A 72,089-nucleotide genomic window follows, 5' to 3' on the forward strand; every position below is an offset into this window, starting at 1 on the left:
AGTCGCCTACTCAGCCAATGTTCACTTATACACCAAGTGTTCTTATTTAAAATGGAAATAATGCTGGCCATATTACTAACAATAAATGTGAGCCATGTGTTAGGTTTTTATATTTATTACCCAGTTATGGGAAAGACACTTGAAATCTATTAATGTTTGTTGTTTGCTCTTACTTAACAGGATAAAGGGAAGCCAGGAACAAGGTTGCTCAACACCTTCTCTACTGTGAATGACCATGTGACAAAGTTCAGGCCAACTATAAAGTCACAGGTCATGGTCTCAAACTACAAGTTCACATGTGCCCTCTCTATATCTTACTCTTCACTCCCTAGTCCCTGTCCTCCTTAGGGCTTAAACATAACCATGGGGCAGGATCTGGAAGAGAAACATCTGGAAATGAAAAAAGCTACATGTTTAAAATGGAGAGAAACTAAGTTTCTAAGTAGTTGATAATGTATAGTTTCCTCCAATTAATTGTGTTTATTATTTCCAGATTTTTAATCAAAGAAAATCAGCCTTCAGTATTTTTTGATTATATTTGTGTTTTAATTTTACATATCAGCCATGGGTTCCCCTGTCCTCACCCCTCCCATCCCTTCCTCAACCTTCCCCCCCATCCCCTTCCCTCCATTCCCATCTCCTCCAGGACCAAGACTCCCTTGGGGATTCATTTAAACCTTGTGGATTCAGTACAAGCATGTCCAGTCCCCTCTTTCCAGGCTGAGCAAAGTGTCCTTGTGTGAGCCCAAGGTTCCAAACAGCCAGCTCATGCTCTAAGGACAGGTCCAGGTCCCACAGCCTTGATGCCTCCCAAGCAGTTCAAACTATTTAATTGTCTCACTTATCCAGAGGGCCTGATCCAGCTGGGGGCTCCACAGCCTTTGGTTCATAATTCATATGCTTCCATTTGTTTGGCTATTTGTCCCTGTGCCTCTCCAATCTTGGTCTCAACAATTCATGCTCTTACAGTCCCTCCTCTTTCTCAACAATTGGACTCCTGGAGCTCCACCTGAGGCCTGGCTGAGGATCTCTGCATCCACTTCCATCAGTTATTGGATGAGAGTTCCAGCACGACAGTTAGGGTGTTTGGCTATCTGATCACCAGACTAGGTCAGATCAGGCTTTCTCCTGACTGTTGCCAGCAGTATACAGAGGATGTATCATTGTGGATTTCTGGGGACCTCTTCAACACTCTGCCTATTCCTGTTCTCATGTAGTCATCATTTATCATGGTCTAGTATTTTCAAGGCACAATTGTGGTTTTTTTTTTTTTTTTTTTTTTTTTTGTTGTTGTTGTTTTACAATTTTTTGCTAAGTAGTCTGACAAGTATACAACTATACAACTACAAAAGTATACAAGCAGTTTTATAGATGTTATTTCAGGAACACACAGGCACAGGGAAATTTCAAGTCCTCATGAACTATGCAGATCTTAATGAGGTTTTCAAATTTTACCCTCAAAGTTCAAAAGCTTCCAGAAATAAGAGGACTCTTTTCACTCTAATTCTATTTTTTAAAATTTTTAGTTATTAATATTTTTATTTATTTTAAATCCCAGTTTCCTCTCCCTCCTCACATTCCATTCCTTCACACCCCACTCTTCCTCTGTTTCTGTTCAGTGAACGGCAGGCCTTCCAGGGGTATCAACAGAGCAGGACATATCAAGTTGCAGTAAGAGTAGACACTTTCCCTTGTATTAAGCCTGGGCAAAGTAATCCAGCCAAAACATTAGGGGCAGCTCCTTTTCCCACTGCTAGTAGTCCCACAGGAAGACCAAGCTACACAATTGTCACATGTATGCAGAGCACTTAGACCAGTGCCATGCAGCCACCAGCTCCCTGGTTGTTGGTTCAGTCTCTATGAGCGCCATGTACCCAGGTTAATTGATTCTGTGGGTTTTCTTGTGGTGTCCTAGACCCCTCCAGCTGCTACAACCCTTTCTCCTTCTTTTCAGCAGGATTGTCCAAGTTCAGCCTAATGTTTGGCTGTGGGTCTCTGCATATCTGTTTCCATCAGTTACTGGATAGAGGTTCTCTGATGACAATTGGGATAGTCACCAGTCTGATCACAGGAGATGGTGAGTAAGAAGTAAAGCAAGTTATTATTTTGAAGCATCTCTATATTGTAAATACTTTTATTTTTGATGGTATTAGGGTTCAGCTATGAAATGACTCTCCCAGGCTCATGTGATAGAATACCTGGTCCCCAGTGTGTAAAATGCTCACTTGGGAGGCTATCGAACAGTTAGGACGTGGGTCATGACTTCCAGAGGTGGTTCCTAGGAATAAGCCTGTGTGGGTTGTAGTAGAGTACTGACTGTAGTTACTTAATCCTGCTATCACGACCTGCACTCTATCATTCCAGCCATAACTGACTATAGTTAAGTCACTGAAATCATGAGCTAAAATAAATCTTCCATCTCTTTAAAGTGATGCTCAAACATTACCTTATAATATTAATTTTCTTTTCAAAGTAAATACATGAGAATTTATAAATATTTTCTCCATAAATTTCTTTTTTCTTTTTTTCCCTTTCATTCTTTCTTTCTTTTTTTTTTTTTTTTTTTTTTTTTGAGACAGGGTTTCTCTGTGTAGCTTTGGAGCCTGTCTTGGAACTCTGGAACTCACTCTATAGACCAGCCTGGCCTCGAACTCACAAAGATCTGCCTGCTACTGCCTCCTGAGTGCTGGGATTAAAGGCGTGTACCACCATCTCTTGGCCTCTCCATAAGTTTCATTAACTCCTGGTAATAATCACTGGAATGAAAGCAGCATGTTGTAAGCCTATTGTCAAAGTATATAGAGATTTCAGAATCATGTGTCTTATCCTTTACAGTTTAAAATTTGCTTCTGGACATTCATAATTATTTTCAACTGAATAACAAATTTCAAAGTTTTGATTAATGAATTACAATTCAGAATTTAAACAAAATATTTCATACATGGCTAAGTAGAATTGTATAAGGACTAGTAGATTGAAAATAAATAAAAAATTTACTTAAATGTAAAAGATTAATAAATTTAACATTAGTAGCAATTCCTAAAACAATTTTGCCTAGGTGTTCTATCTGGCCAGATAATTGCAATATTTGTATTTTAAATATAACTTATAAACAAATAAGTGACCAGGAATGCAAATATACTTGGTAATAGTTTAATAAATCTATTTTTTTTTTTTGGTTTTATGAGACAGGATTTCTCTGTGTAGGTTTGGTGCCTGTCCTGGATCTCACTCTGTAAACCAGGCTGGCCTCAAACTCACAGAGATCTGCCTGAATCTGCTTCCCACGTGCTGGGATTAAAGGCATAAGCCACTACCACCTGGCTTAATGAATCTATTTTTAATGTATTATCTATTGTTAACTACAACAGAAAACAATTAAGTATCTTCAATTAGACATTTCTTTTTGAAATATCTCTCAGCAGCTTCATATTTGAGTCTATTTTTATAACAGACACTTTAGCTTTTGTTTTTATTAGAATTTTAGCTTTATATTTTCAAAATGATTTTGTCTGTAATATTAAAATATATTTGCCAAGCGCTGAGGACAGAGCACAGAGCAATGGCCTACCATCTGCAAGGCCATAAACTCGCTCCAAGAACACATGTATCGCCTGCTGAAATGTGTTTTCTCTAAGTAGATTTGAATTTGAATTTTAAGAAATCTGAAGGGAACCAATTTTAGGTTTTACTAGGAGTTTTAAGCTCATTTACATTGAGTATAAGTCTCTGAAATATTCCTGGCTCTCACAGCATTTTGTTTGTCTGTATTTTATTTAAAAACGACAGTTTATTCTAGAGACTATACTATTCAGGAGTATAATAATGACAAAAACATCTCCAATGTCAATGTATTTTTCATGACCACCACATTCAGGTAGTTTGATTGAAAATTAAAGAGGATAAATAAAAAATAAATTAAATAGTCAATGGTGGAAAAAATGAAGAAATGAAGAAAAGCAACCATTGACTTCTCTCCTCTAAATCACAAAAGGCAGCCTGACTTTTGTTTCCTTTTTCTCCTAGTAGTTTATTTTATAATTTGACTCATTCATAATTTGTACACCCCACCCACTAGACATAATTTCACATATCATTATGTAGCTATCATTTTAACATATTTTAGACTGTTGGCTCAATGCTGTGCTTTCATCTGGAATTACTGAATTTATGCTGATGAATATTCTATGTGTTCTGTGCCCATTCATATAACATCAGTATGTCATAAAGCAAATGTCTCAGTTTCTGATTTTTATCATTCAGAATCTTCATTCATTCTTTCTTTTAACAGTTATTTTGACTGTTACAGAATTCTGTGCTGATTGATGTCCTTCTCCCAGCTCTGCAGTGTTCTACTTTTGATGTTTTGACACCATTCTTTTAATACTGTCTCTCATTCTCTCTTCTCCTCCCTCCCTCTGTGTGTGCACACGCATGTGTATGTGTGTGTGTGTGTGTGTATGTTGTGTGCATGTGTGATGGGATGATATTTAAAAAACACAATTACTTGCAGTATGTCTTTCTAGTGATTCTGACTAATAAGATTGTAATTTATTTTCAGTGTCCTAACTTTGATCATTAGCTATGGTGTTTTTTTCCAAATTCACTCTTTTTAGTCACTCTTTCTGAGGTGCCAAACACTCATTTTTTAGATCATTTACTTGTGCCTCACACAGTGTCCAAGTCTCTTAATTTTAGGTTGTGGTTTTCACTTCAGTCTTTACAACTGACTTGTATTTGAAGCAACTAAACTATTGTTATCAGTACAAAAGAATTTAGTGATTTTGAGTTTATACAAACTCTACAGTACTCCTTAAAATGATGTACTTCTCTATTGAAGTGCTTTATATTTCATTGATTCTGTCTAGCTGTCTTCCACTTCTTTGTGTGTAAAACATATTAAAGTATGTACTTGCTAACCCTTAGTGTGTGTTGATCTGCTAATGGGTCAGTCATTTTTGCTAGCTGCTTTATACATTATTCTGTTTGCATTTCCCTCACTCTGCCTATCTCATAATTGCTTTCCTTTCCCATGACTTAGTAAGTAATAGAAGCCAAACACTGCAGCATTACTATTTTCACCAACGGAGTACCTACTCTCTCTCTCTCTCTCTCTCTCTCTCTCTCTCTCTCTCTCTCTCTCTCTCTCTTTCATGTGCAGGATGGTCTTTTTTAGCATGGTAGGAGCTGGTAACATGCTGCATGCCATCATCTTTATCAATGCTCTAGTTCTACATCCTGAGTAAATTTTAGACTTCTGTCTTCTAGTGTTTAATTTTGTGTGACATTTGGATCTTCATTCTTATTACTTGATAATTTCATGCATTGCACGAAGTGCATTTTATGAAATCTACCAGTCTCCCTCAATCTAATTTCTCCAGTGCTTATAATCTACTATCCAGTTTCCTAGAATGTTCTACCAAAAACGCCCAGACACAACAGAAATCATTAGTTTTCAATAAATAGGCCAGCCCCCAGTATTGTCTTCCACATATTTTCTTAGATATCATTCTCCTAGTAAATTCAAATTTTTTGTAATAAGAGTAATTTCCATCTTTTGAAGAATCTTGGAGTATCCTACATCTGGCTCCCTTCTATCATGCTCTCCTCACTTGTTTTTCACTGAAGGATAATTATCAGAAGCTTGCTTTTCCTTCGCTACTTTGGACTCATACATTCTGAAACTGTGGGACAAAATTAATTTGTTCTCTCTTATTCTGTTTCTCTTCTGTGCTTGGTTCACAGAGAAATAATTAAGTGACAGGAAATTAATTATGAAATGTTTTTGACAAAAGAATAGTAAAAACATGAACCTTTGTTCAGAAATTACCAGTAGAGCCTTGAATGTTTAGCACAGGTACAGATTCAGTTCCCAAGGGTTTTCAACACATCAGAAGAGGGTCACAGAAAACAGGCATGCATATAGAAGAAAATCAGTACATGATATGACAGCTTCAGTTGTCTTTGAAAAGACGCTTTTGTACAGTGACTGCACACTTGAACAAAAAGGACTATAATGAGAAAAATTGAAATTAAATCTATTTGCCTTGTTTGAGTTATTTCTGTACAGTTTTAATAGGATGATTCCTAGATTCTTTGCAAAATATAAAATTGGACTCCTTAACTGGGAAACTAGTTACTTTCTATAGTGATAGCCACTGAACTTGTCTACTCTGCACAATTAAAAGAAGCTTTAAGGAATCCATAAAAAATACATTTAATGGCAATCAGATTTTAGAGAACTAATAGTAATTTCATTCATTACTTCAGGATCACTCTGTAATTGTGTTTCTACTTAAATGTACCTTTTTCTTATAAGTTTGCTATGGTGTTACTGACTTTTAAAATGTTTACAAATAATTTTACTCATTTTCAGAAATGGCTATGATGCAAAATTTTGTCTTGTCCATATAGCATTATATGAGGCATAAGGAAGCTATAAAAACAGCAGAATTACTTAATCTACCTTATACAAGATTACTGGTCATTGGCACCAGAACCCATTTAATGTACTGATTGAGTAGAATTTTCAGAAGAAAAATTAAGTTACAAATCCAACATGATCAACAATGTCTGGGGATACAGCTGTACTTAAGCAAGATTTTCTCCTATGTCATAAATATCTCAAATAATTCACATACTTCAGCATTTTCTAAGCACCTTGCCTCTAACATGCACATCTTTCTCTAGTCAGATTTTGAATGGATAAATATGGTCACTAAGTGATGTTTTTGTTTGTTTGAACCTTAAAAGCATCACCTCCTGCATTGTTCCTATCAGACCTATTCTGGTGCCTAATGCATCTTTACTGGGGTTGAAATGCTATGTAGCACCTAAAATATCCCTGTAAACCTGGGCACACAATTGGCTCTCTTGCTTATTTATTATATATATATATATATATATATATATATTATCAAAACTAAGAGTAATAGCATAGATTACATTAGGATTATCTGACTTACTGTTTTCTCCAAAAGACAAAGATGCTTATTAATGCACACTGATTACAGTTAATAAATATATATGGAGAAGTTTGATAGGCTCACTTCCAGATTGTTCCTGTTTATCAATGGGGTCAATCATCAACAGCATCCTTTCTCACTCCCAGAAGCATCCAAGTGAGAAAAGGAGAATACAGCTTCAAACCTTGAAGGACGCTTCTGATGCTCCTGAAAACAGTGCTACCTTCAGTGTCTGATTATGATCATAACTATCATGCTATGTTTCTACTTCCCCGGGAATTAAGACTTGAAGTCTAAGGCAAAGTGTTCCTATTTGGCATGTTTCCTCTCTTCAAGTATCTGCAAGATGTCTTGAACATTTGAAAACCAAATATACTGAACAGTGTTGTTCTTAGTATCATGACTGGCAATATTTTACATAACTAAATTTATTTATTTATTATTTATTTATAAATGTATTTATTATTATTAAGTATTTTTGTAAATGCTTACAAATGTGAAACTGAATATGTCAAGAATTTGTTATAATTTAGTTTAAACTATAATGTCTATGAGTAATATATGGAGAAATATTGATTAAAATATTAACATGTAATGAGAGAAAGTACTTAAAGGTATCCAGTCCCATTCCATATTCTATATCCTTTTAGAGAGGAAGCAGATGTTTTTAAATGGAAGTATCTACTTCCTTTAAATTAGAGCAAAATAAGGTATCTTGTTGTTGAGAAACATGCTCAAAGAAGTGGCAAATTTAAATAAATATAAAAAGAATATTGCATATAAATGATAAGGTCATCCTTCAATACTTGTTTTCTTGAGAAAATATCTGATATTGAGACTTCATTGTTTTATCTAATTTAATCATCAGTTGTTAAGAACGGAAGGAACATTTTCGTGTTTTATTAGCATTGTGGTCTGTATGTTTTGTATATCCTCACACTCATATGCAAACTTCCTAACTATGAGTAAGTATCTATTTACAAATCTATTGTTCCTTGGAACAATAGACAACAACAGTTAGATACTCTATGAAGAGAAGAATAAAATTATTTCTTCATATATTAAAATATTACTGTAAGTTCATATTTTGTCCTTGTATCAGTTCAATGTAAGTTTTTGGTGATGGATTTTATATGGTAATTTAAAAATCTCTGCCATGTACATTTGTTAAGAATTCTCTAACTCTTACAGTAGACACTAGTCTATCTAGGTTGGTGGTCCACATTGGAGTTATTTTGAGGACCAATGTCCAGGCTGCATTATATCTATCTCTTCCAAGCATATCTCAGTGGCAAAGTTTGATTACACACACACACACACACACACACACACACACACACACACACACACACACAGCTGAGCCTTGGAAATGTTCATCAGCTGTGGTACTTGATGTTGTGAGAGTGAACTGTAAAAGTTTGTTTTGCGTTTTGAAAGATAGTCTTTGTTTCAGATGTCTGACTTAAATCAGGTGTTAAGGCTTGTGAAATCTAAGATCAATACTTATTTATTAGTACAGTTTGGTGAGAAACATCACACTATTTTCATGTTCATTTTAATGTTTGTTATGGTGTCATGTTTCTGTAGCCATAACCAATGCACTTGATGATCTTTTAATTCATTGTGTTCTTCCTTTGGCTGAGTTCTCTCACTTCAGGGACAGAAGCCTGTAGGGAACCATGCTTGGAAAGGAAGCCTTCCCATCATTTGATTTATTGCCCAGGTTATTTGTGACACTTTCTTCTCCTTTCAACTCGTAACTTAAGTGTTGGAATGTAATCACAATCAATTGTCTTTTGTAAGTCAGCTGAGATTAAAATGAATTTTGACTTGCAAAATTTTCAGCTTGATTTCAACAATTTTTAACCTAATTCATTATCAAATACAGTGCTTTGTAATTAAAATTACTAGCATATGTTAACTGTATAGGACTATTTTAGTGTTTTAACACATAATACTTCACTGTGAGATTTTCATCCACTCACAGAGTGCTGTGAACATAGTAACCCGTTCCCGCCTTCCATGCTCACTTCCCCTCCCACCAGTCAACTTCCTCTTCAGAAACAGCCCTCTGCTACAGCCCTGTCTTTTGTCTGGGTGTGCATATTAGAGACTACACATTTGTCTGTTTTACTTCTAACTCTAACATAATTTCACTTAATACAAAGATGGGTTGTGACTCCTTTGGGTGGTGCCGATGACCATTTCACAGGGGCTGCTTAAGAAAACAGATATTTACATTATTATTCATAACAGGTACAAAATTACAGTTATGAAATAACATAGAAAATAATTTTACTGTTGTGGGTCACCACAAGTTTACTAAAGGAGTACAATATTAGAAAGGTTGAGAACCAGCTGGGCATTGGTGGCTCACACCTTTAATCTAAGCACTTGGGAGGCAGCCAGGCAGATCTCTGTGAGTTCAAGGTCAGCCCTGTCTACAGAGCAGATTCCAGGAGACGTAACAAAACTACACAAAGAAACCCTGTCTCAGACAGGAAGAAGAAGAAGAAGAAGGAGAAGGAGAAGGAGAAGGAGAAGCAGAAAGGTTGAGACTTCATATGATGAACTATAGTTTTTTCTGTTTAGATTATAGTGCTGATCCAATAATCAAAAATTACATGTCAGTAGCTATTTGAACTTTTTACAATATGTTTGTTTTCCATGCTTTTGACTTATGTCAAAAAAATTACATCACTCAAAGAAAATTGGGATTGACAGGGGGAATGCAAAATAAAAGAGGAGCAAAACAACCACGAATTCTTTGCTTTCAGAATTTTTACATAAATATATTAACATACATGGTACATGGTATACCATATAAAAACCAAATGAACATCTGAAGCTTAATTACATGCAAAGATAGAGGCATGCATCTCAATAAAATTGCAAGAATATCTTGAAAAATATATCCTTAGTATAAAATAAAATATTTTATTAAAGCAGAAGTATCTTAAAGGAGTACCACCAGGTAATGCAAAAATGAGAAATTATGAAATTTAAAGTAAGCAAAGTGTTAAAATACAGTCCAGATATGTACTTACTTAGGGAAAATGAAGCAATTGTTAAAAGATATTGATGAAGTGCTACAAGGCTCATCTACATACTAATTTTACTATAATGTGAAAATTAAATTATAAAGGAGATGGTTTTTAAAAGATTATTATTCTTTTTACTGACAAGTGCAGCATAGAATACAAAACTCACAGTGAAACAGATAGGAAAAACATAAATAAACGGGCAAAGTTAAGGCAGAAACAAGTGATCATATGATGTGTATTAAATAAGAAAAACACACGAGGAGTAGGACCACTTCAGCAGTGGCCTTAGAACTAGAGGAAGCACACACTTGGGAGTGTTCACCCTTACTTCAGACAGTTATTGAAAATTTACAAGTTTAAAAATAAAGAAAGGAGCTTTAAAGAAGTGAGAAAACGGCCAGGCGGTGGTGGCACACACCTTTAATCCCAGCACTCAGGAGGCAGAGGCAGGCAGATCTCTGTGAGTTTGAGGCCAGCCTGTGCTACCAAGTGAGTTCCAGGAAAGGCACAAAACTACACAGAGAAACCCTGTCTCAACATACCAAAAAAAAAAAAAAAAAAAAAAAAGAAAGAAAAAAGAAAAAAAAGAAATATAGTTTAGTGAAAAATAGCTTGATATCATTTAACACTAATTACCTTAGTTGAGTAATGAGAAAGATACTATAGTATAGATGTTTAATAAAATGTAAACAGGAAAGTAGATAGATAAAGTAAAGATAAGTAAATCACAATGGAAACCATCATTAATTATATCCATTGGGATTATACAATCTTCAAAGTGAATATTGTGCTTTCAATGTGAACATAACCACTGTGTCAGGCAATGTATCTAAGAACTGGGTATAGTTAAGGATATCAAAATGTACACAGTGTGTTTATTTGGGACTAAGTGACTGTGGGACACAGGACAAGTTCTGCCTATAAGTTCTTCTTTCTCCCCAGAGTAGAGAGCTTGCTGTTAGCTTCACACCTCAGACTATCATTTAATGGTTCATTTAGGAAGAACCAACTGGAGCCAGTCATCACAACAACCTGAATACCTTCAAAGTGTCACAGTTCTGTAAGTTAATACTTATTTCCACAGCATGCCAGACAGCACATTACAACCTTAGAAGAAGAAACATTCAAAAGGCTTCACAGTATTGACAGACTTTTCCTACTAAATAATAACCAGCTTCTGTAACACACACACACACACACACACACACACACACACATATTGGATAGCTCCAAGTGGCGATATGAAAAACAGTGGAAGTCCTGTGCAAAAGTTACCCCAGCTTTGAAGGCAACACGGTTTTAAATGTTTAAATATAACAAGGTATCCTGTTCAATCTCAGTTCCTTGGTGACAGCATGCCCTGAGGATAACAGGTCATGAGATTGTAAACAGTCACATAAGGAGTCAAACAGCTTTTTAAAACCAATTACAGGCAGAAACAGACATTAGCAAGGGTTAAATTTTAAAAGCAACTTATTTTAAACCTTTCAGTCAGGGCAGGGAGAAAAGAATGAATAGGCACAGTGCAGTGGGCAAGGATTAAAGGCAATCCTTTTGCAGTGAATAGATTTGAGAACATGCATTGAACAGGAGAATTATCCAATTGAGATCATCTGATTGCACATGGAAGATAATAAGCAGTGGGAGAGAAAGTAGCCTGGAAGAGATACAAAACCCAAACCTATCCCCGTTTGGAGGATAAGAGGGCCACATCTGTGGCAGTAGGTACTTGTATTCAAAGTTCATGTAGTTTCCATAAGTATTTCAAGTAATTTCAGCAACAAGGTGAAGAAATCCATTGTCCTTTGCATCATTCAAAGTATAATAATATATATAATATATATATATATATTTGATAGAAAAAAGAGATAAGCAAAAATACAAAAGAAATAAGCAAATTATGCTTATTTGCAGAGGATTGATTTTTTTCATAAAAAAATCTAAGGATTCCAAAGAAAACCTTAAAACTTAAAAAAAAAAACCTTTCTACATAGGCGATATATTAGTTATATTTCTATTGCAGTATTAAAACACCATTACTACGTCAAACAATTTCCATCCTAATTGTGTGTGTGTGTATAGTCAATCTGACAATAAAATTGATGCTAAAATATTTTGCCCAAATCAGTGATTTTTTTGTCCATGTTATAAAGTCCCACATTTTAAACGAACCTAGTCAGATCCCATTTGATACTATTATAGTCGGAGGAAAACCAGTGAGCTAAAATGTCAATTCCAAAGAAAACCCCATTTTCCAAAATTCCAAAAAGCAGAAGGGACAAATGGCTGTCTGAGGTGTCTACTAGTAAATCACGATTTCCATTGTCCCTCAGTCTCACAAATACACGTCGCACATTTCAAAGTCCATGCTAGCATTCTGTCTCCTCTCACCTACTCCTCTACCCTACCTTTCCCCAAATCATGGTGCTCCTTCCCCGCCCACTACTCATGTTCCTTGTAACCCTGCAATATCAGCTATGCTCTCCAGGTGGAGCTCTCCCCCTGCCCTCTGTCTCCCTCTTACCCTTTCTCAAGCTCCCACCTCTTTGCCTCCCTCCTCCCCTTATTTCTGGTCTTCTGTGTTCTCCCTCAGTCTATTCTCCTCCCACACTCTCCCATTTTCTGTTCCTCCTTTTCTGATGGTCATATCCAATCTGCTGTCCATCTTCAGCCTATTAATTTTTTCACTCTGCTCTGGACTCTCCTAGATTCCTCTGACTGTTCTCTCTCTCTTATTTACAACAAAACCCTTTCCTTAACCATACCATGGAACAGTCATGTAGTCAGTTTATACAGAAAACATTTTGTATTTGATATCTATCTTGAATTAAATCTTGTTATTGCTTTAGGAAATTTGGTGGTTTTTAATAACTCAAGTTATACACAGACATATGCTTCTAATGCAATATATCCAAGTAGTGGAAGAATAAATTCATATCTACTAAAAAAAAATACACCAAACATAAATGTAGTTGAGCCAATGCCCCGCATATATCAAGTGTTTAATTTTATTAATTTTAAGGTATTGTATTTAATGTATTTAATTCATTTTCGTGTATTTTGTTTATATTTATCCATCCTCCCAAGATCCTCCCATATCCAACCCCACTTTCTTAATTTCCCAACTTCATGTCTCCCCACATCAATTCCAAGTACACATGAGTGTGGGGCTCCTTGAAGCATGCTGATCCTACCAGAGATCACATCCTAGAAGAAACTGGCTTTTATTCTAGCAGCAATCACACACTAATAGTTCCTCAACTCTCATCATTCATGCTGCAGTTTTGTCTGGCTTGAGCTTGTTTCAGGGCTTTTGTGTGCTGTCACACCCATTGTCAGTTCATGTGTTCAACTGCCCTCTTGTGTCCAGGAAACTTTGTTTCTTTGTTGTCATCCACCACCTTGTCCATACAACATTTCCACCTCCTCTTCCACAGTGTTCCCTGAGCTTTAAGAGGAGGAGTGTGGTAGAGACATCTCATTCAGGACTGAGAAACTCAGAATACCTTGTTTTCTACATGTTGATCAGTAGAAAGAAGCTCCTCTGATAAGAGTTAAGGGATGCATTTATCTATGGGTAGAGCATCAAATAATTAGAAGTTTTTATTTTTAAAAACACTATGTACATTTAGTAGAATAGTAGTATCAGGTTTTCCTCTAGGGCCTATAATCCATTTAGTCACAGGTTATTGTTCTCAGTAAAGGTGCCAAGTATAGATTCAATCTTGTGGAATGGGACTGCAATCTAATCAGTAAATAGCTGCTTGCTCCCATAATATTTGTGTTACTATATCACCTTTGGGCATATCTTGCTCAGACAGTCATTTTTGTAGTTTATAGGATTCACAGCTAGGTGAAATTGAAGTTTGTTTTCTCCTCTGGGGGTTTGTATAGCACCTTTCAGCACAATGAAAGTTAGCTAGTAGAGATAAAGCTTCCAGGTCAGGACCTACTTGATTTTCATATGTTTTATCAGTCATGTATTTGGCATATTCATCAATGTGAGTTTACCATCCTTTTCTAGGAAGTAATCAAGAGCATTAGTAATAGTGGGGAATGTTTAGGGAATCTGTGAAATCACTAGCCAACTATCGCAAAAATGAGAACACATTCATAGTACTGGGGAATTTATTTGATAGTGTATGGTGTCTTATAGGATATCCCACCCCAAATAGTAGATAGTTATTTATTCATAATTTCATTCTTCAGTGTTACCTCATATATATTGAGTTTTGAAGATAGAAAGATGTGTAAAATAAGTAAGAAAATTAATCTTTAATTTTCTAGCACTTCATACATCCATATATATACTGGAGATAATTTTATAATTCTAAATATAAAGTCAGCTTTCCAAAATAAAATAAAATGTGTTAACATTAGTCTTGGTATTAAAAGAAATTTAAACAATGTTATATCCACATATTTTGATATATATATATATATATATATATATATATATATATATATATATATATATATTCAAATGTCACCAAGAAAATGTTAATTTTGATCTTCTACTTATTGTACTTAATCTTTAAAGGTACATATTTTCTGCACTAAGGGAGGGAAGAAACTGCATAGACAAGAAGTTACTGTTTGAACTTTTTATCTGTCATCTGTTAGTCAAGTAACTTTCAGTGGTGATTACCAAGCTGGGCTTTCTGTTGATGATATAGTCTAAATCCCCACAGATTTCTATTTGAAATGGCAAGCTGAGGATTTTGTTTGTTATAATTTCCCTGACCATTACATCTTTACAATAACACGTGAAAATATTGAAGTTAATTTACAATGCATAAAGCATGTTAATGATCCGGTTTCCTACCAAGTCTTATATAGAGAGTAACAAAAGCTGATGTGAGCCTTGCCTGTCACAGCAGTGCACACGTGTAAACCCAGCACTTGACAGTGGCAGGAGGTTCTGAAGTGAATGCAATAGCAAACTGCAGTGTGAGATTCTGTCTCAATGTTTTGAGATTCTGAAACCAAGATGGAATCTTTTGTACTAATATTTAAAAAATATTCACCTTCCACGTTCCTTTCAACCTTCTCTGTCCCCTTTGACCTTACACATCCCTTTAACTTACTGTATTGTCTTAAAACTTCCATATTCACACTACTCTCAGTTAACCTTTCTCTAAAATTAATTTCCCAGACTTTCCATCAAATTACGTTTTTCATGGAATGATTGGACACAGTATCTTAGACTTTAATTTCTTTTTCTTGAATGAAAATTTTCTAGATTATACTTTAAATCCAGAATACAGAAGATCTAATTAAAATATTTGATGTATCAATAATATTAGAAAACCATCATTCTTTGCATTGACATGTTCATTTAAACTAAAGTCTTTATCATTCTAAAACACAGAGCCAGATACTAGAGTGAAAACATGCTAGATCAGAACTGCAGAGAAAGCCACCTGCTGACTTGCCTCCTTCATCAATGTCCCAAGCCAAAATGGATCAACAAACTTGAAACCCAAACAGAAGATCCCTCTGTACTACTTCCTGTGCATCTCTCTATCCATCTTCCTGACTCGCTCTTACTCTCTATGGCTACTTCCTGTCAACTAGTTGCTTGTTTCACTTCTTATCCTATGGTTGATATTATTTAATCCTCCTTATAATAAACAGAAAGTTTTTGGATTAAGGGTGTGTACTAGGGCTTTTCCATACCACAGCCAGAGGCAGGGTTTTCCAATAAATAATGTAGTCAAACATTCTGCAACATTGATATTTAACAGCTTTTGCTTTCTGAACCAATAAATCTAAACTGAACTTATTGAATTAGTTAGGGACAGCATAGTGAGAATGCTAATTTTAGCAACAGACTGAGTTGATGACATTTTATTGACATAGCTCCAGTGTTTCTTGTTCATGCCACTGAAATAAATCTACCTCTGGTTACCTCCAGCTCACACAGACATGGTCCAATAGAAAAATGTTTCTCTAAAATAGAAGACAACTTGTACAAAAGAGAATGAACTCTGAAGTATTAAGAGACTTGAATAGATATTACAAATGAAAATTAATTAAAATAAATAAACACAAAATAATCAACTAGCTTCTGACTTCATGCCATTAAATGATAGTTTAAAAGTTCTTACTACCTGGTAGAAAACTGAACTTCATTTTTAAAAGTTCAGATAAAATTGTACTTAATATCATTGTTGTTCTTATGCAGTAAATGGGTTAAATTCTAATTGTTTAATTAAGGTATTAATGAAGCCCTTACCATTAAATCAGTGCATTGAAAATTCAGACAAACAGCATAATTTCTTTCAGTAGGTTTGATTAAGAATTTTTTCAACAATGGAACTACTGAGGAATTCTTTAAATATTGCAGGGACTGGCATAGAAATCTGTCATTACTTTTTCCAAGAAAACAAGTGTATTGAAAGAACTACCTGGAATTCCGGAGCTCAAAACTTGAAGCTTATAAAAAAGTGCTTTTCATTTCTTTCTGCTTTTAGTACAGCACAAACTGCCATTCTAATACATTTAGTATCATGGCAGGTACCCAGGCTCTCAGTCCTTTATTAGACACAACACAGATTAGACATAAAACAATCGATCTTAGAAATGTTTGGGGGTGTAATTATACTGTAGAAACCATAATCATACTGTTGATGTGTGTGTATATATATATATATATATATATATATATATATATATATATATCCATTCCATATACATATTTATATATGGGGATTTATTGGAATAACTTATAGGCTGCAGTCCAACTATGGCTAACATGAATGAAAAGTCTAAGGATCTAGTAGTTGCTCAGACCCAAAATGCTGGGTATCTCAGCTGGTCTTCCCAAAGAAGTAGACTGCATTGCCAGTGAATGAATGGATGTACTGGCAAAGCAAGGTCAAGCAGGCAAAAGAGCAAAACCATCCTTCTTCCTTGCCCATATAAAGGCTTCCAGCAGAATGTGTAGCCAAATTAAAGGTGAATCTTTCTGCCTCAATATCTGGATTAAAAGCATGTGTCTTCCAGCCACAAGATGTGGATCACAGGTGTGTCCTCCATTTCTGGATTGTAGTTCATTCCAGATAGAGTCAAGTGGATAACTAAGAAGAGCCATTACAGGGTCCCTTATTCATATTGGTGAGAGTTCAGCAATTGTGGAAATCAATGTGTAGTTTTCTCCAAAATTAAAAAAAAGTCCCATGATCCACCTAGCTATATCAGTGCTGAAAATAAAATCAAAGGATTGTAAATCTTATCATTGAGATGCTCGCACATCCATATTTATTGCTTCTGAGTGCACAAGAGTAAGAAAATGTTTCCTCTATTATATCCTTCCCACTACAATCTGACTCCCCTGAAACAGTGGATGTGATGGCCAAAGAAGGAAACTTTGAGGAACATAAACCAAAATCAATTTTCCATCTTTTGAAACAGATTAACTGAGATGTTTTGTCACTTTGATGGATGGTTACTAACCCATGTGTCTTAAAAGACACTGACAACTCTAAGCAAAACCCAGTAACTTAACACATTCAGACACTTAGTAGATGAAAAGATTAAACATATTTAAGAATGTACTTTTATTTTTATGTCAATATATATTTTTTGTTAAAAGTAACTTCAGTGCTACAAGGATACTATACTTGCAGTGGTAGGAGTCTTAATGCAGATTTTAAATTTGTTATTGTATGTACATTATCATTTTATTGAATCATATTACTGAATAAGTATGAAGTTTTAATAATATCATTTTTCAAATTACTTGAAGATTGTAAGAGCTTCTATATATGATTGACAATTGGCAGAATTAACATTACTCTAAGTGGTATCAATTACATTTTTCATTTGCCCTCTATAGTTTCTCTGGTGAGGGATTGAGTATAACTTGTATTCACCAAATAATGAAGTTCCAACCCTCTTTCTTTCTATATTTATTCATATTTTATTCCAAAACATATACTCCTCAAAATGATATATGCCATTATTATTCTTAGGTTTTCTTGTGATTAAGGAATGTATTGGGATTTTTTTAACACAAAGGAGGTTCAATAAAATGACATCAACGAAACCTTTTTTTTTTTTTTTTACTTTGGGTGTGCCAAAAAATTACAAGTTAAAAGAAAATCACAGGTCAGGAAGACATCTCAACATGTAAGGGTACTTCCTGACAAGCCTGATATCCCAAGTCCTTTCCTAAGGCCCTAATTTTAGGAGAGAACAAATTCCTCCAAGCTTTCCATTCATTACATGGAATGTTCATGGTAAACGTGGTGTGATGGTTTGAATGGCTCCAACAGTTGATATGTTTGATTATGTAGTCACAAACATAAAGAAGTAGGGTCTTGTAGTGTATCACTGTAGGTAGGCTCTGAGGCTTCAAAAGTTCACATGATCCCCAGCTATCTCGCTCTCTCTCTCCCTCCTCATTGCGGATCAGATGTAAGCTCTCAGCTATGACTCCAGAGCCATGCCTGACTGCCTGCTGTCATACTCCCTGCCATTATGATCATTGATTTATGCCCTTGATCTATTAATCCCAATAAACACTTTATTCTGAGTTATCATAGTGATAGTGCTTTGTCATACCACTAGAAAAGTAACTAATACACACAACTTAATAAACAAACGTACTTAAAAGATTATTTAAAGGGAAAATATCAACATGGCTTTGTTCCCATATGACAGAGCTCTAGCTCTATTTATGAAAAGATCTAAACAGCATTTTGTGAGCTGTTAAATTTGTTTTGTGTTTGTGTTTGTAAGTAGCCAGAGCAACTTCAGGTGCTCAGACCTTATTGGAGTTTACTAAGGATAGCTGACTTGTCTTTAGAATCACACAATCAAGATCAAAGTAAAGGATTTCCAGTGGGCCAGTAGAACAACAGCTGGGCTGGGGTTAGATGATAGGTGAACTGGGGAAATGAGTTAAAGCATCTTCCTTACCTTTTTTATTAATGCTCCTCTAAAGATATAAGTATTGACCATATGAGTTTAGGGAAAGGGCAAAGCGGATTTGAAATGACCAGTAAAGGCAGAGGATACAGGAATGTTTCATCACTCTACATTACCTAGTTGAATTTACTAACAAAGGCACACAGGAAATACATTTGGAACATCGTCAACCTGGACATTGTTTGTTTTCACATGTTGCTTTCCATATAGTTAGTAATAAGCCAGTAAATAAAAGAAGTTAATATGAGAGTACATTTTTTAGAAAGGCCATCTTTCACACTTCCTATGTTTGTTCCTATCCCTAAAGACATCTTCATGTTGTAATGTATTTTATGGAGGGAAATTTCCATGAAAATCATCAAGGACCAATCACAAGGTGGTCTGAAATAAGTTTTGGATAGATTTAAGGTTTTTCTGAAGCTTTTTCTATAACCTTTGCAGGTGTCTTTAATAGAAAGAATGTGCACATCTGTGAATGTTTGCACACAAAGACCATAACTACAGATATACAGATTCAAAAGCAGCTCAGCTCTCTGTAAGCTTTGATTATGCATCATCCTGTGTGATTAATTTTCTATACAGCAGAGTGACACTATGATATTCCCAAATGAAACAATGAGGCTCCTCTGGATGCAGATGTCTGGGCTTTAGCAAAAAAGCTGTTCTATAATTAAAAAGGGCTTTTTGGAAAATTCTTGATAAACTGGTGCTGTAAATGCTGCTGATTGGCTTTTGTGTGGCATTTCCAATTGAGGAGCAGCATTACTGAATGGTATGATAATAGCAGCCACGTCTTTAGTGAAACCTCCAATGATACTGCTCAATTCCAGTTGATCAATCTGTAGTTTATATAAAATGTACACACAAGGAAGGAGGGTTAAGCCCAGAGAAGATATTCCACTTCATTTCCATGGTTCATATCTCTGAATACATATGAAATCGCCATGGAAAAATATTAAATTAGCATCTGTCAACATTAGGACGGTATAGATGTAGATACAGATATAGATATAGATACACATCAGGGATAAGAAAAGATTAACAGTATTTACTTATTTAATTTAATTCAATTTTTATAGTTTTATTACAGGTAACTACAAGATATTTTTAATCTGCAGAATTCTAGATAAGAATGGACATAGGAGAGGGAGAAGAAAGGGAAGGAGGGAGAGAGATCCTGGAGAGATGTTTCAATACAGACAAGAGTAAAGATGTATTTCAAGCAGACTATTTCATTAGTGACAATGACAATCACAGCAGAGACTGGACGCCAAGTCTCTACTGAAGGAAGGGTCTGGGGGAGAATCTAGGGAACAAAGAAAATTTTTTCTTTGTAAGTTTCCCATAGTAGTGGATGCTTCAACTTTGTGGGTTGGAGTTCAGAAAAACGTTGCAAAGAAATAGGGACACATGCAAAGTTGCGTTATTCCTGAGTAACAAAGATGAACCTGACATTATTTCTTCCTGAAAAGGTGAGAAAAAAACATTCTTTAGCAATTGCTTCTAAAAAATAAAATAGGGACTAGAGCTGCTTTGAATTGTGGTTAGTTCCCTTCTTGGTTGCATTTGTCTTAGATTGCCTTGTCTTAAAGAATTAGGTCCTGGGTATAGATAGCCAAGAAGTTCTACTGTATGAGGAGTATATGGAAACCATTTTGAAAGGATTGTAAAACATGTTTGATATTGTAAAAATATAATTTTTATAGCAACTCTTTCCCTTTCACAGATACTAAGAAGCATCCTACTAAGAAATTGTGTGTCGCTGACTACCTGTAGCTGACTTCCTGGTACCAGGAACTCTTACCTGGTAGGCAGGTTTGAAGAGTGGGTATTTATGGCCACACATCATATTTCCCACCTCTTCCCTGACTTTTGTCCAGGAATCAAAAAGCTTTGCCTACAGAGATATGTTAGATCCACGAACTCTCTTCCAAGTATCTGCTATGCTGTCTGTCTGTGTATGGCATTAATAACATTTCTAATAAACTCCTTACTTCCCACCTACCTGGCTCAGTGCATTTATTGAACTCTCTCTTTCAAAACCTTCCATAACCTTATTAATCTATTTCAGTATACCTCTTGACCTTCCCCAGACACTTTGAAGATCCAAATATTTTAAGAATATTAATAGTAATTAAATTACACACATTCAATTAGTTCTACATGGATATCAAATCAGTTATATACTAATAGAATGGAGGCTTTAACATTGGAGAAAGTTCTTATATAAAAAGTATATGATAGGTGTTTTTTTTTTTCATTTTCCTATTTCATAGATAAACCAACTAAAAGCAGAGGATGAAAGAGAACAACTTTACAGGACACAGAAAAAAAATGAAACAAAACATATCTGTGTCATGTATGCTTAAATGAAAATCTGATTATTGATAGTCAGAAAAATAAGCTTTTTTAAAAATGTTACCATCATTTTGTTACTAGTCTAGTTAGAATTTTGACAGAGACGGATCAGACTCTTGGCCCAGCCTTCCTGTAGCCAACTATGGTCCATCCTATTTCTCTCTCTTGCCTCTTCACTTCCCCACATCTGCTACTGGAGGTATATTATAGCAGGAGTCCCTGACTTTACATGGTGTCTTATTTATCTTCTGTGCTAATCACTGTTGTTGATTATTTGTACACTTTGTGAAGATATATTGCATTGTTTGGTTTACTAAAGAACTGAATGGTCAGTAGCTAGGCAGAAGATACAGTCAAGACTTCCTGGCAGAGAGAAGAGTAGAAGATGAATCTAGGCACCATGAAAGACACCATGGAGAAGTGGAACAAGCCAGACACAGGGAATGGGAGAGAGGTAAAAGCCACGTGGTAGAATGTAGATTAATAAAAATATGGGTTAATTTAAGTTATAAGAGCTGGTGGGACAAGCCTAACCCAAGGCTGAGCTCTCATAATTAATAAAACGTCTTCAAGTCATTTTTGGTGAGTCAGCTGGAGGGCAGAAAAAGACCTTACAAATTACCAAACTCTTAAAACCATACAAGATTAATTATTCCTAAAAGTTTTGGTATCTATAACTGGATTTCTTTAGAAAGAATATTTATGTTTCATGAACTTACAGGCTTAATACTAGGCATATCCTGGGGACCATATCTTACTCTGTTGCTTATTGCTATAAAAGAATGCCCAGACATACTGAATAATTTATATGGAAAAGGCTTTCATTTCTTCCTGGGCTGTAAGATAGGGAAAGTAAGGCCCAGGGTTCATGTTTCTCAAGGCATGTCTTAATGCACAATTCCATGGCACAAGAGAGAAAGATGGGTTAGAGGAGATATGGGAGTGGGCAAAAAGGCCACACACTGCCTTTTGTCGAGGACACACTCCTTAGATAATTTTTATTACTATGATAAAGGCATTAATACACCAATGTTTAACTTTTATGACTTATAATTTTTTAACTTTCTTTTTATTTATTCCATGTATCTTTTACATCATATATCTTGATCTCATTCAATTTCTGTTCCTTCACATCCACACTCTGTGCTTTCACCCCCTCCCAAATAAAACAAATTTCAAAAAAGAAAAGGGGAAACGGCGGGGGGGGGGGGATTAAAAATCTTGTCATGGAAGCTGTAGTGTGACACAGCGAGGCATGCAGTAAATCCCTTTGCCTATATCTTTACTTGTAAGTGTTCATTACAAAAGTGTTATTGATCTGGTTAGAGGCATCTGGTTTCTACTATACTATAAAACTGGGCCCTCACCAGGACTCCTCATGGGTAACCTGTTGTTGTCCTGTGCTATGATCTGCAGATCAGGCAGCTTCATGTGCTCCAGCAGATCATAATGGGAGGTGGGGTGGATATTGGGGCAGGTCAAGTCATAACCATGGGTCTGGGCAGCTGTATGGTTGGTTCACTTGCCAGTTCTCTTCTGTCCTCACCACCAGGGGGTGCTCTCCAGCATTGCCCAGGCTAATTCACCTCTTACAGCAATGAGCAAGGGGTGGGGCCAGTTCTTGTGCTTTCACACCCTCAGGGTTGGCTCTTCCCCACCTACACTATTAGGACCAGCTCAGTTGTGTTGCCCAGGAGAGGTATAGGGGCCATTCTCTGGAGTGCTGGAGCTGATGAGGTGAAGGGACAGCATTCCCACTCTTATGCCCAGCTCCTCTACCTGTCTCAGGTGTTGATAAGTGGGAGGTAATGAGGGGAGGACATGTCTCCTCAGTTCATGCTACCACATGTGAGATGAGTGATGCGTACACGCCTCCTTTGCTCAGAACATCAGGGCTGGGTCACCCTCATCTCCAACTAACAGGCAGCTCTGCAGTGCTGCCTAGGTGAGGGGTGGAGACAGTTTCTTGAGTGCTGCAGCTGGTAAAGGGAAGGGTCAGTTTTCTCATCTGCTGTAGGTGGTAAGGAGAAAGGGGTAAGGGCTGGCATCCATAATCTTCCTATACCACCATATGACAGACTAGTACTGGGGACAGCTCTTCCACATTTAAAACATAGGTGCCAACAAGGTTGGCCCTATTGTGTTACTCAGGTGAGATGCAGGACCTGTTCTCTCAAGTGTTGCAGCTGTTGGGTGCCTCTCTTGTTCTTGTGAACTCAGGGCCAGCTCTCAAACCTGTCTCAGGCATTGATAGGCAGGAGTTAGAGTGAAGGAGGGGAAATCTCCCCCATCCATGCCATCACAGGACTGATGGGTGATGAGGACAGCTCTACCTTGCTCACTACTTCAGGGTTGGCTCTCCCATACCCATGCCAACAGGTTTGGCTCCATTGTGTTACAAGGTGCAGGGCCTACTGTCCCAAGTGTTCCAGCTGATGGGGGCCAGGGACAGCTCTCCTGGTCTTATAACCAGAGGGTCAGCTGTCCTATCTGCCTCAGCACTGATGGGGGAGGGTAGAAGAGTATCTCTCTTCAGTCCATGCCTCTATCTGGCAGATGAGGGGTGAGGCTAGGTCTCCTGCACTCACTACTTTGGGGCTGGCTCAAAGGTTGGATCTATTGTGCTGCCCCTGGCATGGTACAGGGTCTGCTTTCCCAAGTATTGAAGCTAATGGGGATGAAGTACAACTCTTCCACTCCCTTGACCACAGGGCCATCTCTCCTACCTGCCCCAGGCATTGATGAGGGATAGGGGAACAATCCTCTCCAGTCCATCCTGCCTCAAGGCAGATGGGTTACAGAGACAGCTCTCCCTTGTTCACTACTTAGAGGCTGGCTCACTCACACCTCCATCAACAGTGTTGGCGCTATTGTGACCTTATATTTTTTAATAAAGACTTTAAACCCACTGTGATGTTTCACTTTGTCTTCAGTTTTCAACATAAAAACTTCAGTGGTCCCATTCAAACTTAGTGCCCTGACCTTTGCTCTTACATGCAAAATCCACTCATTCCATCTCATTAGATTAAAATGTAACTTAACACCAACTAATACACCCAACTTTCAGAGTTTCATTTCAATCAACTGAATGAGAATCAAGGCATAGTCACCCGTAGAGAAGTTTTTCTGTATTTGTTATCCAGGGAAATCAACAAGGCACAGGCTTCCAAAATAAGGTGGTAAACAGATGTGATTCACTTTCCGTAAGGAAAAAAAAAAAAAATCAGCAAGCAGAAAGGTCTATGCCATCTCAAGTCAGTTTCAAACCTAAAACATAAAAAAAAAAAAACCTGAGAATATCTTTTGACACTATTTCATATTTTAGGCATAGTAGAGTTTCTCCTCAAGGCTTTAAGATGCCTCTGTATAGTTTCGTGGGTTGGATCCTGATGGTTTGCAGCTTTCTTGGGCTGGAGTTGCTCTTAAGGGCTCTTCTATTCTGAAGACTTAAGAATACCAAGGTGTATAGCTTATTCCATCCAAAGTACTGTCCAGAGCAAGTGGAAGAAACCCTCATGGGATCTGGATGTCAATGAAGGAAGAAGCCAACAGTAGCAGTGGATGCTGAGGTGCCTCCCATGCTTCTCCATCAGCTGACAACTGAATGTCCTAGCTAGTGCTAGTCTCTCAGAAGCTTTTGTTACTTATTACTATCCTCTTTATGAGCACCAGATCAAATAACGCTGTTAATAGTTCCTAAAACCTATATGCAATATGTAGATGTAACCATCTTGTTAAATAAGAAACACAGAACCAATTGCAGAGTTAAAAACCACAAGGTCAGAGCGAGCGCAGAAAACCTTACCCTTCACTGCTTCTGCTGTCCTTCCTCTCCACCAGAGACCTACTTCTGTGTGTCCTATCTTTTTTATAGACTTTCTGTTCTGTTTTCTCATTGGTTGTAAACCCAGCCACATGACCTCCTAGTCACTGCCTGTTTTTACCGACCTCCAGGTCTTCTATGGTTGGTATTGAGATTAAAGGCATGTGTCTGCCATGCTGGCTGTGTCCTTGAACACACAGAGATCTACCTAGCTCTGCCTCCCAAGTGCTGGGATTAAAGGCGCGCACCACTACCGCCCAGCTTCTGCTCTGGCTTGCTCTGACCTCAAGGCAACTTTATTAACATACAAATAAAATCACATTTCAATACAAATAAAATATCACTATAGCAATATAAATCTGCTATAGTGTTTTTTTTTTTTTGTTATTGATGTTGTTGTGATGTAACATTATGACCAAAGCAAGTTATAGAAAAGTTTACTAAAGTTCCAAAAAGATTAGAGGAATAGAATCCATTATGGCAGAGAAGCATGGTAAAAAGTGACAGGCATGGCAACAGGAACAGGAAGCTGAGGCCATACATCAAATCCACAAACACAAAGGCAAAATTGTTAACTGGAGGTGGCTTGGAAATTTTAAGTCTCAAAGCTTACCTTAGTGACATACATCCACCATTAAAGTCATACCTCCTAAGTTTTCCCAAACAGTACTACTACCTAGGGGGTAAATATTGAAATATTTGAGCCCATCTGAATTATTCTCATCCAAACTGTCACATTTTATTCCCTGGCTCTCATAGATCTTTAACATATTATAACTCAAAGTGAATTTAGTCTCACTTCAAAAGCACCCCATAGTCTTTCTCAGTTTCAACACTTTAAAAGCCCAAACTAAAGTCTCTTCTAAAATTCAAGGCAATCTCTTAAACATAAACCCAGTAAAATCTAAGACTAATTACCGACTTTCAGTATATAATTAAAAAGAATATACATTATCATTCTAAAAAAAAAAAAAAAAAAGGAATGGGGCATAGTGAGGAAGTATTGAACCAAGGCAAAAGCAAAATCCATCAAGGAAAAAGAAAAAGACAAGTATGGTAACAGGCATAAGATGGCAGAGGATTTAGATGGCCCTTCCCTGGGAACCTTGATGCCTGAAACAAACATCTCTTACTTGGGCTGCTTCTACTTCATGCATTCAGCTCTCCTTAGTAGATACTCAGAAGATCCGGCATTTCTTATGTCTCAGGATCATTCTGCAACCAAGACTTAACTCTGTCTAATTGCCTTCATGTTGGGGATACCCTGTCACACATTCCATGATGTCAGCAGGACAAAGAAACTGAAAAAAGAATCCAAAAGTGCACATAGGGATATACAAGGTAGCACACATATGCATCAAGAAGAAGCATTAGTCATCAAATTAAAAGGTGACTGGATTCTTAAAAATTAAAATTAAAAGCTATTTCTACAACTTCATTAATGCTCAAGAAAGTCTAGAAATTCAAGGTCTCTAAGAGTATCAGATTAAGTGGTACCATTTTTCATGCCATCTTTTATTCAGTAAGTACCATGGTCGAGAAAGGTGGACTTCTCTAGTGGAGAGGTTAATCTTTCTGGAGCTCAACTGCTCCCACCATCAAATATTTTGCATGGCATTTTTATCTTTGTCTTTGGAATCATTATACAAAGAACATACAACTAATAGTTAAAATCAAGGAAAAAGAAAAATTACAATTACAATGAAAAATTCCACTTATCCCATCAGGGCACTGTTGGAAGTAAAATAGCTCTTCAGAGTTTTCCAAAGAAAGGGTTTGTGCATTTAGCCCCTTTGACATCAGAGATACCTGGGAAGAAGAAGTACACTTAGACCATGAAGAACATTGAATAATTTCAAGACTTTTTGTGATTAACTGTGCTGTATTTATAAAATGAAGTTGCCCTTGCAACGTTTGCTCCACAAAGCGAGAAGCAGTGCATGTTGGAAAATGCATATTATAATTAGTTTCTACAGTCCATTTAATTTTCCTCCTCTTACAAAAGGTTTCTCTTCCAGGGAATTTTAAATTTAAAATTTTATGTTTGATTGGCAGTTCTACTCTGAGGATTAAGGAGAACATTAATATACTGTTCTTGTAAACATTCTGAGATATTTAACAGAAACTCATGGCAAACACAGCTAATACACATATGCTGTAATTTTAATTAAAGAAGGAAATCATTAATTAACCTATATCACCCTACTGCAAAGAATCTGACACAGAACATGCATAAAAAGACAATGTTTCCATGTGTATCACTTAACAAACCAATTCCAAATGAGGCTTAGCAAGGAATGAATCTCTAACTTTGAGGATTAACACAAGCCCAGCTCTACAAGAACTTCCCCAGGACAGGCTTCGCTTTACATTCATTGGCAGAGATGTCACTCCTAAGTATCTTAAGCAGTTTTGTTACTGAAATGACAGAAAGTATGAGGGGAAGCCAAGCACCTCATAGTACACAGCTGCAAAGGGAAGAACTTTGAATTGCCAGAGGTACCAGGTTTATCTTACACTTTGTGATTTCATTGAACTGAAAACACTAAGTATATTCAAGGAGAAGTGTCAAATTTAGGAGTAGGGAAGAGATGGAACTACAAAGTGATGGGAGCTGGCATCAGGTAAGAATTTAGGCTGTGGGCTGGGGATGATCTAAATATATTTGATACATATATTAAATAACCAAGCAATAAGTAGAATTCTTTCCCGTCATCACGGGGGTCCTAGGAATCACATTCATCAGGTCATCAGGCTTGTCAGCAAGTGTCTTTATGTTCTGAGCCACTTTGCAGGCCCTCCATGATGTTTTGTGGTTAGATTGATTAGACTAAAATTCTTAAGATGTTATTAATTCAGTCAAGCTAGTCATTAACATTAATTAAACTTGTGATGTGATAGTGTTAATATTAATGGACAACTTGATTAGATGTATGTGTGTGATGTGTGTTTGTATGTGTGTCTGGAGGTATGTCTCTATTTGCCTGTGTGTTTATACATGTGTGTACATATATTTTATGTGTATGCTAGTGTCATTTCTGTATATGTGCACAATGCATAGAATATGTGTAAATACATATGTGTGTATGTAAATGTGCATGTGTACTTGTGTGTACACACATGTGCTTCTGTTTTTAGATCCATTTAAAAAAGCCTATTTTCAAGTTATTCTTTCAAACTTTTTTTTTAAAACTTTGACATCTCTGTTACAGTTGTTCTGTGACTTCCACAAGTATAGCACCTGAGTGCACATTCATGCCTACATACATACACATATAAATGTAATATTTTCTAATGTGAATCATTAAACTTGTTTACATTAAAGTTTTAGTTATAATACTTTTATTTAAATATTGGAGATGTTTGCACCAGTGTGGTGGTATGAATACAAATAGGCCTACTTTGTAGAACTTTATGAGAAGGACAAGGAGGTGTAGGCTTGTTGTAGGTATTGTCTCATTGGAGACAGGCTTTGAGATTTCAAAAGCCTAAGCCATGTCCAGTATCTCTCTACCTTGATGGAGACCCCAGCTATTGTCCCAGCTCCTTGCCTGCTACCAAACTCCCTGCGGTGATGGTCATGGACTCTAATCTGAAGCAGTAGTTCACAAAATACATCCCTGTTTTATTAATTTATAGTAAAGGTTGTCTTATCACAGCAAAAGTATTTATTTTAAAAATATTGTAACATCTTTATCATGATAATATAATGAATTCCTTAATACTTATTTATGAATTAAATTGTAATATTATATAATTGCTAATTTAAAATATTTTATCATTTCATTTTATTTCCAAAGTCTTCTATGAAGAAAAGGTATCTTCTGAAAATCCTCTTTGTTAGCTAGCTTCTCAGGAGCTGTGTGTTGTAGTCTGGTTATCCTTTGCTTTATGAGTGAGTACATACCATGTTTGTCTTTCTGAGTATGGGTTACCTCACTCAGGATGATATTTTTTAGTTTTATCAATTTGCATGAAAGTTTCATGATGTCATTGTTTTTTACAGCTGAGTAGTACTCTATTGTGTATATGTACCACATCTTCTTTATCCATTCTTCACTTGAGGGGTATCTAGGTTGTTTCCAGGTTCTTGCTATTACAAATAATGCTGCTATGAACATAGCTGAGCAAGTATCCTTGTGGTATGATTCAGCATTCCTTGGGTATATGCCCAAGTGGTATCACTGGGTCTTGAAGTAAATTGGTTCCAAATTTTCTAAGAAACTGCCATACTGATTTCCAAAGTGGCTGTACAAGCTTGCATTCCCACCAGCAGTGGAGGAGAGTTCCCCTTGCTCCACATCCCCTTCAACTTAAGCTGTCATGCATGATTTTTATCTTAGCCATTCTGACAGGTGTAAGATGATATCTCAGAGTTGTTTTGATTTGCATGTCCCTGATGTTTAATGGTGTTAAGCAATTCTTTAAATGTCTTTCAGGCATTTGAGATTCTTCCTTTGAAAATTCTGTTTACCTCTGTAGCCCCCTTTTTAATTGAATTGTTTTATATTTTGCTGTCTAGTTTCTTGAGTTCCTTAAATATTTTGGAGATCAGCCCTCTGTCAGATATAGGGTTGGTGAAGTTCTTTCCTCATTCCATAGGCTGTCCTTTTGTCTTATTTTCTGTGTCCTTTGCCTTACAGAAGATTCTCAATTTCAGGGGAAATAGATGAAAGATCCATGATTTAACTGGGAAGTGAGGAGGAGCAATAGGGAGTAGGTGATAGGGGATGAGAACATAAGGTAATGGGATGGCAGAGATGGAACAGGGATGGAGTGGGATAGCAATGAAAGATACCTTGATAGAGGGGGGAGACATCATGGGAATATGCAGAAATCTGGTGCTGGGAAAGTTCCCAGGAATCCACAAGGATGACCCCAAGCTTAGACTACTGGCAATAGTATAGATGGTGCCTAAGCTGGCTTACTTCAGTAATCAGATTGGTGAATACCCTCACTGTTATCATAGAGCCTTTATCTAGTAACTGATGGAAGCAGATACAGAGATCTACAGCCAAACATCAGGCTGAGTTCCAGGAGTCCAGTCAAAGAGAGGGAAGAGGAATTCTATGAGCAAGGCGCATCAAGATTATAAGGAAACCTTCAGAGACAACCAAACCCAGTTAGTGGGAACTCATGAACTTTAGACCAACAGATGTGGAGACTCCATGGGACTGGATTAGGCCCTCTGCATAAGTGATATAGTTGTGTATCTTGGTCTGCTTAAGAGGCCCCTGGCAATAGGATCAAGATCTGTTCCTGGTGAATGAGCTAGCTTTTTGGAGCCCATTACCTATGGTGGGACACCTTTCACACCCTTGGTGCAGGGGGAAGGGCTTGGACCTGCCTCAACTGAATGTACCAGGTTCTGCTGACTCGCCATGGGAGGCCTTACCTTTTCAGAGGAGGGGGTGAGGGATGGTTGTGGGGAAGCTGGTGATGGCAGGATGAGGGAACACAGGGGTATCTGTGATAGGTGTGTAAAATGCATAAAAATTTATTAATAAAAATAAAAAGAAGGTATCTTTTTTTTTTACTATATATTGTATTTACTAGAGAATTTTTGTTTAAATGTCAGTGTTGAAAATATTATGAACTAGTATTGCTATATTCTAATTTTTCCATGTTTTTAATTACTTGGCTCTCAATAATGTGTCATATTTTACACATTTGTTATTGTATTAACAAAATATATACATACACTTTTTATTTTCTAAAATATTTATTTACTATGTACATATGAAAATCATGCACATTTGTGTCATAATGTGCCTATGGAAATCAGAGGATAACTTGTAGGAGTTGGTTCTCACCATCCACCCTGTGAGTATTGTAGGTGGACCCTAAGTCATCAAGTTTGGGAGCAAGTGCCTATATCCACTGACCCATTTTCATGCCCTTGTTTATGTGTACTCTTAAACAGTCCTTCTCCATGTTTTCTTTAACCAATATGTTTGCATATGAAAGTCTTCCATTTGAGTATTTCTGTTGACACTGGTAGAAAAAATTTATTTTCCTACTTTACTGTCTTGTTAGTGTCTCATTTCTTTAAATTTAACTACAGTAACTTTTCTTTAAATTCTTCTGCTTTGTGTTATATTACATCTTATAAGCTTTACTTCTTGTATTAAATATTTCTTCAATTTTTTGTATGTGAAGACATTCTTATAAAATCCAATATGTAAAATTCATTATTCAATTAAAAATGCTACTGTAAACATTCAGATTCAAACTTATGTCTTGATTTTCCCCTTTGCACTTCTAAGGAAATTAGGTATAATTAGGAATAATCTGGTAGTTTCTCACTTTAGTAATTCTTTCCCAGGGTCATAATTTCTTCCTTCTTCCATTACAGCTAGTATTTTGAGCTTTGGTTTTTGCTGTTGTTGTTTGGTTTGTACTTTGTTTGGGCAGTTATTTTGAGACAAGGTCTTACCATGTAGCCCTGGCTATCCTAGAACTCAACATTGACCAAGCTGGCCTCTGACTCCCAAGTGACAGGTTTAAAAGTATGTGTTACCATGCCTGTCTTAAGGCACTATTCTGTATCACAAATCTTCCAGATTCTATTTTTTGTGTACTTATTTTTCCTGTGGACATTTAAAAATGGTCAAATATGTTCCAAATATAAGGAATTAAATTTATGCTTTTTTGCATTATTATATAAATAATTAAATTTAGATGAAGCAAATTATTGTGTCTTTAGGTTTCAAAATTTTTATAACAGCATGTTTAGCTATCTATATCTGTGGCTAAGGTACATTTCTTTGTCCTAAATAAAAATTCTTCAATGAGAAAAAGGTATTCCTTTATAGCAATCCCAGTTAGCAACAAGACTCCAAATTTATATATAATTTTTGAGGATTTAAAACATGGTTTTATGAGATTTTAATTAAGACTAATTTATTTATTAAATAATATTTAGTATAATTTGTATTACATAAAATAATTACATATATATGAATATGAAAAACATACATTGAACATTATGATATATTTGTAGTTGGAATCTTAAAAGTTCTTATTAATAAAACTCAAACCCGAGGCCAGTTATTGGGGTGATTGCTGGAAGATCAGAGACACAGAACAAGCCACAGCTATCTTACCTTGCTAGTTCCTCAGGTGATCCTGTTTCCTCAGGCTGGAAGCTTCTGAGTCCTCCTCCACATGAATCTCAGCTGAACTGTGTTGCTCCAAAGCTTAAACTAACTACATGCTTTCCTCCCCTTAGTTCCTGGTCCTCACGCCTTATATACCTTTTTCTTTCTGCCCCCACTCCCTAGGGTTAAAGGTTGGGTTTCTGGGATTAAAGGCGTGGATCACCATGCTTAGCTGTTTCTAAAGTGGCCTTGAACACACAGAGATCCACCTGGCTCTGCCTCCCAAGTGCTGGGATTAAAGGCGTGTGCTATCACCACCCAACTTCTGTTAGGGCTTACTCTTCCTATTTTCTAGTCACCATTTTTGGCTTTGTTCTAGTGGCTGTCTGTTCTCTGACCCCAGATATGTTTATTTCAGGGAACACACAATATTTCAGGGAACACAATACCCACCACATATATTGTCAGAACAGGCCAAGAATGGAGATTTGTGAAATTTCTGAGCACTTCTGAGAAAACTCTAAGAAAATAAGACATGAGTCTTGTGACCTGAGTTTCTTCAGAACACAAATTGTTCTTAGAATGTGTTTTTATGCTCTAACCAGGTGTAGCAGAGGCAGTGAGTTTATTTCAACCTCTATTGTTCATGTGCCTCTGTGGGAAAACACCTTGCCCCACGTGGCTTATCCTTGTGTGACTTCTGTTAATCTGCAGAGTCTAGATTATCTAATGCTCTGAATAAAGTTGGCTATTGCATGAGCCTTTAGTCTGCCTCAATTTTAGGCCCCATTCCCACAGGTTCATGCCTCCAACTAGAATTGTAAACAATGTATGTTTAGTTTCTCATAGGACTGACACAGTACTTTTGTTAATCAATTTTACTTTCTCAACTTGTCTTGATTACTGAAACAGGACTCCTACTTTAGAAGACCATGTTGCCAGTTTCATATTTAAACATGAAAACTTCAGATGTTAAACTTCTCTGATACATTTTAATTTGATAATGATTTTCAAACAAAAGATATTTATTTTTATTATGTGTGTGTGATATGTTCTTGCTGGTGCTATTAATATGCCACAGAGCTGGGTGGAGATCAGGGTTCAGTGGCCCTGGCTAGTTTTCTCTATGTACTTTTATGTGGGTTCTTAGTGCTGAACTCAGATTGTTAGGCTTGTAAAGCAAGAACTCTTACATCCTGAGCCATCTTGCTGACCACCCCCATAATGGTTATTATTAAGACTAGAAAAATATGGAGTAAATGAATTATCTAGAAAGCATGCTTTATAGAAATAATATAAAATTCACTGAATCAAGAGCTAGGAGGCAGTGGCACGCACCTTTAATCCCAGCACTTGAGAGGCAGATCCAGGCAGATCTCTGTGAGATCAAGGCCAGCCTGGTCTACAGAGTGAGATCCAGGACAGGCACCAAAACCTACACAGAAAAACCCCATCTCAAAAAATGAAAAAAAAAAAAATGAATCAAGAAGACAGAAAACAAACTGAATTAAAATATTTTAAGGCATATTTGTGATATGTTTTTTAAACCTAGCATTCAGAATGTCAGTGCAAGAAATTGGATGTAAAATCTAGACTAACTTATTGATGAAAGCCCAGACCAGCCTAGAATACCCACAAAAAAGGAATCTCCAAAACAAAACATGAGGCTGGAGAAATAGTCCAGCAATTAAGAGCTCTTGCTATTCTTCCAGAGAATTGAAATTTGGTTCTCAGTACCCATGTCAGGTTTTCCACCATCCCTAAACAGCAGCCCGAGTGGAGCTAAGGCCCTCTTTTGGCCTCTGTGGCTACCTGCACACATATGACACACATGCCTGTATACATAAACAGAATAAAAATAAGTGATAGTCAAATAATAAAAATAAAAATTCTATCATCATGAATTTCATATATTAGATCTTAATAGGATGAAAAATAGTATTAATTCTAAAATCCTGAATCTCAAATTTTACTAATTAATCTTTGGCTTAAATTTTGGCATTTCATAACCAATAGGCTATTTTAATGCCTCCAATATATGCTATAACCTATTGTTAAGACTTGCACAGATGGGTATGATCAGACTGTGCCCGAATGATTTTCCTAAGTGACAGAAGCAAGTAGAGCATATTGGTGTTAGTGAACCAGCACTTTGCAAGAACAAGCAATTAAGCAAGCCTAGACTCTCTGCACCTGTGGCAGTACAAGTTCCAAATTCATTAAGCAGGCATCTGTATCCAGAAGGAAGTCTGTTAATTGTGTATATGCTATCAACACCAAAACTCATTTATGTTTTGCTACAGTAAATAGCAGAAGAAAGATTTTCATGCCAAGTAGCTTTAGCTACCAAGTTTTCTTGTTCTTTTGATTTTAATCTTCCCTAATCCATGCAGAACTTTGTTAGGTTAAATGAAGCAATTTCCAACATCATACACAGTTTTCTGAGACAATCTACCAGCATTTATTTTTCATGTTGATGTATTTGAAATTCTAATTATAGTTAGGAATTTTTTGTCTGAAAAAGTGTGACAGAAGCCTCCTAGCCAAGGACCCTGTAGCTTATTTAACTGGCAGAGACACAGGGAATCTAGTTGCCATCCTTGTCACTGCCACTCTTGTGGTCAAACTCCTGTGATCCAAACACTGTTTATCATGCAGCATATTGCTAGGATCTGGACCTCCCCCCAGTCCATCTATCTTCTAAAGTAAAGTCCAGATCACAGACCCTAGCAGGTATCCTCTCGTGTATATACCCAAATCAGAGACATAGGTAAACTGCCTTTTCTCTCTTTCATATTCACCATGCTTACCACACACTCTTGTTGTTCCATAGCTGCTACATTACACAACCTACCATGTCCATATCAAACACAAAATCAATAAAAGAAATCCATATACCCAGATACCATCTCAAAAACAATACTATCAAGAGATTATGTTTCTCCTTCCCTAAATCTACTAGAACCATAGAAATGTTCTCTAACAAGAATTACCTAAATGAACTACACGACACAGAACTTAAAAGATAACAATAACATTTATCAAATATGCAAAGAGTTTAAAGATGAGACAAAAAAAAGATCAATTAAAACTTTAAAAGAGCGAATATATGCCTGAAGGTTGTCCATGTAAACATAATATAAAGCTGAATGGAATGATGAAAACTATCCAAGCTTTGAAAACTGAATTAAATAAAGATAAATATTGAAGAGAACTCACAGTGAAATGAGATGGAACTGAGAGCTTAATCAACAAAATTAGAAAAACTCAGGAATAAAAAACAAGTAGAATGAAGCAAGTAGATGCCACAATAGGGCTTTAAAATAAGTGGAGGAATATGATCTCACAAGCAAAGAATGTGGAAAACAAACAAACAAGCAAACACAACTCCAAAACACACTCAAGAAAGGAACATATAGAGTCTGGAAGACTCCAATGTAAGACATTGAATAATAGGTGTAGATGAAGGGAAGACTCACAGGTCAATAGCATAAACTAGACCTTCAAGATCATAGAATAAAACGTTTCCAAACATAGGTCAGACATACCCATTCCAGTACAAGAAGCACACAAAACACCACAAAATCAACAAAGTCAGAAAACGAACTCATAACTGCCAAATATAACTTTAAAAATACAGAACAAAGAAAGTATATTGAGAGCATCAGGTTAAAAAAAAAAAAGGTATATAAAAGAAAATCCAGGCAGTGGTACCCAGACCTATCCTTAGAGCATGAGCTGGTTGTTTGGAATCTTAGGCTTACACAGGGACACTTTGCTCAGCCTGGAAGGAGGGGACTGGACCTGCCTGTACTGAATCCACCAGGTTGAATTGAATCCCCAGGGAAGTTTTGGCCCTGGAGGAGATGGGAATGGAGAGGAGGGGCTGGGGGGGAAGGTGGGAGCAGGGGTGGGAGGGAGGAGGACAGGGGAACCCATTGCTGGTGTGTAAAATTAAAACACAAATATAATAAATGAAAAAGGAGAAAAAAAGAAAATCCATCAGAATAACTAGTGATTTCTGATTGGAAACTTTGACTGTCTGAAGAGCCTGAAGCAATGTATTCCAGCCTCAAAAAAAAAAAAAAAAATCCTCACAAGATGTCAACCTAGGCTGTTGTATATAAGAAAAATATTTGTCATTCTGTTATAGCTGAATCAGAAAAAAACTTTCCATGATGAAAATTGGCTAAAATAATTCATTCTTACCAAATCAACACTGCATAGAATACTGGAACCAATTCTTTGTATTGAAGAAAGAAAGAACATAGCCAAAACATTATAGAAAGAAAACAAAAGAAAGTATAATTACTGGAACATAAAATATTGCTAAGAATGCAAACAGCAAGAAAACAAAATGACAGCAAACTAATACTCATTGTTCAACAATAACATTTAAGGTTAATGTCTTCAACTCTCCAGTCAAAAGACAAATATGTTCACTGGAAGAGACACAGTTGTTACTGAAAACATTATATTGAACAAGTATTCAGATTACTTTTTATTCCTTGGTGACTTGTAGATAAACTAAATAGATACATGCTGGAAATTTCAAAAGTCATATGTCCATTCTGTACAACAAAAGGAAACTGAGGAGATAAAAGAAGCACTCTGGTTCACAGTAGCCTCAATGAAATTAAAATATATAGACAAAAACTGAACCAAGGCAATAAAAGATCTCTCCAACCCAAACATTAAATCCCAAAAACAGAGAATGAAGAAAACAATAAGAAAAAGAAATACGCCTCCCATCATGCTAATGGATTGTAAGGATTATTACTGTGATAAATACCATCCTGCAAATAGAAATTTATAGATTCAACACAATCCCAAAGAAAATCTCTACAATATTCTTCCTAGGAAAAAAGTCCTAAAATTAATATGGAACAAAACATATACCAAATATCCAAAGCAATCCCTAACAAAACCAAAACAAAATTAGTATGGTAATGGCACAAAACAAACATGTAGACTGATGGAATATAATAAAACACCAAAAAACATGAGTTCTAATAGTTACAAATGACTGATACTTAAATTCTAAAATTATACACTGGAGAAATATAGCATTTTCAATATCTAGTGCTAAAGAGTTCTGAATGCTCACATGGAGAAGAATAAACACATGCCTATCATCCTCTACAAAAATCAATTACAAATGGACAAAAATCCTCAATTTGAAGCCTGGAATGCTGAAACTGCTAGACTTATGAACATATAGGTAGTACTCTACAAGATTCATGTATAAGAAAGGGATTTCTAAATTGTAGTCTATTTGTCCAGGGATAATATCAAACAATTGGCAAGTAGGACCTCATAAAGCTAAAATGCTTCTATACAACTGAGGACCAATAAATCCAGTGAAGAGAAAGTTCAGTGAGTTGGGGAGAATTGCGCCAGCTACATATCTGACAGGGAATTAATATCTAGACTATATAAAGAACTCAAATTTAGAAACAGTCAAGACACAAATAAGCCAAGTAAAAAATAGGTTATGGATTTGAGCAGAGGAGTCTTAAAAGAAAAAATAAAAATAGCTAATAAATATTTGAGAAGTGTTCATTGTCCATAGCAATTAAGAAAATGAAAATTGTAACAACTTTGATATTTTCTCTTTTCTTGGTCAGATGGCTAAGATCAACAAAATATCTGAAACAGATCCTGGAGAGAGGAAACATCATTCACTGTTGGTGTGATTTCAATTGGGTGTAGCCACTCTGGAAATTTGCATGGAAAATTCTCAAACAGCTAAAAATAAATCTGCCATATGATCCAGCCATACCACACCTTAGCATTTGCTTAATGGACCAAAAATTCTACTCCACAGGCACTTATTCATCCATGTCCAGTGCTGTTCACACTCACAATAGCCAGAATATGGAAACAACTTAAATGTCCTTGGGTATGGATAATAAAATTGTTTTCCATGTACATAATCAAATACTATTCAGTTATAAAGAAATATTAAATAAAACTGCAAGGAAGTGGATAAAACAAGAAAATGTTATACTGAGTGAGGTTCCCTAGACACAAGATTATATGTCCTCTCTCTTTTGTAATTCTTAGCTATAAACCTTCAGATGTGAGTACACAATCTGGATAACTATGCAAACCATTAAAGGATAAGTGTACCACAGGGGCAGGGATCCCTAGAAAAGGGAATATCAGGATACAAATGATGTGAAAGGGGAATGTGAAAAATGGGGAGGAAACGTCAATGGTGAAAAAAAGAGAAAGATCAAAAAACAGAAGGAGGGTGAGGAAATTTTCGGTAAAGTACTAGCAAGTAGAAACTAATCATACTTCAAAAAGTTCAGTCTCCACCATCAAGTGCCACTTATTTCAGGAATACAAGGATAGTTCAATATATGGAAATCTGTGAATGCAATATCACATCAACAAAATAAAAATGAAAAGCTGATGGTAATTTTAGCATACACAGACAAATTCACTATTTCTTACTTATTAAAATATGCAGCAAACAAAGTATAGAAAACAACACAATAAAGGCCATACAGCATTAGCATGTAGTCAATAACATAAAGAATGTGAATATGCATCAATTTCTTTAAGGGGCCAAGCAAAGGAACCAGCAGGCATCATCGCAACTCATGGAACACAGCTAGTTGGTTGCCAAAGCCACACCTGAGTCAGCACTGGGGAGGCAATGGCCCAGGGTCTACATGTCCTGAGACCTCATGCTGTTAATTGAGCATAGCTCTGATTGCGGTTTTCATGGTCACCACATCCCTTGTAATCTATCGGTTGTATGAAAACCTTCAGGGGGGTGTCTAGCCCCTCACTGGGCATTGCTATTGGTACTTACAATAATAGTGATTGACTTTTTTCCAAATATTGCTGCTGGAACAGTTTTATGACTCATCCACCACCCTTAGAATGAATTTAGTCATTTGGATTGTTAGTAAGGATAGGTTAAGATATGTTGGATAATGGCTTTTGAGGTAGAAAATCATTGGGAACAATTTAAAGATTGGAAAGGCACATGGTTAAATGAAGGACTCGTTGATGTCAAGAATCAAGAACAATGACAACCTGGCTATTTCTGGCTGGCATACCTTTCTTGCTAGGATGGGTTTCTGATAAAAGGTGATGATTAATTCCTTGTACCTGTGTCTGCCCTCAGCTTCTTGATATAAAACAACTGTTGATGAGTGGGTATATACCCTGAGGATTTAAAATAGAGCTTACTGGTTGTTTTTCATATATAAATGTTTAGATTTGTGATTTCTTTAAATTTTTTATAATATTAACTTTTGGGACAAATAACAAGATAATTGGTTCTTTCTTTGTAACTACAAAATACAGTGTGTCAGCAAAATAATTGGCTGAGGAAAACACCTTGCTTACTACACTGTTCATCTATAGCAGGTTGCTTGGGTATGAATGTACATGGGTCCTCGGCACAACTTGTTTTTTACCTGTAATATATAAAATGTTTGATCATGTAAGGAATTTAGAAAACATAAAGTCCTCATGTTTCTTTTTGTGTGTCCAGTACTTCCCCTACTCTGCATCTCCTCTTCAGTATCTCTGACCTGCTGAAGGCTTGCCATTCATCAGCGCCCTAGGTGAGATCCTGACATGTTAGAGATGCATTCATGCATGTGTATGTGTGTGTGTGTGTTTTCCTTTTTCACTGGCCCCAGAGATTTAAGTTTTACTTTCTCAGATAGAGAAGTCAAGTTGAGTGATTATTCCACAACTCTGTGAATCCCCCTCAATCCCTGAGCTGCTGAAGGCCAGTCCTCATGGCAGCAATAAATTTCTTCTATTATCTGAAACAAGAGAGGGATGTCTATTTTTACTATTCTTCTTCAAAACAGTAATAAAAATCTAATTCAGTGAAGATCTGGAACAGAAAAAAATTTCAAATGCCATCTTATGGGTCCCTAGTTGAGTGTGGCTTACAGTTTATGACACTTCATATAGAGCACCTTCCCAAACAAAGAATAAATCCAAAACCACAGGAAATTATGAGAGAGCACTCAATCATGGGAAAGAAGAATAATATGCCTTGAGAAGTAGGTACACATGGAAAGAACAAGAAACCTAGTGCTAAAAGCCTGGGCTGGTTGTAGATTTCCTGGAAGTAGGCATGAAACTGATCTACTCAGGATGAAGAAAACATTCAGTGCCAAGACTGAAATCTACTATCTTGGGCCAACTGAGGAAGGAATAACCACACTTACTACTATCAGCTTGTGATAATCTAAAGGCAATACAAAGTAGCCCAAAGTCAGAACTGAGATAATGCAATTTATTACTACACCCTTAACTCTTAGCTTTGAATCAGCTATGAATGGTCTGGGTGATTCTTTTTTTATTTTATAATTTAATTTAATTTTACATATCAGCCATGGATTCCCCTGTCCTCCCCCCTCCCCCCCACCCCCAGCTTCCCTCTATCCCACCCCCCATTCCCATCTCCTCTAGGGCAAATATTCCTCTGGTGATTCAGCTCAACCTGGTTGATTCAGTCCAGGCAGGTCCAGTCCCCTTCTCCCAGGCTGAGCAAAGTGTCCCTGCATAAGCCCCAGGTTCCAAACAGCCAGCTCATACACTGAGGACAGGTCTGGGTCCTACTGCCTGTGTGCCTCCCAAACAGTTCAAGCTAATCAACTGTCTCTCTTATCCAGAGGGCCTGTTTCAGCTGGGGGCTCCTTAGCTTTTGGTTCATAGGTCAAGTGTTTCCATTAGTTTGTCTATTTGTCCCTGTGCTTTTTCCAGTTTTGGTCTCAACAATTCTTGCTCATACAATCCCTCTTCTTTCTCACCAATTAGACTCCTGGAGCTCCACCTGAGGCCTGCCCATGGATCTTTGCATCCACTTCCCTCAGTCATTGGATGAGATTTGAGGGCTGATATCCAAAATATATAAAGAACTCAAGAAATTAGACATCAAAATGTCCAACAGTCCAATTAAGAAATGGGCTATTGAACTAAACAGAGAAATCTCAACAGAGGAAGCTCAAATGGCTGAAAGACATTTAAAGAATTACTCAACATCCCTAATTATCAGGGAAATGCAAATCGAAATGACTCTGAGATACCACCTTACACCCATCAGAATGGCTAAGATTTAAAACACTGAACAAAGCTTATGCTGGAGAGGATGTGGAGAAAGGGGAATTCTCTTCCACTGCTGGTGGGAATGCAAGCTTGTATAGCCACTTTGGAAATCAATATGGCGCTTCCTTAGAAAATAGGGAATCCATCTCCCCCAAGACCCAGCTATACCACTCTTGGGCATATTCCCAAAGAATGCTCAATCATACCACAAGGGTATTTGCTCATCTATGTTCATATCAGCATTGTTTGTAATAGCCAGAACCTGGAAACAACCTAGATGCCCTTCAACCAAAGAATGGATAATGAAAATGTGGTACATATACACAATGGGTGGTTCATTTTTAACTGGGAAGTTGTGTGCACCAAACTCTTGATTCACTTTCAGCAGCAGTCATCAGGTTGGAAATATGAAGATACCTCCTTGAGAACCTGGCCATTTTCTAATCAACTAACTCTCATTTTACTCGACACCTCTAAGTAGTTTCACAATTCAAGAGATTATCCGTACTTAAGATTATATTGTATTCTATTGCTTAAATTATTAACCAGGATTTGTGCATCGATTCTCTTTATATAGAATTTCTTAATCACATCAGCATGTTGGTAGCTGCAACTAAAGTTGCTATAATTGTGTATACATAGGTATCTGTTTGAACATACATTTTTATCTACTTTTGTAAATACTAAAGCATATAATTATTCAAACATGAAGATGATGCAATGCTTAGTTTTAAGAAAATTGACAAATTGTTTTACAAAATAGTTTTTAAAATGTTTCAACCCCATTGGCAATACATGAATTCCTATTGAGTCACATACCTACCAGCATCTGGTCTTACAGGTATTCTGAGTCATTTTAATGTTGTGAATTGACATATCATTATTGAACAGTTTTCTTTTCTCTGATGTATTTGATGGGGTAGAAGATATTTTTATGTGCACACTTGCCATTTAATGTCCTTTTAGCTAAGTGTCTGTGCATACCTTTAACACTTTTTGTTTTTGTTTTCCAAGACAGGGTTTCTCTGTGTTGTTTTGGTACCTGTCCTGGATCTCGCTCTGTAGACCAGGCTGGCCTCAAACTCACAGAGATCCACCTGCCTCTGCCTCCCAACTGCTGGGATTAAAGGTGTAAGCTAATGCTGTCCAGCCAACTTTAACACAGTTAATAAAATCTTTTCCATATTGTTAATAATTAATAGGTCTTATTGATTTTGAATATACCCATATTTCAGATACCCATATTTTGATAATATATTATCTGTTTATGGCTTGTCTTTTCATTTTCTTAACAATGTATTTCAGAATAGATATACTTAATTCAAGTGAAATGCAGCTCACATTTTCTTTCCACAAATCCTGATTCTGTTGATGCAGCCAGATGTACATCTCTCAAGTTATCAAGGCACTATGAAGCCCACTGTCTCACCTTTCTACATCCTAAAGCTTATCCTGTATGAAAATTGCTGAAACTTTATGGGTCTATCAGTAACATCTCTAACTGAGGTGAATAGGAGGTTGTGAACATTGATCCTGATGAGCAGGCCTTGGTTGATGCTGGTCCTGACATCATTCATCTACTAGTTCATTTCTATGAAGAAGAAAGTTTATAACTGGAGGTCACTGTCCAAATATGGTTGTTATGCAATTTTAACTGATAATGTGTTACAATTACTTGTGCTATGGAATATTTGTTTAATGATGCAAAGATGCATTACCTTCTTTAGTGTTGCATTTGTTCAACTCTGTGGAGCTGTGTTACTTTGGCTTCCTAGAACACCTGATTGGTCTCATATAGAGCAGAACATCCAAAAGTTAGGCAGGAGAGAGAGAAGTGAGAAAAAGGAGGATAGGAGGATGTCAGGGTCCAGCCATCCAGCCACACAACAAGACACAAAATAAGAAGGAAAGAAAGCTACTCACAAATAGAGAAAGATAAAAGCCCAGAGGTAAAAGGTAGATGTGATAATTTAAGTTAAGAAAACAAGTCAAGCTAAGGCCAAGCACTCATAAATAAGAATACGATTTCTTGTGGTTATTTGGGAGCTGGGTGGCAAGTAAAGAGCAAAGAGTAACAAGTAAAAAATAATCCAATGACATATGGTAGTCAGCTGTGAGATTGTGGTGCCTTAATGCACATCTAGTCCAACTAAACTTAGCAAAGGCAGAACTGTTGTTAAGCAAAGCAGAACTCTTGCAAAACCTTCTACAGAGCCTTACAATTGACGTTCAGCTAGAATTCCATCTTACGTACAAAGACAAATCTATCGACCAGTTACCATCCTGACAGAGTCTGGTGGGCACTATTGCCACAGCACTAACTTCGACCCAATTTTCATCCAGTAGTAAATCATTCAGCTTCTACAATTTTATACACTTTCTGCCATTTCCATAGTTGTTGATACCAAGCTTTAATTCCTTGTGGTCAGATAAGATGCTGGGTGTAATTTCAGTTTTTCTGTATTTGGTGAGACTTGTTTTGTGTCCTGACTTGTGGTCAGTTATGGAGAAAGTTAGATGAGTTGTTAAAGAGTGTAGTTAGAGTTTTTCTGCCTGGCCCAGTCAGGACAAATCTCTCTCACCCGCCATGCCCATAGATGCTCAGAACCAACCAAGTAAACACACAGAAACTTACATTGTTTAGAAACTGTATGGCCATGGCAGGCTTCTTGTTATCTACTTCTTCTATCTTAAACTAACCCATTTCTATTAATCTATACTTTGCCATGTGGCTTGTGGCTTACCAGTACCTTACATCTTGTCATGGCGGCAGCTGGGGGTGTCCTTCTCCACCCAGCCTTCCACCTCCCAGGATTCTCTTCTCTCTTGTCCCGCCTATACTTCATGCGTGGCCACTGGCCAATCAGAACTTTATTTACACAGAGCGATATCCACAGCACTTCCCCTTTTCTTTTTTTTTAAAGGAAGGTTTTAACTTTTGCATAGTACAATTACATATAACAAAACAACCATCAAACAAGAATTACAGTTACAATAATAAAGAAGATATCCTATTTATTTTATATTTGTGAGTATAAGCTTTTATATCTAACTTATCTTTTATCATAACTGAGGAAACTATAACTATCTAGTCTTCAACTACATCAAAGACCTCAGAAGGATATAATATTACCTGAGAACCGGGAGAAGGATGTAAGCATTTTTCAGGAGTCTTGCAAGAGTAGACAGAGACAGCTGGCAGCCTGGACAGTCACCTAATGTTTCTTTGTAAAGTTGGGGCATTTGTCTTTAGCCCACAGGGCTAGAGTCTCTCGGTCACTTCTCTCAGTGTCCTGTAGAATGTCTGGCAGTTTCCTCTGTGGAGCAGGAACCTGAAGGACCATTTTGTCAAACAAAGTTCAGTGGTCACCTTTCTATGGGTCCTGCATGTCCAGTTGATCAAGCAGTCCAGGCAAGAACAGTTTCTTGCCCAAATGGCTATTTTTGCCAAGGTGAAGATAAACTCCATATGAAGTGTCTTCAATGCCCATCCTCCTCTCTGAAATAAATTGGTGCTGCCAGGAGCAGACATATCTCACTGTCCAGAAAGTCTAAATTTTAAAAATATTTTAAATGCCATATTCTGTAGACCTTTGAAGTATTTGAAGATTACCTGTCTATCTGAAATATATCTGTGTATACCTAGAAAACTTAACTAACATGGCTACAAGTATGATTATCATAGATGACTAATTATTAATCTATTTTTAATTATCCATTACAATTTTAAATGAGCTGTACAAACATAATACCTTAAACAAGAGTAGAAATATACATACAATATAACAAAATTAACTTGGTTGTATCAATAGACTAAAATCTGTACCAATGTAAAACATTTTAAACAAGTTGTTGCTCTTTAAAAGTAAGTTCATTAATCTACCCTTTTATCCTATTATATCTATATCATATCCCCTTTTCTTTTTTAGAAAGAGATTGCATTTATAATCAACCTGATTTAAATAAAAGTGTTGGTTTTTCTCTGTCCCACACCAGAGGGCTCTTTTAACCTTTTCTTTTAGCTATATGTCTGGGTTTAGAGAAGGAGTGAGCCAATTCCATCTCCAAAGCCAGCTTGATAATTTTGGGAAATTGGGTGTAGTTTCTCTTACTACTTCCTGCTGGAGGGGGACGCTGTATCTTATGGGGACATAAAGAAAATTTTAGGATTATGGAGTAGTCTGTGAGGGTGAACCTCTGAGCTAGTTGCCTTGAAACCATTCTGGATGTTGGATCATCTGGGCCATGGTGTCATTGGAGACCTTTCAGGTTGTCTTGGCTGATCAAACCTGATATATCTTAATCTAGAACAAATCCACAGCCACTGGCTTTTGGTGTCTTTACATGCTGCTTGTCATGGCAGTGGCTGGCAGCTTCTCTCCTGCCCCAGCCTTCTACCTCCCAGAATTCTCTTCTCCCTTGTCCCGCCTATACTTCCTGCCTGGCCACTGGCCAATCAGAACTTTATTTACACAGAGCGATATCCACAGCAAAAGAGAGATTTTGTTTATTTGTTTTTGGTTTACAGTATTTGAGTGGAATGTTATGTAGATGTCTGTGAGAACCATTAGTAAGGTTATTTAACTCCAGCATTTCTTTTTCAGTTTTTGTCTTCATGACCTTCCCATTGACAAGAGTGAGGTTCTGAAGCCACCCACTGTCACTGTGCTAGAAACAATGTGTGATTTTAGCTGTAGTGATGTTTATTTAAATGAACTTTTTTTTTTTTCTTCCAGAGATGAGGACCGAACCCAGGGCCTTGCGCTTGCTAGGCAAGTGCTCTACCATTGAGCTAAATCCCCAACCCCTGTAGTGATGTTTCTTTTATGAAACTAGGTACACATAAATTTGATGCACAAATGTTTAGAATTACAATATCCTCTTGGTAGATAGTTCTTTTAATGAGTATTGTCCATATTTATCATTTCTGATTAGTCTTGAAGCTAATTTTTCAACTATTAAAATAATTACACCTGATTGCTTTAGGTCCATTTCTTGAAATATATTTTTCCATTCTTTCACTCTAAGGAGAACTCTGCCTTTAATGGTGAGGTATGTTTCTTGGATGCAGCAATAAATTAGATCTTGTTTTCTAATACAATGTGTTAGGATTTCCTTTTTCTACAGTTCCCTCTTCCTCACCAATGGTAGGTGCCCATACTCATCCATTATTCTATATTCCAGTTCCCTTTCCTAATAAGTTCTATCTCTTTCTTTTAGTCACTTACTTTATGCCTACCTCTGTAGTTTGAGGGATTGTAGTTTGACTGACTTAACACTGAGTTATCAGCTGGTTTAACAGCTAATATTCATGTATAATTGAATACATACCAAATTTGCCTATATATGGGTCTAAGATACCTCACACAGAATAACTTTTATCTAGTTACATCCATTTGCCTGCAAATTTCATGACATCATTTTTAAACAGCTGAGCAGTATTTCATTGTGTAAATGCACCACATTTTCCTTATCCATTCTTCTGTTCAGGAGCATCTAGGCTGTTTCCAATTTGGGGCTATTATGAAGAGAGCAGCAATGAACATAGTTTAGCAAGTATCTCTGTGGTAGGATATAGAATCCTTTTGTGTATATGGCCAAGAATGGTATAAATAAATCATGAGATATCTTGATTCCCATCCACCTCAGGAACCACCACACTAATTTTCACAGTGGTTGTCCAACTTTGCAATCCCACTAGCAGTGGATGAATATTCTCCTTATTACAATACTCACCAGCCTGAGCTCTCATTTGTTTTGTTGACACATGTAAATGTAAAATGAAATCTGAAAAACAGTTTTTATTTGCATTTCCTGATGGTTAAGGATATTAAACATTTCTTTAAGTGCTTCTCAGCAATTTGAGTTACCTCTGCTCAAAATTATTTTTTAGATATGCACTACATTTTAATTTGCTTATTTTTTTTCTTGACATCTTCTTGAATTCCTTATATTTTGCATATCAGCACTATCAAATGTGCAGTTGGGAATATCTTTTTCCATTCTGTAGCCTTCCTCTTTTCCCAAATGACAACATCTTTTGTTCTGCAAAAGTTTCTAAATTTCATTAGGTCTCATTTATTAATTGTTGATCTTAGTTATTATGCTAATGATGTTCTATCCAGAAAGTCTTTTTCTTTGCTAATGAGTTCATGACTAGTCCAAATTTTTTCTTCTATCAGGAAAAGTGTGTCTGGTTTTGTGCTGAGATCTTTGATCCATTTGGAGTTGAGTTTTGTATAGGGTGGGAAGCATGGATCTGTTTTCATTCTTCTACATGCAGACGTGTGTTTTTTTGTTCTAGAGCTTTCTCCTGCACCATTAATTTGTTAGTATGAGATCTCTCTATTTTTCCTTCTTTCTTCTTTATTTTTAATGTAGGTAGTTGGTGCTATGAACTTGCCTTTTAGAATTGTATACATTGTATCCCATAAGTTTGAATATGTTGACTGTTCATTTTCGTTCAGTTCTAGAATTTCTTTGATTTCTTCCTAAATTTATGTCTTTACCCATATTTTCATTTAGTAGACAGTTGTTCAGTTTCCATAAGCTTGTAAGCTTTCTGTTTTTTCTGTTGATTTTGATATACGGCTTTAATCTGTAGTGGTCATATATGATACAGATTGTTATTTTGATTTTCATGCATTCTGTTTAGATTTGCTTTGTGTCCATGTGTGTGGTCAATTTTAGAATAAAGTTCCTTGAGGTACTGAGAAGAAGGTGTATTCTTTTTTGCTTCATAAACATGTTATATAAATATCTGTTAGGTCCATTTATTTTATAACTTCAATTAATCTCAACATTTATCTGTTTAGATTTTTTTCTGGATGAGCTGTCTATAGGCAAAAATGAGCTAATGAAGTCTCCCACCATCAATTTGTGAAAGAGGTATTAAAAAGTCATGCATATATGACTGGTGGCAGATGACCCTGGATTGTAGGATAGGACACTAGAATATAACAATGTCTGCCCAGAATTTAGTATAAATCTATGTAATGGATCTAATTTTCACTAAGTTTTAATACAATGATGAATATAAAGATTGCAATACATGTTGGTTTTTTGTTTAAAGGGAACAGAACAATATAAATCATATAAAATAGACAATGAAAAAGTATAGCTAGGTAAACAGCAAAAGTTGGCTTAAGCTGGTATCAGAAAAGCTGTAGAAGGATTTTAGATCCTGGGTGGTCAATTCAAGTTGTCATGATACAGGTTTAGTTTAAAAAGCTTCAATAATTGAATCTTTTAGATCCTACATGAACAAATAACTCCTGAGATAAAAATGTCTATAAAATATATAGTGATGGAAAACTTTGGTATATCCTGTTGTGACAGATCTGTAAATCCTGCAAAACAGAAGCACAAAAACATTATTTTTACTTGATATATAAAGCACATTTGGCGTATATTATTGTCTATGATATATGTAAAAGTGTTACAAATCTTTTTTTCTGGGCTCTTTCTGTTGCTTAGTAACAGAGAAATGGGAGAAATGATAAAAATAGGTCACCGCTTAGTGAGGGATTTTCTTGCTTTTTTATATCAGGAAATATCATTTAGGGATAATAATAGACATAAATCATGGGCATTCTGTACACTTCTTTGAAACTACACAAGATCTGTGAGTCTGACTATTTTTTCCATCATCTCAAAACATTTTTCCCTTCTCATGAAATGTTAAAAATAAAGTAAGTTGTGCATCTTATGTTTTCATTAATGTTAACAATTTTTCTTAATAGCTGATGAGCACTTATTATATATGAAATAGAGTGAAGTAATTATTAATTTAGAGGAACTGCCCATGGTTATGACAGCAATAACTGCTGAGGGACATAAATACTCAAAGGATTAATTTTTTTGCAAACAAAAGAGGAAATTTATTATTTTGTTAAATATTTGATTTTATGCTAATGGTTGATGTAAATATCTAGGGCATTTACCTCAGAATGATTTATGTAACCACTTTGCAGATGTGCTACATTAATTATAATCACATTTGTTTAGTAATATTCTAATTGCATTTTTGTTTATATAGCAGTTAAATATAAAACAATTAGAATTTCTTTCCTTAGTCCTTAGATAAAATCTTACTTGCTTTCCTTAATGAAACGGAACGGTTTAGTTCCATTTTTTATTTTGTATAGATCCTAGCTCTGAACATTTAATTTTGAGTATATAACCCAAGTTACAAAATATGGATGATAATGCTCCCCCTTAAGGGTCACAGTTTACCTAACAAAAACACCAGTGCCCCAAATGGAAAATTTATCTTTATGTGTTTGACAGAGAATTCCAAGAGTCTTCCAAAACAATACAGGCTATTGACATTGTCCTTGATTTCCCCCTGAATTCCATGGTAAAACCCTATTACTGAAGATGCCACACACGTTAGTCACAGAACATTGCAGAACTGAGCTGGAACTGATTCAGAAGCCTATTCCCTCATGACTAGCTCTCATAGTATCTGCTGAAGCTGCCAAAGGAGAAAAGCAATTAAAAGCCCCATCCAAATGTAAAGCCTGCAATGTATAGTGGTGATCACCTCAGCAATATGAATCTAATGGTGCAATAATAGCACTTTTATCTTATAGTTAACCAACAGCTGTCTAACAGGACTAAAGTTCTGCCCAATAGGAGGAAATCCGTGTCTGTCCACGCCTGTTACTGTTCTAGCCAGCTATCTGTGGCTGAAGTGGCCATAGACTCTAGAGGAAAACCGACTACTGCCATTTTCCAAAACTAATATAATCTCTAAATGTATTTTAATACTTATCTTTCTACCCAAAGATACTTTTAGCTTTCAAAACTTTTGCAAAAGATGGAGATGATTACAGAGTTCCACAACTAGTCCAAATGCAGAGTTCAACTGATCGTGGCATGGCTAGCCCCAACTGATACTTCCACCACACAATTCCTACACCCAAGTATAGGTATCTGAAAGGGGACAGAAATATTGTAACAACCAAAGGACCAGAACATATGTTACTACTTATTATTTTATAGAAAAGACAATGAGGATGCACTGGATGAAATCTCAACAATTTGATCACTGAAATATGATCTGAATAATAATGTCAGCTGATGCAAAAATGTAAATGGGGGAAATTTACAAGGTCCAACTCCTTGATTACTAGCTGTAGGCAACCAAAGGTTACTGAGAGAAGGAGAATCAGTTTTCTCCAGGATGAGTTCCCTGGTCAGTTATCCAGTATGAAGTAGTCAGTTCAAAGCATGTACACACAAAAAGCAAGAAATGGATTAAGTAAGAAGATCTTTCTCTGACTGTCTCTCTGTTCTCTCTCTGTGTCCCTTTGTTTTCTCTCTGTCTCTCTGTCTCGTCTCTGTGTGTATGAAATTAAAGAGGTCAAGCAATTGAAAGGGTGCGGGAAGTACATGGGAGGAATTGGATGGTGGGAAATGACATACAGTACTTATGCAAGATTGTAAAAAAAATTGAAATTAAAATAAAGAAAAAAGTATGAATTAGATTTCTGCTAGGATACCCAGATTACAATGGTACACTATATGTGTACATATTACTCTTATAGTTATTGTTTATTTTTCCATTGCTATTATTTTTGTTATTCTGTGTGTGTATGTGTGTGTGTGTGTGTGTGTGTGTGTGTGTGTGTGTGTGTGTGTGTCCGTGGTTCATAACATTTGTGAGTATGGGCATAGGTTGCTATGACATACATGTGGTGGTCAGAGTACAACTTTTGGGACTCAAGTCTCTCCTTTAGTGTGGTTGAGGCAGAGTCTCTACTGCGGTGTCAGTCATACTGTGTAGTACAGGAGATCTGGCTCTATAGTTTTGGGGCAGTTTTTCTGTATCCATTCCTTCCTCACCAAGGAGGTGGTGGATTGCATATGGTTGCCACCACACTGAGCATTTCATATGAGTTTTGTGGGACAATCTATTTTACCTACTGAGCAATCTTTTAGCCTCTAAAGTATGTTTTGGAAAAGCTAATATTACGTTGACTTTAGGAAACAAAAGAGAAAATAATACCAAAAGTAAAAACAAAGTGAACTGTACTATGGAGAAATTGTATGGATTTTAATACTTTTTAGGGAAACTTATCCCCATATATCCTAAGGAAAAATTTAAAGTTGAAAATTTTCATGTTATAATTGGTAACAAAGTGAAGAGGCTCAAGAACTGATCAAAAATATAAGGACATATTTTAATAATGAATTTTTAAAATGGCAAGTTTTACATGTGTGGGAAGGAAAATGGAAAAGTGTAGTAGTATAATACAGAAAATTATTCACTTGTTGCCCACAATAGAGACAGTTTATATTTAAGAATTTGTATCTGTGCTTCCTATAAATGTAGAAATGCATAAATGCAGCATGTTATTTCTCATCTTCTGTTTCTAGATTCACTTACTGTGTTTTGTTTGTTTATATTATGTTTGTTACATTTTTGTTGCTGTCTGAAAAAAAAAAAAAAAACCATGACCAAGGCAACTTACAGAAGAAAATGAGTTTATTTTGGGTATGTTTCTGGAGGGCTAGTGTCCATAATGGCAGAGATAGAGAGCATGAGAGCAGGCAGCAGGCACGGTGGCAGAAGCAGGCAGCTGAAAGCTCATGTTGTGAATTGCTGGCATGAAGCAGAGATGGTGTGTGTGTGTGTGTGTGTGTGTGTGTGTGTGTGTGTGTGTGTGTGTGTGAAATCTTTCAACTCTTATAGTGAACTCTACTGAGATACTTCCTTCAACAAGGCCACAACCTCCTAAACCTCCCCAAACACTATAGTCCATTCAATAACAAATATTCAAATATATAATCATTTGGGAGATGTTCTCATTCAAAGCAAAACAGGAGTAGAAAACAAATGTAAGTCCGAAAATAGAAAGGAGACTTTTAGGGGAGCATATTTTAAGGGAGAATGAATACTAGATTATAGATAAAATGAAAGTAGTTAGGGGGAATATTGGGGTTGGATAAACTTCAGGAGGGAGTGTTGTCAGAGTTCTGTGGTAAATAAACTGATATTAGATATGTGTTTTTAGGTGGGAAAGTCAACTGCAAATGCTGCACCAGATGCCAGGACCTTGCCTGAAAGAAATCAAGGAAGAGCCTGCCCAGATGAGGCAGACCAGTTACTATTATCTCATGCCTGATAAAGAAAGAATGCTAAGATACTATATTGTTAACTATCATCAATCTGTTTACCAGGATATATTTTATAAAAATATTTTAATGGAAAGATGGTGAAATGAGTTTCCAAATCTTAAATTGATTGCTGGTAAACTTAGAGTAAGATTGACAGAGTCACAAAGAATAAGATATCTTCAAATGCCCAAGAAATAAAATGATATTCAAAATCAAATTTCAATTTTACTTAACACACAGGAAGTGAAAAAAAATAAAAGAATGACTTTGAATTTCTGTAGTGTTTGTCTTTAAAAAGGAGTACAGAGAAATATAATGAAGTTTACTCATTGTTCAGATGGGTACAAGAATAAGTCTAACATGTGAATAAAGATTGAGGGACTCTCTACTCACAAAGCAGGGATCTCTGAAAAGTCACCAATAATAGCTTTCCTAAAAGTGCTGAATTCATAAAAATTTCCTTATATATATTTTGTGCCTGGTTTTTCCAGTTGTCAGTTGATGTACCAGGAAGGTAAGGCAAAGCCTGTGACCTACATTTGGCCCTATAAATCTCCATGTTCACTTTATGCTTTTCCCAAATGTGAGGAATCACATCTTACAAAACTCAAAATTATAATGATTCTTTACTGAATAGATTAAGAATATCTCCTGTTTCATTAGACATTTCTTTCAAGCTCTTAGTCTAGAAATCTATTAGTTCTCTGAACTTTTTCCATAGAAAACCCTAGAAAATAAATTATATTAGCTTAGCTATTAGGTCTCATGACCCAAAAATGGGCTTCTGGAAGTGGTATATTAATTCAATATATAGAAAATGTGTTCTTCAGGCAAGTAGTCAGGATAAATGAGTGGCTAGTGTAGATCTACTTCCTCATCCTGGAGAGGGGCTGTCCTGATTCTGGGTATGGGTGGGTTATTTTATACAAATTGAGTATTTTCCTATAGAAGCAGCCAAATGTTCATGGTGGAGATGGTAAATGGACCACGCTGGAGTAGAGAAGTTCATACATGGCAGAATATTTGGGCAATATAAATTGACATTTATGGCTTTCAAAAAGAATGGCATTGTGTTTGGTGTGTAAGGAAGAGGAATGAAAAGAAGAATTGGTAAAAGTTTGAATATCATCAAAAACATTCATTCAAAACTCTTAAAGAAATACTAAGTAATTTTTTTGAGTCAAAGTAAAGAAACTATTTTCTGCCATAACAGGTTTTCTCCCTAATCCCAGTTTTGAGAGATTAGCCAGTAATATAGGAGAAGTGGGGTTTTTATAATCCCAAAAGTACAAGGCTAAGTTTTTGCAACAGTTGGTAGGGTTCCAGAGGAATTTTGGTGATATAGGAACTTAACTGAACTTTCTCTTAAATGTTCCCAATGTTAGGAGGGGTGAAGATCTTCAAACCACTGTGAGGAGTCCAATATGATCAGCCTGGAAAAGGGATTACAGGATTCTGATCATTCTCACTTTGTTTCTATTTCATAACAGCAAGGTGTCATCCTTCTGTGGTTGATCACACTTCTTCTTTACTTATCCTACTTTATGGTTTGGCAGTTTTCTGAGTGAGTTAGGGCTGTGGGCATGCTGGGTTTACTCTACCTCTGAACAATAATACCCTCAGAACTTTGTTTTGACATTTGATTTTGATATAGATCCTTGCTAGGTTGTCCAGGTCTCACAAAATATGAAATTAGAATTTCTAGTTCCAGAAAACAATATTTAAAATTTTAGAATGGTATTATTAAAACCACTACTAATTTAGAAAGCATGCTGGCATAACTGCTATTGGACACTATCCATAATAGTTGTGCCTCTAACTCACTCTGTAGCCCTGGGAGATCTTGAATTTTCTTAGCCTTCTGCTTGGTCTCTAAGTAGCTGGATTCTGATGTCATACACCTGCTACTGATGCTGCTTTCTACCTCAACTCCCTGATGTAATATCTTAATATAAATCCTGTGGCTATACTGTGAGTTCAACATATACACTACAATTACAAAGTCTTTAATGACTAAAAATTAATTGTGAAATACAGTGATGTCTAAAGCTATAAAGTATATGCATATTATGAAAATATTAAAATGTTTTATTTGTAATTTTTATTGCAATGTGTTTTTATCATATTCATTCTCCATCCTCAAAATACTCCCAGATCTGCATCCTCTTCTGAACCTATCCAATCTTCTAAACATTGCATCCTTTTTTCAGAAGCTTATTAAGACCAATTTGTGCTGACCAAATATTCTCAGCTTGAGCCGTCCAAGGGAATGTGGTTAATTACTAGGGGGTAAACATTTAGAGATAACTGACTTTCCCTCTCCCAGCAGCTAGCAATTGTCAATCACTCTACAGCTAAGAGGGAGATTTCATGCCCACCTTTTCTCCCCATGTTGGGATTTGTTTTGGCTCAGGCTTTCACTTGTCTCATGCATGGTGTCACAACTGTTGTGAGGTCATTCATGTGGCTGCCCTGCTGCTTTCAGATGTCACTGTTTCCTTGTAGTCAACCACTGCCTCTTCCCCTTACAGTGTTCTAACACCGCTTCCACAATAATCCCTGAGCCTGTGTAAAGAGGGTGAAGTACATATGCTCCATCTAGGGATGGGCATTCTGCAGTGTATAAATATATGTAGATTCTGTAATCACTATCCACTTCATGATACGTCTTTACACTAATGACTCACAGGCAATACGTGTAGGTTATACAATGGGATTTAGAAATTCAATTTCATCTTATATCACATTGGCAAAACATTATTCAGTGACATTTAAAAACATCAACTCTTTTTTTTTATATTTTATATAAGACATAGGAACAAAGTATAATGGCATATATGCATGAAATTCACAATGAAACTTGTTTCTTGTTTGATAACAACAATAACACAAAGGGACCAAGAACTTAAGGAATCAACAGACCTGAAATCTCTGCCATATGTGAAAGTTCCACACATATGTCAGCCAGTTTCTTGCATGACCACTTGATTTTGTTACTTGATATGCTATTATCTGACACATTAACAGTGTGTCTAATGGCAAATGCATTATATTACACCAAAGCCTATAGACCTGGAATTCTCCCTACAGTACACAGTCAATTTTAGGCCTCTAATTCTGTTTCACAAAATAAAATTCTTGATTTTCTAGCTCTAGAAAACAATATTGAAAAATATTATAGTACTGTTATTGGCCTCACTGTTTATTTAGAAATACAGATGTGTTTGGTGTTGGGTACTATCTGCAATAATTATGTAAACATATATACTGTTGAGATTATATGAAAACATACAATAATACAGAATGTAATTATATGTATACATAAAGTTGTACTTCTGACTTTGTATTTTAATTATATTTCCATTTAAATCTAAACATTCTTCTAATTTCAAATACATCTACCAATTCTTTTGGCTTCTAATATTATATTTGAAAATAAGAAATATTGTATTAGAAACCCTGCCTTGAAAACAACCATAAAAAACCAAAAAACAAAAACCTAAAAAAAAAAAGAAATATTGTATTCATTTCTTCCATCTCTGGCTTAATATTGTTTCTTTTTGTAATTGAACTAAACATGCTCAAGTCATGTTTGACATGCATGGCTATCTTTAATTAAGTGATTTATACAAAATAATTTTGTGTATTATCTCATTTAGGATCGATTTTATAATTGGATAATGATGTGTTTACATGACAAATTATATATATGAATATTTTAAGACTTTTTCATCCTTGTAGGTGGAAATAAGTAGAGCTTATATGATTGTATGATTACATATGATTTTTCAAATCACAAGATGTTTAACTTGATTATTTTAAGTTTACAAATAGTTCAAATTAATACTTGTGTAAGTGGGTTTTTAATGCTTTGTTTGTGTTTGCTATTATGTGGGGCTGACTTTATCGATGCAAAATAAGACTACATTTCTAAAATTAAAAAAAAAAAAAACCTGTAAAATGTGAAGGGGCATTTCTGAAGATAATAGGTTTGTGATTTACAGTATCTCCGCTGTTAACTTATGTAGTTATTTAACCTCTGCTTGAACTATTAAACATTTATAGACATTTGTAAATGGTCTCTCTTGCTTTTGACACACATATTTTTTCTAAGCATTTTTGTTTTAAAGTGGGCGTACATCTCTTGGCATGTTGTCAGGGGTGAAATGCTCTGGAAAATGGCTCTTCAGTCTTGTGTTTTTGCACAAACCTCCACCTCCTCTCGCAAAGCAGTTGCCATGTCTTCCCTCTTCTGTCACTAAAGGAAATGAGGTACCTTTTTCTCAGTAGATATTTATGCACATTTTAATGCTAAAATGTCTACAAGAATCTGAGAGTAGAAATGTGGCAAGAATTTTTATTTTCCTCTACTCTCAAATCTTATGTCCCAGGTTATTATGAAGTACATGAAAATCATACTTGACATTTCATTTTTTTTTAGAAACCATATATACAGTTTAAAATATGTAGCTGATATTTAAATGTACTTATGAAGAATGAGGAATGACTATTTGATATCACTTTAAGGTTAGCACAAACATGAAGATAAATAATATCAATTAAATTACAATTAATGATACAATTTATAGGTTTCTTGTTCCCATCATTCTCCTTATGAAAAAGATATCTTTGCAAAAGCAGTTACATGGAGCTCAAGTATTTGTTCATAAAATTATTTAATTTAGCGATATACGCATGTTATCAAGTCAGTTACACAAATATACTTATTTGAATTAAAGCCCATCAAATAATCAGTAATATTTCCTTCTCATAAAGACTTATTTTAAGAAGTGATATAATTATATCATTTTTCCTTTTTGGTTGCACTATTCTGTCAATGTGTCAAAACATATTTAAATACCCTCATGAGGAAAATATTACACCTAGAAAAATTCAACATATTATCACAATGTATTTCAGGCCTTCAAATTATTAACAAATGAAAGCTGAGAGGAAGTAATATGAATTTTCACTTTTTCTGCATGATCATTTGTAGCACAGAATGATATTAAAAGGGACTTAGAAATCTTAGAAACCAAAATTCTATAAACAGATTACCCCATGTACTCTGTACTCCAGTCCATGTAAAGTGTGCTCTTCACATTTTTCCTGAAATTCACAGATAAATGTAATGCTTGTAAATATTACACATTTACTGGAAAACTTCTTATAATGGCTAATAGTATCTTCATGGTCCTTTTAAACATTCAGCAAAACAGGAAGGAAAAGCACCCCTCTTTCACTGAAGATAGTTTCAAATGGATAATAGCAAGACCTACCTAGCCCATGGTAGAATGCAAACACCTAAAGAAATTTCTGTAATTATAGCTTTAATGGTTTAAAGCTTCTGATGAAAGTTTTAATTATTGAAAATGTGAATTAATGGTTAATCTCAAAATTTTTATTTAAACTACTAACAGAAATACTTAAGAGGAATGTATGAGGTAGCAGTTTACTTTTGTTTGGTTGAGCTGTTCTAATTACAGGCAAGAAAGAACATTTGAAAATTGTAGCCTCAATTAGTTTGTTTTATCTGCACTGCTAATTTAATCTAAATTTTTACAATAATTTTAACATGTTGTGGATCAATTAATACTATTTCAAAGAGATAAGATAAATTAATATTATAAAATAACTTCATTGTAATAAAATTTCTAAAAATAAAATAAGAATCAATACATAGTTATGAGATGGAGATTTTTTTAACTTTAACATACAGCAGGTTAAATTTGCAATTGCTGATAAAAAGTGTCTCCTAGACTATTTCTGTTAATGTGATAATATTATTGATAAATACAATACTTATTCTTTGTTTGGTCATCTAATGTCTTTCTTACACATTCACATTGGTAGTAACATGACAGCAAATAACATAGCAACACAATCTGTGAACCAGAAAAATAGTCCAAGGAGAGATAAATGAGAATGACCCAATGATTTCTGCTATCCATGGTGCCCACTACAGTCTAACTTATGGAAGCAACCTCAGTAGTGCTAACCAGAGACTGAGATTCATTACTGTTAGTATTTTTCTAGTTTATGGTTGCAAAGGGTATAGAAAATAGATATAAGGAAATCAGATCTAGGAAATCTATGAAACAGTTGCTAAAAAGATAAAGAGAAATATATAAATCTCAAACACATAGGTTCAACTATACATCATCAGCGATAGTGCATTTGAATTAGGGAAGACTTAGAGGCATTTGTGTGTGCAATAAAACATGAGATGGAAAGAGCTTACAGACTGACAGTCTTAGAAGCTTTGATAAAATGTGCATGAAGAGGGAAATACTCGGTTAGCAATGTGCTTTTTACCAAGCCTGATGAATTTCCAGGTACCTACAGAGTAAAAGAAAAGCAATAACATACATATGTGCATACACAGAGAGAGACACACACACACACGCACACACACACATACACACACACACAGAGAGAGAGAGAGAGAGAGAGAGAGAGAGAGAGAGAGAGAGAGAATAAATAAATGTAAATTAAAAAGAAAAGGCAAGACAAAAACTTGAGATTTTTATATATTATGTTTGTAATAGAAAGTTCATTGAAGCTGTATCTATCTACTCTTATCACAGGGCCAAATAAAGAGTACATCTAACAGAACACAAGTCTATAGTTACCTATGTGAAATAACAAAACAATGTTTCAATTATTACAGAAAGTTCAATGTCCCCAAATTCTGTTTAAAGTGAAGGGAATTAAGGATATCTTTGGATACTGTGTGTTAGCAATTACCAGGCCACCAAATAGTGTCCAAGTCTTTAACTCTGACAGACAGGACTTAGAGTGACCTTATGTTCTTACTTTGCAAATTATCCTTGGTCTTGAGTATGGGAACTTCCATGCTTGTAGTGTGTGTGTGTGTGTGTGTGTGTGTGTGTGTGTGTGTGTGGTATGATTCCTTTTATAGTATGTGTGTGTCCAGCTCTGTTGCTAAGATAATAAGCACAGTAACTTGTTTCAGGTTCTGAACTTCCATTTTCTGGATAAGCTAATATTGAGGGACATGTTCTGGAAAAATATGGTGACACCTCATCACTCACAGTGGCTCTTTTACAATATACAAGAATAAAATAAGAGTTTCTTTTATTTTTATTTTATTACAGTTGAAAAGAAACCATTTTTGCCAGTAGCCTAAGTCAGCTTGGAAGGAGTTCTTTATTCCTTTTATTGAAATTTTTTTTCTCATACAATATATCCTGATTATGGTTTCTGTTCCCTTAACTCTTCCCAGTTTCTCCCATTACCCATTCCATCCAGATCACTTTTTTAAATCTCATTAGAAAGCGAACAGGGTACTAAGGGATAGAAATAAAATAAAAAAATAAACTAACATATTGGAAAAGGACAATAAAAACAGAAGGAAAAGAGCCTAAGAAAAGGCACAAAACCCAGAGACACAGAGACCCATTAGTTCACAAACTCAGGTTTCCCATAAAAAAATATGAAATATATATGCAATATATTTATAAGTTTAAAAGAGAGATGAAATTATATATAATTAAGAAATAAAAGTAAGAAAAAAACAACCAATGAAACAAAAAACAAAAGCAAAATTAAACAAAAAGCCAGGAAAATCCATGACAGTACATTTCAAGACAAGAAACTTCTAAAGATGTCACTGAGTTCATTTTCTGTTGTTCATGTACTCTGGGGAAAGTAGTCTATCCCAAAATACAGTCTGTTTCCCTAGTGGAACTCCCTTGGATTTAAATTAAACTTTCATTTATAAGTGGGTATCAATTAGAAATTACTTCTGGGTTAGGAATTAAATGGAGACACCCCATTTAGGGCTGAGTGTTTCAAGGCCACACTCTGTGCATTGTCTGCCTCTGGGTCTCTGTATTTGTTTCCATATGATGCAGGAGGAAGCTTCCCTGGGTTTTCTCTAAAATCTTAAGCCTCCATGGCTCCATAACATTGCTGTATGCTGGCAAATTTAGCAGCATATGGGTAATGACACACTCATTGGGGCTGCTGAATCTTCAAAAACATTTTCCAAGTCACAATTATATGAATAGTGTACCCCAGAGACATTTACTTCTTTAAATGAAAATCTGTTAAATGATTTCAGTTATACAACCTAGATTTTTCCGTTGATGGGGTCTCCTTAAAGCATACTTCCTATATCCTGAAGAAGCTGTTTAGATTCTCTTTAATGATACTAAGCTCTTTCAATATATACAATTTATTTTGCCATCATTTTGATGTGGTCACATTTTTTAGTTAAAGCAAAATTTTATGTCCTTTATTTTTTAACTGAAATATTTTTGCATACAATATAATTTGAGTACATTCTTTTGTCTCTCCAAATCCTACAAGATCCTCCCCAGATTCTTGTCTATTCAACTATATATTCTCACATGTTCTCTACATTCTCTCCTCTCTCTCTCTCTCTCTCTCTCTCTCTCTCTCTCTCTCTCTCTCTCTCTCTCGCTTTCTCCTACTCTCTTAAAAAATAGCATAAAACAAAAAGCACACAGATGTCAAAACACAAAAATACCCAAACAAACCAGCACAAATCAACACATCACACACACACACACACACACACACACACACACACACACACACACACACTCAAACCACCACCACCAACAACAACAGCATCAACAAACAGCATACATTAAGTCTGTTTTGTGCTAGCTAACTACTCCAGGGCATGTGACACTACATTGAAAGAAAAATGATTCTTCCTACCCCAGCAGGAATCATAGATAGCTCCTTGTTTTGGTGTGGGACTTTGTATATATTTTTCCTTATCTAAGCTGGGACTGTCTGGTGTGAACCTATGCAGGTTTTGTGCATGATTTCATGGTCTCTGGAAGTTCATACAGAATCAACAATGTTGTGTCTAGATGATACCATTTTCTTGAAGTCTACAACCTCTGTGTCTTACAATCTTTCTGCCTACCCTTAGGCATAGATCCCTGAGCCTGTGGAAATGGGGTTTGATAAAGATATCCTATATGGGGCTGAGTAACCCAAAAACTTTCACTCTGCACATTGTCTACCTGTGGCTCTCTATATTAAGTACCTTCTACTGCAAGGGGAAAGCTTCTCTGATGAGGGCTGAGTTGTGTACTGATCTATGTATTACTATATCATTATATATCATTAAAAGTTGTTTTATTTCTATATTTCTTTAGTAGAATAAGTAATAGTAAGTTTTCTCCTAGTGTTATGGCTACCTAGCCTCAGTTTATTGACTAGGTATGGATTTTATCTAATGGAGTAGGCCTTAAATCTAATCAGGACTGCTTGGTATAGCTATAACACTTGTGCTACTATTCCATCAGTCTTTCTCACAATCATGTTGCTGTTTCAGGTTACAAGGTTTGTAGCTGTGTATTATGATGAATACTTTTCTCCTTTGTAGTGTGCAAAATACCTTCAAGCACCACACATACTAATCAATATGAATGAATCTTCTATTTGAACCACAGCTCAACTTCTCCATGCTGGATGGCATAAGTGGTATCCTCAGCAATAAGTTCTTAGATTGTCAGGTTGTGGAGAGTATCAAATAGCATTGGCAATAGCTTATGACATTCCAGGGGTTATGGGTAACCTTTGTCCAATCAAACAACAACATGTAACCCATTCCTAGAACTAGAGGTTTACTTGGTGACATAGACCTAGTTAGGATATTGTCTCCCCATGTTGAATCCATTTAATTTCCTTTCATGTATGTGTATATATTTTAGGAAACGTCTATGGTAGTAGGTTTCCTTTGGCTCCTCAACAGGCCTTTTGTGTAATTTTATCCTATCCATATGACTTCCTTTTCTTTGTCCTCCCATTTCCCTCCCTGTTCAATCCTCCTATTCTTGTTCCCCTTTCATCTCTTTATATCACTATGTTCTATCTTCTTACCTTTCTTGTACACTTTTTGATCCTGTGTCTCACATTAATGCTAAAATCAGCACACAATGACTATTCCACAACTATGCAATCTTGCTTAACATTTTGTTTGCCAATTTACTTAATATACTACATTTGAATTTATAAAAAAAGTCAGATTATCATAATATGTAAAATGTGGACAAACTATTTGCTAGACTGTAATATGAATGACACCTATTCCTGTTCCTGAGACAGCCCCTATGACTATCTGAAACTTCATGAGTAGTCATTATTGTCTTCAATTTTACTGGCATTTCTAATTAAATCCCTGCAAAAATCACCCTTCACGCCTGCTTAGAGCATTCCAAGATTTGTATAACACACATCTCTAACTTTGTTCAAATTGCCGTCAATATTTCCCAAGACCTAAGACATATATGATGATGTTTAGACACAGGCAATCACATTCTTGGTACCAGTTCTTTGTATTAGTTGGTTTTGTGTCTTACAGAAAGCAATTATTAAGTAGAAACTTTATGTTTGCTCACCATTTCAGATGAATTTTATATATCATGACAGAGAAAACACATTGAAATATCTTAGCTAAAGAGGAAGAATATGTGTAAGATGCTATTAATATCAAGATGGATCAAGAAAATGTAAGATAAGAATCAGGGACAGGACAGGTGGCAGTAGCACATGCCTTTAATCCCAGCACTCAGGAGGCAGAGCCAGGTGGATCTCAGCGAGTTAGAAGCCAGCCTCCTCTATAGAGCAAGATTCAGGACAGGCACCAAAACTACAGAGAGAAACCTTGTCTAAAAAAATCAGAAAAAAATATCAGGGACAGGTATAACCTTTAAAGTCCCAACCCTAGTTACTCACCTCGGCCAGCAAGTCCCCGAATCCTAAATGTCTATAATCAAAAATAATACACTCTTCTACAGACCAAATATGTGGAACATAAACCATTCATGGCCAGTTCAGATTCAAACGAAAATAGTCATCACAAAATTAGTGATAAGATAATGCTACTTCATTAATTTATATATTATTGGGTTTGTTTGATATAATGCTCATGAAGTTAAGTGTTCTTGTGTTAGTTTTGTTCTTGTTATTGTAATAAAATATCCTGTCAAAAACAATTCAAAGTCGAAAGGTTTTGGCAGACCAAACTAATATAGAGAATACCTCATTGATACTGCTTTTCCAGGTTTCTCCACATTGTGATTAAGGACAATTCAGTCTAACCATCACACTAACTCATATTTCACTGAAGTACTAAATTATTTGCATTAATCAAATTGGATAATTTTTAGTTTGTATTTATTTGATAATTTTGGAAATTTCTCCACAGGATTTAGTCTTTCTTTTCCGTGTTTCAGCACATTTCCCTGCAACTTTAACCACTTGAGACGCACAGTCCAACAGCTGCTCCACATTTTGCTTAATGTTTTGTTTCATTGCTTGTATTCCAAAATGCACTGATTTTTAAATCACTTTCCCTTCCGTGGGAACATCTGCTATTCTTTCTTTTCATGTTCTAAAATGTATTAATTTGTCTGAGCAAGAGTTTTTCCTGGTTTGGAATACAGCCAAGTCTGAAGTTTATTTTAATCTGAAGACAGTGACTTGGAAACTATAGTTATTTATGGTTAAATGTGCTTTTGCAAGTTACCTCACATTCTGGGACAAATAAAACAAGACTGCAAAGAAGTACAATTATTGGAGAATAAAATCTCTTAGTTACAGAGTGATCAATCCTATTTCTCTAATTTTTCTCATATATTTCAAAATGTATTGTAATATATTTAAAGCTCTTGTTAAAGTGCTTTTTATTGTTGGACTATTTCATACATGTACATAGTGAATTTTGATAAAATCTACTCTTTTTCTTTTTTTTTAATCCCAGTCTCTCCCTTACCCTCTACTGCTTTTCTCTTCTAAGATTTTGTGCTCTATTTTACAATCTACTGAGTCTATTTACTGTATGTGCATGGGTGTAAGACCACCTACTGGATCATGAATACCCTCACATCACTGAAGAAAACTGACTCTCCTCCTCCCAGAATCCATCAGCTGCAAACAGCTTCTAAACTAGGAGTGAAATTTCACTGGTCCCTCTTTGATCCATGCTTAGATTTTGACTGGCTTGTTCTCGTGCAGGTCTTGTGAATGCTGTCACAGATCCTAGGTTTACATCTTAAATTTCATGATTTTGACTATATATACAATTTCTGTAAAAAAAAAATTACAAGCCAGACTTCTGGTTTGCTTATGTAAAAATGTGATACTTTCCTTCTGTACTTTTGAGTGCCCTTTCTTTACATTATCTACATGACTAATAGAGGTGTTCATTCTGTTCATGTAATTTTAGCTATTATTTTACTCAAGTATGTTTGTTATGCCTTTAAATTACATTTTACTTCCCAATTCTGTATCGAATGTTGGTAAATTTGATATCTTAATAGCCAACCATAATCTTAGATTTAGAGGTTTTAATTTATTTTGTTTCATTTTGTTATACCAGAATGCCACAATTTAACCTTGATACTCTTTATTTCCCTTTGTCTAGTCTATAGGTGATGATTTACACTGAATTTTTGATTTACTAAGCTAGATTTACATTTAGTTCTATTTTTTCAGAATCTGTTTCTCTTCATTAAGTCTTTCATTCAAATCCTGTATTTTCTTATACACTCCACTTAACAATGAAGGCTCTAAAATTTCTGAACATTTTAAAAATTAAAATTTAGAGCCAGGCAGTGGTGGTGCATGACTTTAATCTCAACACTCTGGAGGCAGAGCCAGGCAGATCTCTGTGAGTTCGAGGCCAGCCTGGTCTACAGAGCGAGATCCAGGACACGCTCCAAAGCTACACAGAGAAACCCTGTCTCAAAACACAAACACACAAACAATCAAATACATATAAAAACTTAGAATTCTTTGTATATTGTTGCATCTTACTTAATATCTTCAGCTTTAATTACCTAAATAGGATATTCTGACAAAACTCTGTTGCCTGGCTTTGTCATCGTCTTTCTGTGCTTCGATTTTTGTATATGTTAGCACTTTTCTATGGGGGTATTCTTAAAAAGCAGCCGTCCTTTCAGAGGTCAGTCACCAGTATGACTCTGACAGTAAGCTAAAGCAGTGCTCATCCAACAGAAAACCCAGGAAATGCATGGATAGAAAAAAATACAGGTCCATAGTAGAGTCTGTGCAATGGGAAAAAAGTGGGGCCGACTGTGAGAAACAGCAAACTGAGAAGTCAAAGGTTAATATAGGTGGACTATTTGTGAACTGATGAAGGGAGAGAAAGAAGCAGCACAAAAAGGAGAAGAACATGGAGTGTAGCTGTTGACAGAAAACACAGCTACACAATTCAAAACTAAATGGTTAAAGAAAATAAAAGCATCAAAGGAAAAGCTCCCGTCACAATGAAGAGATAGACACACTTATCTTTTCCAGGACTGCGGTTCTAAAGTTCATCAGGTGTGGATCAGAAGATGATAGTGAGACACTGTTGTCCTCAAGCTGAGACCTGGCTCCTCTTCCACAGATGTGAGCCAAGACAGTGGCAGCTACACATTCTGACAAACTGTATGGAGCTAAGATGTAAAGTTGTTCTGAGTCCACTTAGACTCAGCTCCCCTCTCCTCCCTGCACAATTTATCCAGCCCACTGATTTAAATGTGTCCACGCCCTCCAAAAGTCTCTTACCTTTAGACCGTGTTGATGCTGTAGCAGCTGTGGAAAGGCAGACAAGAAACAAGAACTTAAGATTTTTCCTGTTTCCCACCACTGCTATGTCCAAGCTACTGCATTGACCCATACACAACTTGTCTTTCCTCCCTTTTACAGTCACAACACAGCTTATGTGTGTGTCACAATTGGACTCCCTCTGAGTCAGGGAGGAAGAGAGGACACAGGGACCTGGAGACATATAAATGCAGGATCCCTGCCTTTTGATACCAGCTCCCTTTTCAGTTTCTGATATCTGACTCTCAGAGGTGCTCATGAGCTTGTAGCAGCACTGACACACATCCTTCCCCTCTGTTCAGAGAGTCACCATCTCTGAATCTCTCCTAGTCACTGTCTGGCAGAGATGGTACACTGATACATTTTCTCAGTCACCCATGTCATTGAGAAATTGTTTCCTATGTCCATCTCAAGCTGTGGAGAAACTAGATAATGCTGCTTGTTTCTAATACAGTATTAGCTCTTTATGGCTTTTATTTATTGAGCACAAGATATTCTCTTTGGAATCTGTTGCTACAAATTCACTGTGTTTCTATCCGAGGGGCCCTCTCCTCACAGATCTAATACATCATAAATTTCTGCCTATGAATCATTTTTCAGGAAGGCTTTTTGAGTTTTTCCACAATAAATACCTCTATTATGTGTCATACAGGATGTCTTCCACTTTTCATACACTCATTGTAAATATTTCAATTCTCCCTATTTTCCCCTTTAGCCTTCTAAGAGCTAATATCTATACTAAAGTGATACTGATGTGTATTTTTCCTAATACAGTAGTTATCAAATAGGAACATTAAAATAATTTTAACTAATGAAAAGGCCATCATAGCAATACTGTGTACATATGAATTATGTGAAATGCAAATATTGTTCATGTCTATGAAGCTTATGCTTACAAAAAATAAACACTAAAATGGTAGCTCCTCTACCATTTGTATGTAATATATTTATCTAATTCCAATACAATTTGAGAAATAGCCTTACTCTTCAATGCCAAGAACATTCCTTCCCTCAGTCTCAATGTCATTATCAGAATTTATATTACAACAATTATCAGTATATATTTGCTTGTAGATATTTTTGTATCCATGTTAATTTCCCTTTGTGGTATATCTACAAGAGGGTGATAAAACAGTCATCGCTGCCTACATCAGACACACTGCTCATTTATTAGTAGTAAGGTGAATAATGAATCAGATATGTATCAATATTTCTAAGTTTTGTATAGACACTCAAAGTGGCCAATAGGTCATTTAGTGAATATTAAACTATAATTATTATAAAATAATTAAATACAAAACAAAATTATTACCTAATATTTTCCTAATAGCTTGTCACATCATTTGTTTCTGTAAATGCAATTATGGCTCTTAGTTTTGTCCTGTCTGTCAGCTCATCTCCAGTGATGCTCAGTACATTTAACATGTTCAAATTTTCCTGGTCAGCATGCTGGACATTCCTGCTGCTTTCTCTCCATCAATGTGAAATCATTAGCCATAAATCAAAGAGACAGTTTCACATATTCATAACACCCTGTCTTTATTCAGTGAAGTATAGAGATCACAGTGGTTAATATGCCTTATGACAGACTGTCAGAATGGCACAAAACCCTAATAGCCTTAAAAGCCAAAACTGAGCATATTGAATAGATAGAAACACAGAAAAAAATCTGTTCCTAGCAAACAAGTATCTTTGTGGGTAAAGGAATTATTGCATTTGTTTGTCTGTATAATGCTGCTTGATCCACAGCCCTGTACTTGTTTCCTACTCATTGTTTTTGTCTAGTCCAAGGCAAGGCTTTATATTTCCTTCACAAGTCATTTTTTTAATTCTACAAATCAATAACTCTAAAGAGCTTTATGTTCAAAACAAAAACAAAGGAGCACAAATATGACTGAATGAAAGAGTCAAAAATACAAATGAAAAGTTCTCCTGATATAGTAAGTTTAAAAAAATACATACCCATTGATATATGTTGATATATATAGGATATATATTATACATATATTAGATTTTAATTATGTGCATGGACAGATAAATAGCTCAATGCAAAATGTTAGATCTACAAGATCTCATTTCAAAGGAAGACTGTGTTTTCCCTAAACCATGTATTGAACTATACATAGAAAAATCACTCATATTACATGTACTTCTGTATTGTTTCCATATTTTAGTGGCCTGAATATATGATTAAAATTTAAAATTACAGATAAGACAATCCAGAAAAGTATGTACATATATATTCAATGAGTAAAATTTCATCAAAGCAAAAGTGAATACTTTATTACTTATACAGTTAATTTACTTTGTTGCACATTTCCCACATTTCATGACTACATATTCATTACTTTCTTGAAGAGAAGTAAAAATAAATTTGTTGGCTTATAAATAGATTCTTCTGTGCTATAGAGATAGGTTGGTGGGTGACAGTATTTGCTTTTCAAGTATGAGGACATTTTGTTTAGATTCCCCAGAGCCCATGTTAAAAGCTAGATATTTCTGTTCATTCATACAATCCCAGTATTGGGTGGGGGAGACAGGCTGATCCTGAGAGAGGAAACCACCTCCTGTCCTGCTCTAGACTCCTTGTGCTTGTACATGGATATTCACACTTGGACAGTCATGTGAATGCAACACAGACATAGATACACACACACACACACACACACACACACACACACACACACACGGGGGTGGGTGGAGGATAAATAAACACTAAAAATAGATTATTGGATAAATAGACTCTTAAATTAGGAAAAAAAAAAAACCCTAATTCCCAAGCATGCCCACACAAGCTAGGTCAGAAACAATGATTATTTCTTAACGAGACTTTCCTTTTTCACCAAGGATTTTAAAACTGCTTTAGAAGATGTGATTCAAATCTCTAGTTCCATCATCTTGTCTTTTACCTACTTTAAAGGTGACTTTGTAAGAACAGTTAACCTGTATAACTCTGTAGTTTAGAAAAGAGGGAAAGTTTGAAGCAAATATAAATCTGAGCATTTTAGACTATTTAAATAAATCTTGAAAAAGAAAAGAAAAGAAAAGAAACCTGGCATAAGGCAGTGAGTCATTTTAGTAGGCTCAAAGCCTGAGTCAGCAGCCCTTATGACACTGAAAGTGATTTATTTTTGCCCAGAGAAGTTTCACTAATAATTACCTATTTTAGCCTGAACCTTTCCCACAAGAAATCACTACAGAGTTTACTAGGGTTGTCAATTAACGTGTAGAATCGCCTTCTTTCCCTATCTGTTGATTTATTAAGGGAATTGCTATGTGTAGTGGGGCGTGTGCTAAATAAATGCTTGTTAAAACCCAACCACAGTGATGATCCCGTGGAGCATGCTGCACACTGTTAACTCGGTGTACTGTTGTTAATTCCTATGACACACTGTTCGGTCATGACGGTAAAGCTGCCTTCTGTGTTGTGGAACCCAGGATAAATTAATTTCTTGAAACTAGTGTAACATGCAGAGCACTGTAAGATAGATAGACAAAATGTTCTTCTACAAGTGTATTAACTGCAATTATGAATATTTTTCTGCCTATTTAATTATTTAATTCACATATGAATAATTTAAAGCTTTCTGCCACATTTGATGGGCATCAGCTACTTCTCCTGGGAATTGCCTGTTGCTATGCACTTACCTCAGAGTAACTGATTGATGATTTTAAAGATCTTTTCTACCTAAAATGTAAATGTTTAGTTCTTATTTCCATTGCATCTTCTGAAGATTTTACTTTAGAATGTGAGAAAAATGAAATTTTGTGCTCAGTCAGTTGTGTTTTGTGTCATTGTTCCATGACAATTGTCATTTTTTGTTCAGTCTTTTCCTTGTTGATTTTCAGTCCATTCCATAAGTTAGTAGCAAGAGGATCTTTTGTAAGAAATATTATTAATTAGTGTAAAATTACTCTCTATTTATAAATCTTATAGATTTATAGTCACCATGTTTAAACAACTTTCAGAATGAAATCTTAAAAATCATAAAATTGGTCCCACTGTAGCTGATAGAAGTGACCACAGATGATTGACGCATTGTTAGGTAAAAATTGTGGACGTTTGATGGAAATGACAAGAACTAATATTAATTTTTCAGGAAGCAAATTTGTGAGATATCTCTTAGAAAGCAAGTGGTTCCTGGATAAATATTATAAAGTCTTTGGTTTTGCACTTATAAAAGGGGAAATGATGTCCACTTTATCAATACCATGCCTGACTAAAGTATCATGCTCAGTCTCTGGGTATTATTAGCATTTGAAGAGGAAATATTATTCTTGTGAATACAGTTTACTCAGAGGCATAGCAATTGGCATGTTCCTCGAGTTAATGCTTGTTCATTTCATCCTCTATAGCATATTGTGGATTTATGATACTTTGTATTCTAATCTAGTATTTGAGCCTAGAATTATGAAAGTGTTCCAATGTTGACCTTCCACTCATCTGCCCAAAGAGACACACTCTCATTCTTTTCTAAAATGTAACTGTTACATATGATCAAATTGCTATTACAATCCAACATAATCAATATAAAGTGAACACAAATTATATAAGCATTTAAAGATGAATATATAAGCGGTGATAATAAAACAACATATTTGGAATGATGAATGTCTGGTAAAGGTAAAAAGAAAACTTTTATTTATCAACCATTCAACCCAACTATGTAATATTGGAAAGTATACGCTAATGAACAGAAAAAAAAGTGGATAGGCAATGACAAGTTTTTTTTTTCTTTCTAAGATCAGGAGGATAGGGCGTAATTCAGTGCAGAATGACAGCATTTGATTCCTTAGGGTGAAAAGATAGCTGCCCCCAGATGGTTTTCAAAATCTCATTAGGAGGAAAAGGTGACAGGTGATTCCTATGTATTTTTAGATAAAGCAGTTAGAGGAAGTTCATCTGTAGAAAAAAAAAAGTTGAAAGTCTGCGGATCTGGTATTTGGATCAGCCAAAAGCACAATGTCATCCATGCATGATTATATATTTAAAAATTATAATACTATATATCAGGCCTTATTTTCTTCATTAATGATCTCTTGGATTTGGAGTACCTACAGCAGAACAACAGTACATGTGCTTATAATTTATGAAATTGTGACATTATGTGTAAGTTTCTACTTAGCTTTACCCTATGGATAGATACTCTCTGAGGAGTATGCTGAAAATGAGAAAAATGTAAACCCTGCTATTAACTGTCTCAAAATCAACTCTGAGTTTCAGAATCATGAATTAATCTTAAGATTACTTATAAGAATACAAATAAAGGTAAGCATGAAAATCAGATAGACCTTTACTAATAGGAAAGCACACAGGGATACTTTAAATAGAAATAGTTAATTCTGGAAAGCCTGACACTCAAAGTGTGTCAATGTTACTAGGGACATTGTTAAAATGCAAAACACATTTTGGGAAGCAGTACACCTCTTGATAAAAAATATGCATATAGGCGAGCAGAGATTAATAAATGGAGTCATTCTATGAGGGGTGAGCAGAGAAAATGAATTTTACACATGTTCTCTAGCCATGTACTTTATGACCCCTCCCCCATTTTTAGTGTATACACTCAGATTACTCTACATAGTTGTCTTGGCTGTTACACATCCCATGCACCATGGGTCTCAGCCTAATACTCTCCCTTCATTTCTTTGATTCTGTTTCAACCCAAACAATCACATGGTTCAGAAGTCTTTGATTTTTTTCCATTTTCTTGTAAACTGTATTTCCTAATTAGTTCTTGTAAATTCCAGTCTCTCTGTGAGGTAATTATTCTACTGTCTAAAAGTACCTTCCGGCCTTTGTATATGTACCTGGGTATTTAACTAATATTTTCAAAGGTTTTATTCTTTCAGCACAATCCCCATTGAAACTAGTGTTTGTATAAAAACAATACCTGTATCTCTTAATCATATTTGTAAAACAAATTAAATAGTAATTTAATTTCCTCCTTAATCTTCTATAGGTGCCCAAGATCTTTTGTAAGATAAAATGATTTTTTAGAAAATTTTAAGTAAATAATATAATTCATCA

This window comes from Onychomys torridus, chromosome 6, assembly GCF_903995425.1.
Source record: "Onychomys torridus chromosome 6, mOncTor1.1, whole genome shotgun sequence".
Lineage (NCBI taxonomy): Eukaryota > Metazoa > Chordata > Mammalia > Rodentia > Cricetidae > Onychomys > Onychomys torridus.